This window comes from Cydia strobilella, chromosome 4 (genome assembly GCF_947568885.1).
Source record: "Cydia strobilella chromosome 4, ilCydStro3.1, whole genome shotgun sequence".
Classification (NCBI taxonomy): domain Eukaryota; kingdom Metazoa; phylum Arthropoda; class Insecta; order Lepidoptera; family Tortricidae; genus Cydia; species Cydia strobilella.
This window is the reverse complement of record NC_086044.1, coordinates 11528262-11599162: the sequence shown is the minus strand read 5'-3', so window position 1 is coordinate 11599162 and position 70901 is coordinate 11528262. Positions and strand designations below refer to the sequence as shown.

Here is a 70901-nt window from a genome sequence, read left to right as displayed (position 1 = left end):
CCATTTCGTCTACATAATAAACTTTTTCGAAATTATGTTTCTTCAAAATAGTTAATAATTCTTTTTTAGTGGCTTTAGCAGGGTAACTAGCATCAAATTCAAACCACAAAAATAATAATTGGGATCTTGAAATGATAGTAGACGAAATGGCCTACATACATAATGATAGTAGACGAAATGGCCTCATACCCTTCCGTCACAATAGGCTAAGTAGCAGCTATTAGTATAGAAGATTGTTAATTTAACAAAGGGATGAAATCATGCTTGGTGCCTTTCACCCGAGTGAAAGTGAAACAATCTACTTTTCATATCGAATACGAGGAAACCAAAAAGACAAGGCAAATTTGCATAATCAGTAGGTACCTACTTAATTAAAGTAATAGACGAATGGCCATGATTTTTAGGGTTTCGTACCCAAAGGGTAAAAACGGGATACTATTACTAGGACTCCACTGTCCGTTTGTCCGTCTGTCCGTCTGTTTGTCACCAGGCTGTATCTCATGAACCGTGATAGCTAGACAGTTGAAATTTTCAGATGATGTATTTCTGTTGCCGCTATAACAACAAATACTAAAAAGTATGGAACCCTCGGTGGGCGAGTCCGACTCGCACTTGGCCGGTTTTTTCCTTAGAGCTTACATACATTCAATCGGAGACTTTGCATGTCTGGTCATAATAAATCGCGAAAAACATTAAATTGCAATATTTACGAAAAACACATATTTTAGGAAACTGCAGTAATTTTAAAACGATTTGTCAATTAAAGTATGAAAATCAGCGGAATTGCTTCTTACTTTTTAATTTTTTACTTTTGAGTTCTAAGAAAACTGCCAATAGTCAACAGCATTCGGTACTCAATACTCATTCAGCCTATGAAACTGTTTAAGAGAAATTAAATATTAAATAACAATTGAATGAGTAAACTAAGCCATTATTATCTTACATTTTACTTTATTTATACATGAATAATTCCAAATAACTTTAAAAACCCATTTAATGTCGTAATAACGTACTGAAACTATTGTTGGTCAAACCAAATTGTCAGTAAATAAGAACAAAAAAAACTATACTCATCCTTTTCTTTTGGGTGCTAGTACTAGTGTAAGACAAAGATAGTATGATTCTCTCTGTCTATGTTTGAAATGAGACAGTCCTTTGACAAACTATATGGCTGTATGTAAGTCTTTTTACTATAAAGGGGTCTCCCCTTTTTACGATAACTCAAAAACGGCTAAACTGATCATGTTCGCTATAGTTTTCATTCAATGTCTTGCGTAAGCTCTACATCTAGCGCCCTCCACACTGGGGGGCTTAAGATTTTTTTCATATTTTTTGGACCCATGGATCAAAAGTTAGAGGGAGGGAGACACAATTTTTTTTCTTTCGGAGCGATTATTTCCGAAAATAATTCTCTTTCAATCAAAAAATGTTTGTTGAAGACCCCTATTCGTTTTGAAAGACCTATCCAACGATACCCCACACTGTAGGGTTGAAGCTAAAAAAAAATTACACCCCCACTTTACGTGTAGGGTATTTATTTATATATCCATGCTAAATTGCAGCTTTCTAGAACTAACGATCATGGAGCAAAGCCTCGGTCGGACAGAAAGTCGGACGGATATGGCGAAACTATAAGGGTTCTTAGTTGACCACGGAACCCTAAAAAGTTATAAAATTACATACCTAATTTAATAGGCTACCCGAAAGTATCTGTACCTACCTAATAATGATAGGTGTATTGAGAAAGACAATTTAGTAAAATCACAACTATATACACATTTCATTTTAATAAAAAATACAGATGAAAAGGTAATCTCGAAACACAAAAAATCTCAACGGAGTAGGTAGTATGCGAACCATCGTATGTTAATCGAAACTCCCAAGGTGCGACAAAAAATCAACGAGAGGACTTTGCTGCCTTCTTTCAGTTCTTTCTTTGTGAGAATCGTCCATGTTGAGCTGGATAAATGCAATTTCCTGCGAGAGATCACGTAAATCACGTTTTGAAACTTTTCTCAGGTAACTTCAAACAGAAAGAAAGAAAACTATTGTGGAGTAGAAGTATTATAAAGTGCCCATGGAGAGCATCACTACATTTGGGTGAATATTATGGAAACTTGGAAAGTTTAATGACAACGTTCTACATACTTATTGTACTAAAAAGTTTGTTTCACAAAGTAGTTTTCCGCTTCCCATCATTTTGTTACCTACGCAAAGTAATCCGCGGCCATCGCCTCTCTGGTCGTAAGTCGGTCGTTGGCAGAACCGGTATTATTTGACTGATTAGGTTATAATATAACTGCATCAGGTCAACCTTCTCGAAAAACCGATAGCCGCTGGAGCAGACTTTGAATGGCAACCTGGTAGATACCAAAAAATCTGCACGAAAAGATGAACCATGGATGAAAACAAGGTGAACCGACACCCTCAGAATATGACCGGTCGTTTGAGAGATCCTAGGTAAAGTCTTCTGGCTGATTCAATATGTTACAAGAAATACTTACTTACTTCAATTTTTTTTTTCATATATGAATAAATCTAGGTGTAGGTAGGTAGGAGCACCCGATTCACCATTTGCACCCTATTTGAATAGACGATCATTCTTCTGTAATCAATCGTTCGGAAATACTGGTGTTTATATTTACACAGTGTTTCGAGAGACGTCGTAAATAAGGGTGAAAAATTCGCAAAAGAAAGGTACGTCGCTAACCGTTCTCGATTATTTTTTCTGGACGAGTGAGCATTTTTCTCGGCTGCTTACAAATGACCGCTTACTTACTAAGAAATCTCTTGCCCACATTTTATTTTCTCCCGTGTAGATATTTCCTATTCTATTAATGGAACGCTGTTTGAGAGGTGCCCAAACAATGTCACTCACTGTATGTTGGCGTACCTTCACTTCCTTGGAAGGATGAATTTCGTAATAATTGGAATAGTGTGATACAATAATATTTTTCCTTGGTTCTGTTAATTGCTTATACCTATTATTTCGTTGGCTTATTGTATAAGAAGGGTATTCGTACTGAGGCCCATTATTGTTTGCCCTTTATTCGGGTTATTAACAATAATCAACGTTAATTGAATGTTTTTTTTTACGAAATCTTTTGCACGTACGTAATGATATAAGTAATGTGCTTTGACATATGACAATATTCTTGTAGTAGTAAATTATAATGTCATAATCATAATGTGATTTCGAAAAAAAAAAACCTGCCAAGTGCATAAAAGCCATACAAACAAAAGGAAGTTACCTTCGCGGCACTTACGTCCTTCTAATAATAAAATAAGTTAGAAAAAACTCATTAATGGCTCAACGATTATGTTGAAAACAATGTTCGTGGAAAGTATATATAAAGCTATATTTTCTTAATATTTTTGTACGCCTGGTTCAAGGGGGAGGTACATTTGCTTGGCCTTCGATCCGATTATATTTAAAAGTATTGACTAAAGAAAGTCTTTAGGAACCAGTTATTTTTAAAGATCTATCGAATAATTACCACACGTTAATTTTTACCCAAAATAATATTTTGCACAATCACTTACATAAATGGAGTCAACCAACCTATTCCCCCCTCCCTAATTTTTTTTAAATTTCTAAACTAAGTAGCGGCTCACAAAATACACCTCTAAATATCATCCAAATTGGATTACAATGGCTGTGACAAAAGGATACACGTCTGACGGTCAGAGACGGACATGACGAAACTACAAGGGTTCTGTTTTTGCCATTTTAGCTACCTTAAAAAGCGCTAGGTGAAAAAGCAGACGGATTCTTGGAAATTTAAAATATCAAATGAGTTTATATCAAATATTCAATGAAAGTTCAGGCTTCTCTAAAGCAATTCATCTTAAATCGTTAAATACGTTCTTTGTCGTGAATAACAATAGGTACCTTAGATGGGTATTGTGATTTCTACCTACAACACAAGTAGTTAATACGTATTGAGCTTACTGTCAGAATAGGTTTTCTTTGTTTGAGGCTAAGATAGAATATTTTTTATAAGATTGTCACATAACTTTTTTTAGCATACCTTGTACATTAGGTAGGTAGGTACTTAGTTAAAAATATCCCAATTAATGTCGATCAAACGTTTAAGGTTTGACCAACAGTTAAGGACACGTTAAATATGTATATAACGCTGACACTGACGATGAGGGGAGGAATACGTACCGAAAATTAGCACTTGACGCATATGTACGACAAAGCTGTAAAAGCCTATTGCCATTGTGAAGCGGTAAAACGAACAAGACAAAAATGGCTTACCGTCGTCCGCCACGCGTCGCCGTGTCTGAGACACGTCTGTACTCTGCCGAGACGAGATACCTACTACACATACACATGTCTAATCATCGTCTCGGCTCAGCATTTTCCGCCGCTGACACAAACACCCTCTCGTGATCTGCGAAAACATGTCAATGATTATTCATATGGCAACTAGGAACGCATCAAGCCGGGCGAACGGCGACCTTAAAAAGCTGTTTTATGGATATTACACATAATGCCACATTGTCAAGGAAAGTGTAAATAGAGATGCATTGGATTTTATTTAAAGCTGTTTTCGCAACCACATTTTAACATTTTTGTTAAGACAAACAATGTTAAATTTATGAAAATACTCACAATCCTTTGTTTAAAACTGGTTAACTACCTATAAACACTCTTGTTTAAAGAAACACTCGGTGATGTAATAGGCGAATAATATATTTGCATAATTATGTTCTACAAACAATTTTTAGGCTATAATATATAATATAAAAGTGGCACCGAGAACGTCTTAACTTGAAAATACGACGTTGAAAAACCGTGATTTATTTTAAACCCTCACTCGCTCCCCAATGAGGTGCTTTGTGATTTTCGGCATGTAAATCAAAATACCGCAAGTTTTGATGATGATGTTAGTTAAGGTAACATTAAATACCTACTCGTAGGCACTAGTGTTCCAGTCGAAAATTTTAAACTAAAATAGTTCTCAAAGACTGACTGGCAGTTATCTAGCACTACCGTGCCCCCGCCAAGACGAGCAAAGCGAAGCGCAAGGGCACTACCTACCTTTTCTCGAAGCGCTTCGTCGTTTTTTTGTACCCTCATAACTTTGGTTTGGATTACACCAGATAAACAAAATTCTCGGGATATGATGCCAATAGTGGACTTATTAAGCATAAAAATTTTCAATTTTCTTATACTTTAGATTTAATTAATATCTAAAAAACCCCAATTAGTCACACTCACTCACTCACTCACTCATCAAAACCTTTAGGGTACTTCCTGAAGTCATAGGAAGCTGAAATTTGTTATGTAAGATAGTCTTAGTACACAAACAACTAAAAATTGAAAAAATTGAAGTTTTTTGCCCCTAAGGGGGTGAAAAGGGGGGTGGAATTTTGCATGGAAAATCAATAACCGCTGTACCGATTTAGTTTAAATTTGGTATGTAGATAGTTTTTGTTATGGGGAATGATATAGAATAGTTTTCAACCCCAAAATCACCCTGTAAGGATGAAAAGGGGGTGGAAAAGGGCATAATCAGTAAAAAGCAGAATGTATAAGTAAATAGTAAAAAATATATTCACCTTTTTCAAAATTCCTACATGCAAAATTACCCACATACCTAGTGGGTAGTTTTGCATGTAAGAATTTTGACAAAGGTGAATATATTTTTTCTCAGCCTCCCGTTGACCACGAACGCTGTAAAGGGTTCGAAACGTTTTATATTGATAAAGATTTATTTAATGGGTTATTTTCTTATTTTATAAAATTATAAGAAAAATCCTTAATTGCACTACCGCTCATAACTATTTAGGCACTCGTAATTTATTCCATACAATTGTATACAAAATCGACTTTCAGAATTATATCGCTAAGCCGCGGTCGGGTAACAGTTTTTTGTGCAGTTTACTTTTTTTATTTAACAGACATATCGAGCTTCAAAATGATGTGCAGAATATTCGTGTACATTGTCTATTTACCAAATGGCAAGCGTAAAAAAATCCATAAATCGTTTTATTTTGTATGAACTAGTACATAAGGGTTTTTTAAATCGTTGCATAAACTCGAAATTTTAAAGGATGTCTTTGGTAACAATTTGAGGCTCAATATATTTACCTAAATAAAAATTCAATCCAACATGTAAGAGAGTCATTTGCCTGCGATCGAACAGTATGATTTTGAAAATAATTTTTGTATACAATTGTATGGTGAAAATTGCGGGTGCCTAAATACTTTTGAGCGGTAGTGTACATCTGCAGGCTTCACTAAACCGTTACCATTTCTAAATGACACAAATATTTACAACCACTAACTCGCTATATATCATTAACATAATCCAAATCGACATGTTAAACAAGAAAATAATCTACACGCCCATTTGGGTAGATTCGGGTAAATACCCGTGACCCATCTCTACGCGTGGCAACTTGTCGCGCGTTTTAAAGTAGCTTATGTCGAAGCCTAAGAAAAAGAAAGACGGTTTGGACCTATATAATAAAATATATTTTATATGGATCTGACGTCCGACCTTCAATCCGAAGGTAGTGGGTTTAAAATTCTGGCTCGCCCCAATTAGTTATTCGAAACGTAAGTAGGTATGTACCTACGGAATATTATTTGATATTTACCATTAGCTTTTCGGTGAAGGAAAAACATAGTGAGGAAACCTGCACACATCCGCAAAGAAATTTAAAGGTTTTTTGTGAAGCCCCCAATATCTGCATTCATTAAGCCAGCGATCAGGATCCGTTTCATACACAGTCAAGTGGTTAATATGAACGATGTGTATGAAATGGGGTCAATTGACAGAATCTGAAAATTTACTTACCGCTACCGTCGCCTTAACAAAAATTTATTTTAAAAAAATGTGCTCTTTCTCTCTATCTCTCTCTGTGTCTCTCTGTCTCTCTGTCTGTCTGACTCTCATCTAAGCGTTTATTCGTATGAAATACCAAAAACACAATATGCCTATATTAACCGACCTGCATGGCGACGGACGGCCTCTCAACCCTTTCAGACCAGACCTTTCATCAGCCTCTATAAGAATCAGACCTTTCCATCTGCCTCTAAGATTTTTATCTAACACCATCAACGGATTCTGATAACTAGCTCAATTTGTAGGTCAAGATTTGCGAATACAGATGCATATGGTGAGAATCAATAGTAAAATAGCACTAAGAGACTGATCTTATTTATTGAGTAATACGGTATTGAACCTTTAAGTCTAAGGAGAGACTTCGCCTCCTTGTGTGTGTTCTACCGCTTGTACAATGAACTGTGCTCTGAAGAATTGTTTGACATGATGCCAACGGCCGCTTTCTATCACCGCACCGCTCGCCATCGGCAGGGTGTTCATCCTCACACCCTAGCACCTAAAGGTCGCGTACTGTGGGGTTTAAGAGGAATTTCCTCCCGCGTACGCTTCGGCTGTGGAATGAGCTCCCTGCCGAGGTTTTCCCGAGGGGCTACAGTATGGGGTTCTTCAAAAAAGGAGTGTACAGGTTTTTAAAGGGTCGGCAACGCGCGTGTAATAACTCCGGTGTTGCAGGCGTCCATAGGCTACGGTAACTGCTTAAGGCGGGCCGTATGCTTGATTGCCACCGACGTGGTATAAAAATAATAATAACTATGAGCCCTATGTAAATTTTAATTAGGGCGAGCGAAGCGAGCCCTATTACTATTCGACAATCTATGCATTCTTGTGGTACACTTTACGGAAAAACTATCCACCTGTTAGCTTTGAGATTTAACATAGTAATCTAAATTCATGTCTAGATGTGTTATCAAACTTAAAAATATCATTTTATAATCATAAAAAATATAATAAAGGAATAATACTTTGTATCACTACTAACGCCATCTGTTAAAAAACATTCGTGCTAATGTTTCTTTATTTTTCTAACAGATGGCGTTAGTAGTAAAAAACCGGACAAAGGCGGATAAGTGCGAGTCGGACTCGCCCACCGAGGGTTCCGTACTTTTTAGTATTTGTTATAGCGGCAACAGAAATACATCATCTGTGAATATTAAACGGTTCATGAGATACAGCCTGGTGCCAGACAGACAAACGGACGGACAGAGGAGTCTTAGTAATAGGAGTCCCGTTTTTACCCTTTGGGTATGGAACCGAAAAGGCAAGGACAAAATAAAAGCTGTAACAGGCGTATCGGACAATTTATGTAGCTTCGGATACCATACTTAGTTAAAAAAATACAGCGTTTTTTTTTTTCAAAACTTGTTTTTGCCTATTTCGTTTGCTTTATAAGCTGGAGCTATATTAACTATAGTTTGTCAAAGGACTGCCTCATTTCAAACATAGACAGAGATAATCATACTATCTTTGTCTTACACTAGTACTATAGCACCTTATGTCATTGTATTTGCCAAGTTTCATTACCGTTCAACACGTAGTTTTAAAATGAGAACGAAACTCCGTTTGTATGGGAAGGTGAAATTCGGCCGAACTTGCTGTCTCTCTATCACTCTTCCATATGAGTGCGACAGTAACAGCTGCGTTTCCTTCGCTACGGATCGGAAACGATAGGCATGCGGGCTACGTACCCTGGTTACAATAATAAACAAAATCGTTGAATATTTAAATGTGAAGTTAAAGGCGTTATAAATGTTATAATTTTTTGGCATGAAAATAGAAAAACTATTCTATTAGAGCGTCAGTCATCATGAGGTACCTATCTATAAGTACCTTTAACAGAAGCATAGAAAACTGCTGTCTAAACGCGAATTATACTTACAGCATAACTTGGTCAAAACATGAAAAATTTAAATTATATTAATGCTTTCACCCATCGCGGAACAATGGTTCTGGACACTTAGGAGGCTTGCGTGGAGCCGAAGCCAACACGTAGAGTCCCTTCTGACACTTACACCGAGCGGTTGCTGGCAAAGTGATACCTTTTGATTGAGAACGCCACAAATATTTATTTTATTCTGTTTTTAGTATTTGTTGTTATAGCGGCATAGCTGTCTAGCTATCACGGTTCATGACGATATCTCATGAGATACAGCCTGGTGATAGACGGACAGACAGACAGACACACGGACGGACAGCGGACTCTTAGTAATAGAGTCCCGTTTTTACCCTTTGGGTACGAAACCTTAAAAAGGAAAAACTCAACGTTATCGTCGCGTTGTCGTATCAGGCTGTCAAGGAAAAGGTAGAGAACCGACATGCATGGAAATCGCTTCACCGACAAGAGTCTAACTCTTAAATATATGATGATGAGGTAGAAAAACTGCGCGAGCCCTTAAAAAGCTCTGCTTTTTGCTAGTTATATCAGAATATAGTTTGCGTGCGATAGTTTTAATCTAGTTAAAATCTTCTTACTTTTCTCCTTGCACCATCTTTACATGTCTCTATTTAGCCCGATGGTTGACTGGTACATATACATATATGCCATGATACATTCAGTCGGCCATTTGTATTTACATTACTTTTGTACTATGTGCAATAAAGTTTAAATAAGTAAATATATTTTCGATTTAAATAACAGTAGGTACTGATTGGCATTTGTCTACATTTAAACAAATCGTCTCGACTGAAATTAGTGCTATTCAACCATTAACTAACAATCTACTATTCAAGACAGCGCTATTAGATCCCTTTGAAATATAATAAGAATAATTTACCTGTCTCTACTGAATTATCCTTCAGATTAGTTTAGCGAAATATTTTCCCGACGATACTCTTTATGCCTAAAGACAACAATTTGCATTGTTTTATAACAGAGTTCCTATGGCCACCTCCTGTGCCAATCATCAGATCAGCTCGATAAGACCATAATATTGTATTGTCACCCAACTTGCATAATTATTTATGTGAAGAAACTTCGAATAATGTCTGTTCTTCTAATTTAGCTTGCAAGATTTGACCCGAACACATAATATAGTAACGTTAGGTAAGCGACACTTTACATGTTCCTGCATTTACAGATAATTATTTTAACCGGAACATACATAATAGTAACGTTAGGTAAGCGACACTTCACATGTTCCTGCATTCACAGCAAATTATTTTGACCGGAACATACATAATAGTAACGTTAGGTAAACGACACTTCACATGTTCCTGCATTCACAGCGTTGTGTCCACTTACAAAAGTCATATTAGATGATAACTTCGTTACTGCACACTTTACGGTTGTCAGTAAGCATCTATAACGTACCTTCACAGTCAGGATTTAGGCTGAATAATTCAAGCGGCTTTCGTGAAGCCTTCAGACATATCAGATTTCCCAGTTCGGCGGGCCGTGGAACATCCGGAGAACCGACCGGATACACAAGACTTTTACCAAACTGATTCAGATAGGCGCTTTTACGAGGTACATATTCAGGAAAAGGTGCGATTATTTTGAAATCTTGTTAAATGAATTAGGGGCGTTTAGCGCAGGTAGATACCAACGCAATCCAGAATTTATACAACTTAATTTACATCTGGAAGGAGCTAGGTGTTTTAGTTAGCAATTATAGAATTTACGTGAAATCTAAATGAACGAAAACGGCCAGCTGTAAAAATACGTTTTATTTAAAGACGAATATTGGTATAAAATGAATAACCAACGTAAAACGAATGAAATAAATTGTTTCGTTAAATGCTATTAACCTTCTGGACGCCAATGACGGATATATCAGCACCGCAGGTCCAACGCCACAGACCACAGAGCAACATAGACCTACGTGCATGTGCATAAAGTTCAATTTCAGTTTTGACACTTCGGTGACGTGGGAAAAAAACTATACTCATCCTTTTCTTTTGGGTGCTAGTACTAGTGTAAGACAAAGAGAGTATGATTCTCTCTGTCCGTTTGAAATGAGACAGTCATTTGACAAACTATAGCTAGTCAAACCAAATTGTCAGTAAATAAGAACAAACAAAACTATACTCATCCTTTTCTTTTGGGTGCTAGTACTAGTGTAAGACAAAGATAGTATGATTTTCTCTGTCTATGTTTAAAATGAGACAGGCCTTTGACAAACTTTAGTTTTTTTTTCTGACTAACCGGCGGTTAATGTTCAAAAAGGTGTTTTAAATAGGTGCACAGATTAGTTTTCGCTAATAAAGTTGTGCCTAGCTCCACAATATGAAAATTTCACGTTAGATTTATTTTCCTATACTTACAACTTTCTCAAACTTTCGTAAACATTTTGCGAAAGGATCACTTCACGGAAGATACTTAAGCGTGGAGTGTTCCTAAGTGTTTATTTTTATACATGCTTTTTTGCCGATTACCTTCCATAGCACATTTATCAAATATTTGAGGCACTTCAAATGAGCACATCGAAGACATACGCGTCCTAATAAATAGTGGCCGTTAACTTATTGCTTATTTTTCTTTTCACAGGTTACAGACTCCACAAAAGCGAAAAGTTAAAGACTGAAGCATGCTTCAAGTAGACGGGTTCAAGAGACCATCGCCTTCACCATCGCGGAGTTCGGTGAGGAGCGACAGTCGAGTATTCCGGCCACCGCGCGTCATCCACGTCAACCGAGACGCCTCCACCATGGTGGACGACGACGCGCCCTGTTTACCTAGTGGGGCCGGACTGGTCTCCGACTGGGAAAATGTCGAACAGAACCCAGCCAACTTTCGATCACGCACTTTCAGCGATGGCTTCATCAGAAACACGAGCCTTGAGCTGTTACTGGGTGTCGACTGCGAAGCGTGTCTCGCCCTCGCAGCACGACGACAGTGTTTCAATAAACACATATCAGACCATGACTTTGACTTAGTTTGCAACTGTAGCATACAACAGAACAATTACTTAAACTGCCATCGAGACATCGTGGATCATCGAGGTCATACGCTTAACATCTATGATTTAGAAAGAATAAAACGCGGAGCCAACAGAAATCATTTAAACATAGCCTCGCATCGCAGCTTAGACAGAAAATACACAAAGAATAAGCATATTGGAGTTTCCAATTATTTTTCTAAACAATTGATTTCGTATGATCCAACCAATACACTTGTGCAAAAGATAAAGAGAAAACTATCTAATTTAAAAAAGATTGGTGGCGAAGCGATCTCAAAGAAAAACCAAAACGCGGTCCAACTGGCCGAGATAACATCTGGCTCGGCGAGCTCTCTCAAGAAACTATCAATGTTGTCTGTAGTCGACAAGTCGCAGAGGAGGGTCAACAGCCAAAGCTGCATTTTCACTTCGTCGGAATTTCAATCGAAAGACGATTTGAAAAACAATGCTTCTACTTATGCAAATTTTTCAGGTAACGTCGACCAATGTTTTGATAGACTCGGGGAGTGCAATGTAAATGCAGATAGTGGTAGACGGGCACCCCACAAAATGATAAAAATGCGAAGTTTCGACAATAATGACGAAATGCTAACCAGACACTCTCCTGCGCCTGAAAGGATGAAATTTTCCACTCTAGATAACCGCAGCCGATGTCGAAGTATAAGAAGGCAAATGTCATATAATGATTTTCCAAGTGAACGGTTCAGGGATAGAGGGTCAGACCTATGGATGCGTGATGAAAGCTTGGAGGGGTCAAAAAGTACTCACAACGATTTAGTAGATGACGAGGCACAAAGTTTTGTGGAAGCTGACAGGATAGCGATGGGCGGGCTGCGAGGCGCGCGCTCTCACTGCACGTGCGAGTCGGGCGGCAATAATCGGATACCTTCCATATTTTACGATACCCATGTAAGTTTAACCCGCATACCCTCTATTACTTAACATAAAACCGGTATTATATTTTATCCGCGTAACCAACTCCAATATTGTATAGGTTATGCTCTGCTGGTGCTATTTAATTACCATAATATTTTTTATCGTGCAAACTGTACCTGAGTACAGAACTTTTTATGAAAGTTTGTGGAAATACTTATAGCCCTTATAGGATTAAGAAGAAGTAGTAATTGTTATTGTTCTTAGGTAACCATTTTTGCGCTACTTACCGAGGAAACCATTAAGTATAATAAACGTACTGAACATACGGTATTTTGGACTTATAATTTTGGCGATTACGATATTTTTGTAACTGAGACTTGTTGTCTTAAAATAACTAAAACACACGTGATTCAAACGTAGGTACGAGTTTGAAACAAGCAAGCGAGGTTTGAGTGAGTTTGAGATTTCGTACATTTTCAACATTATAAACATATTAAGGGGTGTTAGCATTCCTCGCTGAAAATATTCAGTTTTCCTCTGTATTACAATCCAATTTTGTCTAGTTTAACTGAGTTTAAGACAAAAGTGGAGGACCCGCGCCAAACCGACTTTTCATACAAACGTAGTCCTTATTTTCCTCTACAATTTGTTGTATATCCACCACATCTATGCTCCTACGTTTGATTTAGGGTTCCGTACCTCAAAAGGAAAAAAACGGAACCCTTATAGGATCATTCGTGCATGCGTCTGTCTGTCTGTCCGTCTGTCACAGCCCAGTTTCTCCAAAACTACTGGACCAGTTAAGTTGAAATTTGGTACACATATGTAAGTTTGTAACCCAATGATGGACATGTAACACATGGAGGCCGCTTTTGGGGGGTAGGTAAATGATAAAATTAAAAAATAAAGTTTTTCAAACTATATCGTATTATATATTAAAATAAATAGTTTAGAAGTTATTTAAGAATTAGCCAAAACATGACCCCCCCCCCCACCCTTTATCTCCGAAACTACAGGGTCTAAAATTTTGAAAAAAATACACAAAACATTTTTTTAATTATAAATGACAGGAAAACTTATTAGAAATGTGCAGGCAAGATGGAGCGCGCCATGCTCGGTATCAAGCTTCAAGATCGAGTAAGGAATGTCGAGATCCGTCGACGCACCAAAGTGCAAGACGTTGGTTTCGCCATTACCAAACTAAAATGGAGTTGGACGGGACATGTTGCTAGGCAGAGTGATGGCAGGTGGACTAAAATGTTAATGGAATGGTGGCCGCTTTCGAATGAAAGAATGGCGTCCATCGGCTCGTTGGGTGGACGACATCCGGAAGGTTGCGGGTCACTTCTGGATGAGATTAGCTCAGGACCGGGACAAGTGGCGTACTGGAAGAGAGGCCTATGCTCAGCAGTGGGCGATAAAGGGCTGATATGATGAAGCATGAGTCGGACTTAATTACTTAGTTTTTGATCCGACACCTACGGGTTTTATGAAGACATTTCACTCACGTTTCACATGAAAGAATACATTGTAAAAGAATTGTGTAATGTACCCTTGGAACGCGAGTCCGACTCGCACTTGGCCGGTTTTTAATTATTATAAGTTAGACGCATTTAAAAATTGGTATGAAAGTTTTTCGCTTCTAATTTTTACTATAATCAGAAAATCCAAAAAAGGCAACGCATAGCATAGCTATGGTTAATATAGATCAAATTATGTAAAAATATTTTCCATAATGTCAATATCCAGAGAGCAAAATGGGGACTACATTTGTATGGAGCAGCGGCCGTCCTCCGATCCTCTTTTCAGCGTGCACAGCCAACGTGCATTCGTTTGCGCTCCGTAGCGAACGAAACGCAACTGTCACTGTCGCACTAATATAGGAGAGTGATAGAGAGAGATGACTACGCTACGCTATGGAGGTTTACCAATGTGCACGTTGGCTACGCGTCCTGCTCGCGTTAATTCCACGTCATGAGTTGAATGCGCGCCTAATTTAGACGATAATCATTTGCACAAATCGCACATTATTAAATGCCCAGAGCGAGCATCAATAGTGATAGAATACGGCACTAATGATAATTATGAAACGATTCGCTGATTATGATCCGTTAATTTATGAAATGAATCGGAAATTAATCACTTTAATTATCAGCATGGTATACTCGGTAAATTTATAAAAGGCATGGCAGACGTGCGTATGGTTTTTTCGCCATACATAACATAGCGAGTTTGAATGAAGGATTGAGCATCAAGTAACTTTAAACAACCAGATACAATTGCACCTCCGAATAAATTTATAAATATAAATTAAATACCATCGCGTTGAACTTTTAGTACAGGTAAAATAAAACTAAATATGGCCATTTGGCGGCAAAATATGTACATCCATGAAACTTTGTTTTTTATCTTTATCTTGGAACTAGAAATTAAAAAATTAAAAATTAAAATTCATTTATTTCGAGTATCTGTGACTCATAAGTACATAATACATATTACAAACATTAAACAAAACACAAACATTAACACGATAACATTAAACAAAAACTACAAAAATTACATTACATTACATTAAATTACATTAATTACAAAAATTACATTAAGGTAGGTAGCTGTGGTAAATACATTGACACCCTTCATCTATTTCTCAATGTGTTTACCACAGTGCTGCCGGGCGCATGAAGTCCGGAGCAAAATGTGATATACGGACAAAACTTGTCCGCAATCATTTCTAGGACGCTGTTGGAGCTGGCGCGGACGCGTCGCACCAGGGACGCGGCTCGCAGGCGCATAGTAGCTTTAAAACACGCCACATGCGCCTCCGCAAACATCCCTGACGCGCTGCAATATCGCGGCAGCCCCATCAGCGCCCTAAACGCGTTATTATATTGTACTTGTAGGGCCTTATACGACTTCAAGGTGAACTTTCGCCACAGACTGCAGGTGTAAAATGTTGTGCAAAAAGCTCTAAACAATGTCACTTTACTCTCCTTTGAGCACCGAGCAAATCTGCGTGCAATCATATTAATTAGCTCTGATCGATAAGGCCCTACGTTCCCGTTCTATGTCAGCATCGTCCTTGAGGTCGGCAGTAACTATATGACCTAAATATTTGTACTGGTATACCCTTTCTAGGGCAACCGTGTTGAGTCTGATAGGTGGTATTACTGACGGGATTTTAGACTCGACCCCAATACACCATGTACTGACTTTTGCTTGTATTATATTTTAGACCGTGCGTGTATGCGTAGTCTTCACACACTTTAAGCAACCTTCTGATGCCACAGACTGACGCACTCAACAGCACCATGTCGTCGGCATAGCTCAATTTGTTCATATTAACCCCGTCTACGTGACAGCCCACATGCATGCTGCTGAGCGCGACAATCAGCTCGTTCATATTTAGGTTGAAAAGTGATGGTGAGCTCAACCCCCCCTGCCTCACCCCACATTCCAACCTATATGTCTCAGACAATGTACCTGCCCATCTCACGTTGTTGATCTGGTTTCCATACCAATATCTAAATATACCTATCAGATCGGGAGCTAAGTTAATTCCTTCTAGTTTCTTCCAAAGTATATCGTAGGAAACCAGATCAAACGCTTTTGATAAATCAAGGTAACAAGCATAAACTGGCGTATTCCTGTCAACATAATACGCGGCGGTATGCTTAAGGCACAGGATAGCACTTTCAGTAGACAGCCCGGGCCTAAACCCGAACTGGTTGTCATGTAACGAAAGGTTCTTATTCAACTGCGCATTAAGCACACCGTCCAGTACCTTTGTCATAACAGTAGCGAGCGATATCGGCCTATAGTTAGTTTTACTACCTTACTTAGGATTTTACCGCTACCATGCTTATACATTTTGGAAATCTGCATGTTTGTAAAGAGGCATATGTATTTATTTACTACAGCTGAAAGCGCCTCTACTAGAAATCAACGGGATCCTGGAAGGCTGGTTCATGACTGTGTTCCCAGGACAGCATTATACACTAATCACTGTTTTGTTATGTGCATGAAACTTTTTAACAAACTACCTAAAACTATAAGAGAACTACCTGTACATAGATTTAGAAATAAATTGATGAAGCTATTGACTGACAAAAGCTATTACAATGTAAAAGATTTCCTTTCTCAAGATATACAGCCAGATTTGTAGTAGTTTCTAGTTTTAAGATTTTTGCATGCTAGTACAACCTGTATAGTACAAATAGCAGAATAAGCAACCAATTGTCACTTACCACCTAAGACACTATTGTACCTACTTATTCTTTGCAAATAAATACCTACTTACTTGCAAATAAATACTTACTTACTTACTTACTTACTTACTTACTTACTAGTTAGGTCTCCTACTGGCTTGTTTTTCACCACTGGTATGACAACGGTTTTTATTAAGTCGATTGGCAGGTAGGAATGGGATATACACAGAGAATAAAACATTGCAAGTACACGCGAAATATGACAACCAGAATAAGGTAGATGTTCCACACTGAGGCCATCATGACCAGGCGACTTATCACCAGACATAGATTTAATGGATTTGGCTACCTCTGAGACCGATATCCTTGTCGCCTGTCTATCTATTCATAATGGTCCCAGTGCCCGCCCGCCTTTCACATGAAGGTGTTACGCTAGGTTGCACAGTAAAGTGGTCTCTGAAAATGTTAGCAATAGCCTTATGATCCGTTACCCCCTCCACGCTCGCCGGCGGGCCAGACCTGACATTTAACTTGCTAGTTGACTTCCAAAAAGCCTTAAAATCTTTTTTCGAGTGTTGTGATGCTATTATGTCCATTTGTATTTGATTTTGATGATCTTGACACCATTTTAGTCGGGACTTAAATATACGCCGACTTATGAGGATCTGCTGAGTCCTATCAACATTTAGGGTTCCGACCCCCTAATTTTTTACGCTGAATCGAATGAGACCATATTCATACTTATAGGATCAATATTTTGCGAGATATGTATGGTTTTTGTTGAAAAAAATTATAAAATCAAATATTTCAAGTCAAAGTAGGTTTTAATCAACAAAACAATTGGAAAACTTTTATTTATTTATTTAATCTTTATTGCACAAAAGAAAATACAATCGTACAAAAGATGGACTTAATGCTATAAAGCATTATCTACCAGTCAACCTTTGGACAAAGCAGCTAATTTATAGGCGGTGCAACATCATGTTGTAATATAAAAACAAAGAACATACTTCAATTACACCACTCATTTATTTGTGCCATGAGCACGAATATTTGTGCCCGAGTCCCGGGTGTTTTCTATTTATTTAAGTATATATATATATTATATACATCCTTGTCTAAGTACCCACAACGCAAGCCTTATTAAGCTCACTGTAGGACTTAGTTAATTTGTTACTCGTAATGTCCTATAATATTGATTTATTACAACTAAACATGTATACAAGTAATATAAACAATACAAAGGCATATTACATACACATACATAAGAAATCAGATGACTCAAATTAGAAACTAAGAATTTACCATTCTGCCAGAAAAAAAGGAGTTTTTAAATGCAAATCTGTTTGGACACTGTTCCTGAATGAAGAATGAATTGGACGTGTAACCTGTTCGGTGAGATGGTATAGACAGGGACAGGTTGCCAGCAGTGTGAAGTTGACGAACGCGAGAAACTCCATAGAAGTTGAAGAAATATAGATAGGTAAGAAGAACAGATATTCGGGGAATTAAAGATCGTTAATGACAGAAAAGACATAAAAGCATGCAAATGTTGCGACAACTCGTATAGGAAACCAGCGGAAAGAGGAGATAGATCATATTTACAGAGACAGAAAATAATCCGAATGCAATTATTTAGTAAACGATCTAACTTGCTGAAGAGCACTACACTAATAGGCACTACACTAATATCAACTATGAACATGTTTAGTTATTAATATTAAATTTATTCTTCATCTTCTCCGAAATCACTCAGTTCATCGTCATCGTTGTGTTCAGGGGCCATGCCTTTGTCCAAGTTGAAGCAAGAAAGCCCCTCTCATATTTTGCATAAGGTTGCAACACACTCCCGTAGGGCAGGATTTTTCTCGAGGATTTTGATGAGTTGTTTTTTACCTTTGCCGTTAACAGCGCTGGTTTATTATTTATATTACTTGATAAATAAATAAATATTATAGGACATTACGAGTACTACACAAATTGACTAAGTCCTACAGTGAGCTTAATAAGGCTTGCGTTTTGGGTACTTAGGAAAGGACATATGATACCTATATAGATACTTAAATACATAGAAAACACACATGACTCGGGAACAAATATTCGTGCTCATGCCACAAATTAATGAGTTGTGTAATTAAATAAAGTACGTTCGTTGTTTTGTAATTACAACATGATGTTGCACCGCCTATAAAAATCTGCTTTGTCCAAAGGTTGACTGGTAGAGAATGCCTTATAGCATTAAGTCCATCTTTTGCACGATTGTGTTTTCTTTTGCGCAATAAAGATTAAATAAATAAAAGTTTTCCAATTGTTTTTGCTGCTTAAAACCTACTTTTGAATTGTTTTTTTTGTTTTTTTTTTTTCAATAAAAACCATACATATCTCGCAAAATATTAACCCTATTAGTATGAATATGATCTCATACGATTCAGCGCAAAAAATTACACGAAAATAACACCTCACATGCCCAGTTTGTAAACTGTGCATTTTTTTTAAATGAACCCCCTGACCATACCCCCGAAAAGGGGGTCAGAACCCTTAGTGTTGATAGGACTCAGCAGAACCTCATTTCTAGTTCCAAGATAAAGATAAAAAACAAAGCTTCATGGATGTACATATTTTGCCGCCAAAATATGCTATTTTTCCTGTGCTATTTTGGAAGAAAGAACTATGAGACCGAATAGTTTTACCATAGAAATACTTAGTACAAATAATTTGGTCAATGCAACTTTGTCTAATGTAAAGTATCAGTAAGTGTAATCGAGATTGATTTGATGGTAAACGTAGCAGTAAGAAAAGTGAATTTTTGAAAAATGTTTCTATAAACCGTGTTTTTGTCGAGCGGTTCTACTCGTTCAGACGCATATGACCTGATTTAGTTAATATGTTTAAAAAAATATTATTATATACAAAATTTGTATAAGAATGCTTGTGCTTGACTGCGACCGGATAGCATACAAAAAAAACTTTTTGTGTTTTATCAAATCTTAAAATTTTTGGTTTTACTATAGACTTTCTCGTTATCGATAGTCAGATAGCTATATCAAAGTTGCGCGTATCATTTGTATGGTTTAACTTAGTATTGAATGTTTATTTGAACCCGCCGACAAAAGTTTCCTGTGCTATTTTTTTTCTATTCAGAAAATTAATCAATAATTTGATTATATCAATTGGAAATTTAGTCATATTTCCAGATGCTCACATTGATACAATGCCGGCTTTTTAAATTCCCATGCATCTATTCAGGGCAAGAAGCGAGCTGCGCCAGCTCCTGACGTAACTGAACGTGGCACCGTGCGGCCCGCGGCGTGCAGCGCCTGCAAGTCCCCGCAGTGGTTGTCCACCGGCACCACTTCCACTGCCAGCCACAGCTCTACTACCACAGGCAACTCTTCCAGTGAGTGAGGCTTTAGTGGCTAGCTACCATCTCTGCGTATAGAGAACCTCCAGGCTTCACCGGCAACTACTCTTGTTGGCTTTAACCGATCAGGTACTATACCTTGTCTTTGCTCTTATACATACATACTGAGAGGGCAGAGATTGCCGGATAAATAAGCATAGTAAGCAGTTTCTCAGAGCACGTCTTTGTGATTAATGTCAGGTATCGATCGATTCTCACCCTGTGGAGAGACACCATAGTCTAGAAGTGCTTAGGTCATGAAATGTCTTAATCCGGTAGTGGCATGTCCAATAATAACGGTTAGTGGCAGAATCATTGCCTACTACATGATCACTACTTCACTACTAACTGCAAATCTATAAATTATGCCCTTTGCAGTCCTTACGAGTATTGGTATTGATATTACATACCTATTTGTAGGACAGTCGAATGGTTTGAGGCGTAACATGACACGGAATGGCATACGTGCTTGCAACATGACTATAGCTACCGCCACTAGCAACATATTTAATCAAAATAACTCAAGTCTCAAACTCAAAATAGGGATTATTTCTATAACGCGCGTACTTAAATACGCGAGGCAAAAAGTCACGCATTGTCTAGGTAAAAATAAAAAGCATTAACTCAGTTAAGCCCATTAAGGCTAAAGTGCTCAATTGTTCTCATCTAAGAACGTAAAAAGTATAAGTACCTACTCACAACACAGTCAAACTTCACATGTATCCCAAAAGCCGTCAGCGTTATTCCATTTGAAAATTACACAGAAAGAAAACAGACCTTTTGGAATTAGATACCGCCTACTACAGATGACCGTAACGGACCAAGCACAATAACACATACAATTCAGTACTTTAACTTCGTATTTATGCGAAGTAAAAGGTACACTGTTTTCAGAAAATATCCATAAACGTCATAAATTCTCATAATTAGGGTACCTTCTTACAAAAACATTGAAATTCACACTGTTATTGGTGGCAAATAAGTGTGGTAAATACCTGCCAAAAAAAATAGTTTATAGACTTCATAAGCATTGAATTGAAACGTATAATTCAGCTATAAAATTGCGCGTTTCTAATATAATTACGTAGTTTATTTAGTAATTTTTGATCAGTCGATATTTAGAGCTGAGGGGCGATTTTTGAATTTCGAGCGCTCGATTTCATGTGGCTTCCTCTCCACTACGAGGCATTCAAAAGTTATGTTCACGTATGAACCCTTCGATAACTCAGCTGGTCCTAGGTTCCCTAGCATATTAAAAACCTTTGGACAGGCATTGCAATCAACCAATATAGGATAGCCACTAACCTTGAGCACACGCCGATGATTTTCGGGGATCCTGGTCCTTCTTCAGCTAGCTAGCACTTCCAGGGCCTTGAGAGGTCGTCACACACGTCTTGTATTTAAAGTGATTGTTCGCAAACACAAACGAAATACCGAATTTTGGAAATAATAAAGCAGAGACGAACATGTGTCTAAATTTTACTAATAAAATTGACAACGAGAGGTCAATACCACTAGATTTCCAATTTCTATCGCTCGTATTTCAAAAATAGCATTTCGCCGTTTTCCACAGATTTTCGAGTGACGAAATTGCCACCCGGAGCTTTCACCGCTAATATAAACCAGGAATGCCATGTTTTAATCTTCGTGAATACAACTTTCGGAGAAGTCAAGTTACTGTCAATAATATTATGATTGTGGTTTTGGCACAGCTCGGGCCGCCCTCCAGCAAACAGTCACGGTGAGCAATTTTCTAACGGGACGTGTATAGCACTTCAGCCGCCGCTCATGCGAACGTCTTTTAATCAATAGACCTTCCGCTTGTTTTTGCCCTTCCTTTGACGATTGCCATCGTTACGTAATAGTTGTACGTAGGATGTAAACACTTTCGTGGGTCATGAAGAAAAAGGTCAATAAGGAAAATTTTTGTTAATGGCTGATACCCTTAGCAACAGAGTTTTTCCTCGGTAATACTAATGACGTAGAGCAGATTTTCAACTTTGAGTTTACTAAGGTACAACTTTACAAAACTATGGTTTATAGTTGATAAAAGAGGAAACTGCTTATAGCAACACAGATGACGCTATCATCTGTCATGTGTATAGTTATCATTCAGTTGACAGGAGCCAAGTTGTGTCGGAGCACGTGAAGATAGAATACTCTTTATTGGCACACCTCAGTAAAATATACTTACCGAAAACAATTGATTAAGGATAGAGTTAGACAACAGGCGGTCTTATCGCTGAATAAAACCTATCGCTGCTATATTTTGTTAATTAGAACAATAAGATTGGAAGGTGAGTATTCTAATCCGTCATTATTTTTGAATCCCTTCTATATTTCTTTGAGTTTATTGTTTAATATACATGTCAAGAAATTGTATAGGGGAATGTTAGGTTATTTTCTTGGCGTGCATATAATAAATTGCATATTATGCCTAGTGAACAAAACTGGCGACCTGATATCGTGATTTTTCCTTTTAGGCCATAACTGGCACACTTATACTAACCTAGCTCTGGCCACTGAGGTACCTATTAGGGCTCTCGATATGCGTGTTCTTAACCCCGGTGGTACTAAGGCCCCGAATTACTCGAACTTTCGGCTCCGTTGCCTCGGTTCAGGTTGCCGTTGTCAAATAATTTAAGCGCTCTTGTATAAATTAAGTAATAAAATTTTCAAGACACTTGCTCAAAACGACGTTTTTATTCCACCGATTTTTGGCTCATAATCGTAGATATTAAACACGCGTGCTTTTTCAGTATATTATAACACTCGTGCTTTTTCATTATATTATCTGATTGCTAATAATATGCATGGAAACGGAGCCTTCTTTAATTGGTCGGACTGGCGGGAACCGGCGCGCCCGACCGCCTGCCGCGGCCCGGCCGGCCCGCCCGCCGCCCGCGGCCGGGGCGAGGGGCGGCCGGCAGTATGACAGATTTTAGACTGTTTTAACAATTAAAATTTGATTAATATGAAAGTTTCTTTTTTTGTGCGCAAGTGTGTTGAAAAACGTCGTGTGAAACGCGTGTGCATTGGTCATTACACACATCGGCTTTCTTATTGCGCGCTCGCTTACAGCTCGCGCGCACAATATCGCCTCGTGTGTAATGTCCAACTTAGCACACTTGTATCACAATGTACTATTATTTATTTATATAAAGTTTTTGAATATTCAAACCCTTTGGTGTGGACGTATAAATTACGGTCAGAAACACATTAAAAAAAATGGGAAAGTAAAAATCATTAGTTCGAAAAACTAACCTTTTAAGCAAACGCAATTTTTTTTAATACACTTTTGAAGGGTGGACGTGATGCTCACTTCCCAGCGTATGACTGATCGTCTAAAGGTCAACTGCCAACTATTGACTACCCAAACGCTAACATAAACGTGTCAGAAGGACAAAAAAGTGACCCCCAAAATTGGATACCACGGCTCCTGTATCAGCTCAAATTGGTGCACAACTGCGTACAATAGTTGTGCAGGGTGATGTCACATTGTAGGTAATTTGTCCGGTGTCCCAGTGGCCTATCACTCAATTATAGACCGCGGGCCAGGAACAGATTTCCATGACCAATCGCCTCCCGGGCGAAAACTCGTATAGTGGTTAACGGCTATGTATGATGAACCCTCGTGAACGTCAGCTGCCGCTCCGTTGGTGGGTTGAGGAATGGCAGCAAATAGTCTATAAAAAATTTTTTGTCATCGCCTCCCGCATGATACTTTGTCAGATGATAGTTTAGATGCTATTGTGAATAAACAAAATCGTCAGCCGATTGTATCTCTGTGGAAAGATGTTCAGCTGGTCACATAAATAAAATAAATAAAAATAAAAAAGCCTCTTTATTTCCTTTTCAATTACAAAGTTTAGGTATAGGTACATAAATAATTTCTTAATTAATTTTTAACATCTGTTTTCTTTCTTTTTTACTTATTTTGTTTTGTCAGTGGCATGTTTAAACTTAATTTTTATATTTGTGTATTTTAAACTAAAGAACTTGATAGGAACCCCACTTTATTGGGTCAAGGCCTCCTCCAATTTGTTCCATTGGTCTGTAAATACTGTTCTTTTTCTTTCTCTTTTCTTCTTAATTGGAGGGTTGTGGTCGCTGTCCCCACGGTGACCAGCCGGCTTGGGGAACATTAATGTTTTTCTTTTTTTTTGTTATTCGTTCTGGAATACGTTTTGGAGGGGCGCTGCTCCTTGCTATCGGGCGGAGTTTGTAGTATGTTACTTATCTAAAGTCGAATTGGCATTTGTACTTTTTGGCTCACGAATTACAAATGACTCGATATTTCTTTTATTTCGTTTTGGTATTTTGTTCATATTGCTTGTGCTCGGTGCTTGTTTTGTCGTCTCGTTGTTGTCTCCTCAATGGTTCTTCTCCGATTCTTCAGGTGAAATAGACAAAATCCTCTTATTAGTATTTCTATCGGTGGGTGTGCGAGGTCCTGAGCTGCGAGGTTTTAATTCAATTATCTTGTCGTAGTGTAGAGCTACTCTTTTCCCAGACTCTCTCTCTTTTTTCAAGGTTTCCTGTAATTCCTTTCTTTTTTGTAATATGGCAGGGGAGAAATCTTCTTTTAAGTAGATTCTAGTGTTTTCAAGTGATTTTTTGTTCTTCAATATCTCTATTCTTCGGCTCATAGTTGTTATTGTGACTGCCACAGGTCTAATTTTCCCTGTGTTTTTCCCCATTCTGATCACATTTTCAATTTCCCATTTTTTGCATGATATATTCATATTTTTATTTAATATTTCTAAAATGATAGAAAGTAGATTTTCGTAGCCTTTTTCTTTTTCTTCAACTCCAAAAAATATGACATTTTTTCTTCTTAGTTGTTTATCTAAAATGTCTATAGTTTTTTGTTGTTGATCGATTTTTAATTCCAAGTTCTTTGTTTTTTCCTCTATATGCTTAAATTTACTATCTATATTGTTATTTATAGATTCCGTAATATTATTCTCCATCTCTTTCATATCTTGCTTCTGTTTAGATAAGTCCAGCTGGATATCTTTTAGAGTTTGTAGGATCTGATCCATTGTTTAGGCTTATATTTATGCCCTCTATCGATAATCACCCGAATCTTCTGGTAATGTGCGCGTACGCGGAAAGCTTGGGTTAAACGTTGATGCTAGTTCACGTTGTTTTGTTACTTGCCAACAGATGGCACTGTGGTTAAAAAGTTCTTTTCCCTTCACTAGCTCGGAAAGCCGTCTTTTATCCTTTAAAACAAGCGGGGAAAAACGCATTTTATCCACTAGTGGGGAAAGTAAATTGACCTTGGATGGAGCGTGTTTAAGTAGCTTGACAGATAACAAAACGTAAAACGCTCGTAATAATGGTTCGTTCGATATTAATTATCATTAAATAAATGGTTTGAGAATCTAATAAAAAATACCAGATTTAGCTTTATTTAATGATTTTAAGTCATAAACCTTAAAATTCCATAATAAACGTTTGTTTTTTAATCATTATGTTAAATATAATTCTGAACGCACAAGTTAAGTCGATGCAATTTTAAAACGCATCATTGACATTTCATACGTCAGAAATGTCAACATTGTCAACAAAAATTTTACTTAAAAACTTCTCACGTAAAAGTACAGAATTTCCAGAGTTTTTTGTTATAATATCGTACAAAAATGAGTGATTCCAGTTGATGAAGATGATCTAACGCCTGTGGATGTTGCACTTTCCTCGCTATAGTGAGGGGAAAAGTTTTGTGTTACACACGGGTGCAAATGTATTTTACTTCTCGTGTGTTAAAACACTCGCTACGCTCAGGATTCTATTTTAGAACCACTCGCTTCGCTCGTGGTTCAACTATAGAATCCTTTCGCTTGCTTGTGTTTCAATTCCACACTCGCGAGTAAAATACAACTTTGCACCCTTGTATAACAAATAACTATTGTGACAACGTGTTTGTGTACCGTTATTCGTGTTTTTGAGGTTAAAATGATTTGAAGTAATTATCTGAGAACTTTTCTTTTGCACTTATTTCTGAAAAATTGTCACTAGATTTCCCTTCACGTGTTGCAAGTCCTTTTTTTAGTCTTTTTCTTCCGTTTTAAGGGTACAACTGTCACTTTTCCTGATGCCGGTTTTTTCTGTTTATATCTTTGTAGTTAGCACACTCACGAGTTGTATAACGTTTTCACAGTAACATTGTTCATTGCTTTACACAATTATCACTGCTTTATATAGTTTTTTACGCTTTTTACTTTTAAAACACAAGAATATTACGGAGCCGATATGAACATCACAAGCACAGGTTAATGTATATATGTCACATGAACATGTAAAAAAGAAAATTATTTTCAGTCATCGGCGTCATCGCCTCCCGTTTGATACTTTGTCAGATGATAGTTTAGATTTGGATCCTCGCTCTGGGTCCTTCCTAATGCAAAGATTGTCCATCGCGGTTCAACGTGGCAACGCGGCGAGCGTCATGGGCACCATTGCATCGGGGGGGGTCGCGGGACGATTTTCGGGACGGCTGAAGTGGTCTTTTTTTATTAGTGTTAGTTTCTAGGATAGTATAGTTTAGAGTAAGAGTAATTTGTTATTGTGATGTATAATTGTATATTTGATTTAATGTAATGTAATTTAGTATAATTTTTAGAGTATGAAAGGTTGACTGTTATAACCAAATTGATTCTTAATAAATTTAAATATCGTTTAGATGCTATCTATTGTTAATAAAACAAATCGTCAGCCGGTTGTATCGCGGTGAAAAGACCGTGTTACGCGTTTCGGTGGCTGCCATTCCTCAACCCACCAACGGCAGCTGACGTTCACGAGGGTTCATGATACATAGCCGTTAACCGCTATACGAGTTTTCGCCCGGGATGCGATGACTGACGAAATTTGCGCCTGGCTCGCGGTCCATTATGTTCAGTTCATTTTGGCAAATGGCTTTGGGTGGTCTTATATTATACGTACCCTCAGTTATAAAACGACATAATCGAGACAAGCACCTGCCAACTCGCACCTCAACGCCACTTTATTACTCGGCAAAGCCCTATAGAGTTCATGCGTTATGAAATGCTTTTTATTCCCGTGATACCGCAGATATATGTTTATTTTCGTGGGTTCCAGAAGCAATTATTTTATTTTGAATTTGGAACCTTATTGTTCTATGGTTATATAATTGTGTAGTCTCATTAAATAAAATGATCATGTATGACGTCTCTAGAAGGTGTTTAGTAACTGGCAGAAGATATCGACGTGTTCCCAACCACCACCACCTCCTCATTATGCAATCTTTAACGTTATTTCTTTAGCGATAGGAACCAATTTCGATGACAATTTGAAAAAACATTTTCAATCGAGCATAGAAGAGAACACATTTAAATTGGACTTGGTCAATAATTAAATGTGCTTTGTAGTACATACGAGTACTTAATGGCATGCAAAGATGCAGTTAGGTGACACTACTTAATCTTGTGAATCTCTGTGTACATTATATTGTAAATATTCAAAATGAAAATTCGAACTATTGTTGAATGTTAGTATGTAAAGCCCGACCAGTAATATATGATCATTGTCAAGAGGGCGCTGTTATTCTCATTGTTTAAGGTTACAGTTCAGTATAGTATGAAAAAATAGTTTCAGTGAAATTCCGCAACATGGCGCGTGATCATATATTTCTGGTCAGACTTTAGGTATGTACGAGCCCCGATGCAAATTAGTTCGTCTAGTTCCACACAACAATTTTGTTTTTTCTAATAAATTTTACACATGAAGATAAAATGACCCAGTAATGGGAACCGTAATAGTAATGTTTAATCTAGTTTATTTTGATAGTATAATAAAATTGCATGAGACTCTTATTGTTAAAAAAAATTACTTTTCAAAAACGTTCTCCAAATCATATTGTCCTCTCCTATAGCACTGCTGCATGCATGGACTCGAAACAAAATTGTCAGTACATTGGTAGAGCCATGTTGCTTTCCCTAGTAATAACCCTTTTTACATCTGTTATATTCCTACCCGTCAAATAAAAAATAAAAAAATCGTTATTTTTTCTCTTTTAGTACAAACGGTATTTCTTGTATTTGGATTTAGTTATTGGAGAATATTACCATATAAAATTAAACTACATTAGCATTAGCACTAAATGTTAGTGATTTTTAAACTAAAACATTATTTTTGTACAAACGCGAGAACCTCAAAAAATGGTCTGACTAGACGAAAACATATGCATCGGGGCTCGTATACGTGTCGCGAGTGTTGTGACACTCGTGACTCAAAAATAGAACGCGAGCCAAGCGCAAATTTTGTCAGTCATCGCCTCCCGGGCGAAAACTCGTATAGCGGTTAACGGCTATGTATGATGAACCCTCGTGAACGTCAGCTGCCGCTCCGTTGGTGGGTTGAGGAATGGTAGCCACCGAAACGCGTAACACGGTCTTTCCGCCGCGATACAACCGGCTGACGATTTGTTTTATTAACAATAGCATCTAAACTATCATCTGACAAAGTATCAAACGGGAGGCGATGACGCCGATGACTGAAAAGAATTTTCTTTTTACATGTTCATGTTACCAGCTGACGGTCTTTCCACAGCGATACAATCGGCTGACGATTTTATTTATTCACAATAGCATCTAAACTATCATCTGTCAAAGTATCAAGCGGGAGGCGATGACTAAACTTTTTTATAGACTTTATTTGCTGCCATTCTTCAACCGGCCAATGGAGCGGCAGCTGACGTTCACGAGGGTTCATCATACATAGCCGTTAACCACTATACGAGTTTTCGCCCGGGAGGCGATTGGTCATGGAAATCTGTTCCTGGCCCGCGGTCTAAAACTAATACTTGGTTTTCACACAAATTGCCGAAACATAAGACTTCTGTTTCGGAATAATTCTGTGCGCGATACATAACCCGGTTAACCCCCAGCTATTTCACAATAAACAAGTGAACGGTACGAGTATATATTGGCTGCTACGAAATAAAACGCTGAAACGATATAAAATGCTTTTTGGGCCATACTTTTTATTGCAAAAATTGGATCTCTAAATTTCGATTGGCACAAAGCGTTGCGGGCTAACATTAGAAACTCGATTACGTTACTGATATTCGATTTCCAGAATTTTCGCATCATTGTCACACTAGTTATCGAGTAAACGAACTTTATTATGTAAATATTGTAAATCATCAGGCGTTGCTTTACGCTTTTAGCAGTTAAGTATTGATGCTTATGCATGTGGTTATTGATCATGAATGGAACAACATTAAAGGGCGCGGAAATGCTTATAGGTAGTACCTTTAGGTCTTAGGAATTTTAATATATTTTGAAGTTGTATTTGTTGAGAAAAATTTAATCAAAGAAATTCTCTTTCTTTATCGTCCTCGCCTTATCCCATTTCAGTTAGGGTCGGCTCGTGGTCGGCTCTCTTGATTAATTTATTTTAGATATTCTGTTCTAGGTCGTCTGTGGATCTAGCTTTGAGCTACCTCTAGATATTGGTTTTGATGTCCAAGTTAATTCGAGTGTACTTCGTCCTCTTGTTCCGGTTTCAATATCGAACACTGTTCTTGTAATCTTGTGGGCGTCTCATTGCAAAAGCAAGGAAAACCTATTGATGTAGGTAATAAGCTACTAATATCCCTTTTTTTGGTGATGCTATTAGCTGCCAAATAAGATTAAATGCAGCCCTAATCCTAATATAGCTATGCAAGAAAATTATTATTTAGCCGAATCGACTGTAAGAAAAACAAAATGCAGGATATAGGTAGTCAGCGTCCGATTTATACGCAGTTAGCAAGCATCGAAGGCACCATCGAGAATGGAGCCACTAAAAGGATAAATGTGCAATGTAGTGTGCGGTTATACGGTTATACGGGAAACAAGCCGCTAATTCTACGTACAATTTCCACACACGTCCGCCTCGCCATCGCATCGCACGCCGCTCGGTGCTTGCGTTTGACAGCAAGATTATCGGAGGCTTCCCCACGACCGATTACTATGACCCCAATCGGGTTTTATTTTGTACTTAAGTCAGTTGTTAAGATAAACGTCGACCACAATTGAGCTTTTATCAGAGAATGGGGCATATAGGCAATATTGATTTTGGCGTTCTGTGCTCCGATTGTAGCTTATTGCGAGTATATTTATGCAAAGATCATCATAACTATAAAACAACAAATGGGAGAATGTTGTTATAGCACAAATGCTGTTATGCACCTAAATAAGTTTATCTATAGGTATTAATTTGTGATACTGACGGTGTGTGGGACTCTCACATTTTTAATCGGTTTATACGTAGTGTTTACATGCCTAAGTACTATAATAATTTACAGTACATATGGTGCTACTTTACCGCACTAGGGCGATAATTAGCACATTACGTAACTGATTCGAAAATGTAAAGGGCCATATCGTCGCTGCGCGTACAAAAGTCGCCATGTGTTTTTAACCTACTTTACAGTAGACACAAAAAACTGTTTATTTCGATAATTATTGGACATAAATGAATCAATATTTTTGTGACAAAAGTATTTGCACTTTAACATACATTAAGGAATTACATGAAAAAATATTTCAGTTTTAATAATATAAAAAAAAAACTTTTTCATAAATATGTCACATAGCGAGTTTTGTTTGGGTCATAAATAACCTCTAAGTGTCTTACCATTACATGGTTAGATTTAATTGTTAAGGACCCTATACATTTTTTGTTCTTTATCGTCACATGGCTACTTAATAATATGATGTGAGCGTTCAATAAAACAGAAAAAAATGCTATGTAAGTCAATATAATTGAATTTTAATCGTGAATTAATAATCTACGTACTTTTTTATTATAACTATTACTTTATGATCAATTTGTTTCAGTCAATATCTTCGAACTAAAATCTTTACTTAGGTAACTCATTTAAATTGGTTTGATAATTATTTGCCAGCCCAATAAGTAATCAAATAATATACATATATACGAAGCAAGGAGAAAAACGATAAAAAACAATTTTTTCTAGTTTTGTAATCAAAATGTTGCCTTTAAAATCTTGAAATGTAAAAAGTCTCATCTCTTTAAGGACTCTCTTCTTCCTGCCCTTATCCCACGTTATGTGGGGTCGGCACAACAAGTTTTTCTCTTCCATTCTCCTCTATCTTTGGTCACCTCAGCACTCACTCCTTTCTTTCTCATATCCTCTTTCACACAATCCATCCATCGTTTTTTGGGTCTACCACCCGCTCTCCGTCCATCAGCATTCATCCCTAACATTGTTTTGCCTATCTGACATTCATCTTTCCTCATTACATGCCCATACTACGGCGCGAACCTATATACTACTCCTCATCTTCTCCGTTACCGGTGCTACTTTGAAACTTCCCCTTATATACTTATTCAACAGTCAAATATCAGATGACAGTCTTATAATGGACTGTCATTGGTTTTCTCCCGCATTGCTTTATTAAGTAAGTAATCACAGTGAAGTTAGGTTGTTTTCATGATTCAAATTGTCAAAAAATTGGTGATAATTAGAGGCTCTGGTACTCGCCGATGCGCACAGGGAGAGGGTCAGGTGCAGGGCCCTAAATGAATTCCCTGCACCCGAAGAACTGCCGAGGACGCGTCAACAAGGGCACGAACGGATGCAGCAAAGCTAGAAGGACGACTTGGAGGACTTTCGCTATGGATCTCATACCATAGAGGCACACTGCAGTCAAGAATGCAATCGTTGGGCCTTAGAGTTTCGCACCATGACGGCGGCTCTTGGATTAGGGAACGTTTCGCTGCGCAACGTATTAATGACTATGTTGGGCAGCGAAAGGAAATGGAATGCAGTTGCCTTCTTCTGCTACACCGTCATTTCAAGGAAGGAGGCCGCGGAAACGGAGCGTGAGAGTAGGAGCTGAAGACGCGCACCCGAACCGGCGCAGACGGCGGTGAAGAAGATGGGCACAATTTGCTGTCCGCCTAAACCCCTAGCAGGGCCAGCGGGCTGTGGGGGTCCGCACTACACGGCGCTACACGATTGGCAGTGGGTCAAGCGTCAATTACTCTCCTTTCCAGCGGTGTGGGTACTCCGGAGTAAGATAAGCCAGGGCCGCTGGAAGGAGTAGAATCTCAGGCATCCCGCACCTCCTTGAAAACGGCCAGAAGGGTGAGCGCCGGAGTGGCTTTTAGTGGGTATATCTCCTTTTCTCCTCTTACTAGGAGAGGATGGTTGCAGGAGGGAGTCCCACATATCCAAATGCCTCCCCAAGCCGGAGGGCCTTTGTCAACAAAAAAAAAAGATTATTATAAGGATTTTCAAAAAGTTGAGTTTTAAATAATTTCCGAAATAAACCTGCAATCAATTAAAAGTCGGGATTTTGAAAATATAGGCAAAAATATTAAGGTCAACTCTTCTTCCTCGCATTATACAGGCATTTTGCCACGGTTCATGGGACCCTGGGGTCTGCTTGACAACAGAACTAATCCCTAGTTTTTACGAAAGCGACTGCCATCTGACCTTCCAACCCAGAGGGGAAACTAGGCCTTATTTGGGATTAGTCCGGTTTCCTCACTATGTTTTCCTTCACCGAAAAGCGACTGGTAAATATCAAATGATATTTCGTACATAAGTTCCGAAAAACTCATTGGTACGAGCGTGGGTTTGAACCCGCGACCTCCGGATTGAAAGTCGCACGCTCTTACAGCTAGGCCACTAGCGCTTCACATGGAATAATCATGTTTAGTAGGGACCTGTATACAACTTGAGGGTAGATAATAGTTTAATATACGGAAGACTCGATTGTTATAACAAAATCCCGCTATGTATAGTAAAACGCACAGTCTAGAGACATAACATCGACTGCAACTAGTATAAAAATATCGCTATGTGCGAGAAACTACATATCGGGAGCAAGCGCATCTAATCATTTTTAAATAAACTTGTAGAAAATATCGCTATGTGTCAAGCATCACATAGCTAGCACACGTCTGTAATTGCTGTTCAAATAAGCTAATGTAGTTATGTGATTTATTCCAGTTAGCGATTATAGGAAGAGCATTCATTGTATGGGCGTCACATAACTACATTTGATAAATCCTTAAATATTGAAATAAGCGCCACGCTGTTTTTGGAGCATATGCGTATAGAAATAAGGTTCAAAATGGCATTAAAACCGAAAAATCGTTAAAAATCACATAGCGACTTTTGTACGCGCAGCGACGATATGTACTGTAAAATGTTGTACGATACATGTGCGAATAGGTCATTCGAAACTCGTGTGGATTAAAAACACTCCCTTCGCTCGTGTTTTAATTTATCACCACTCGTTGCGAATTTCCTATTTTTCGCACTTGTATCGTAATGTACTATTGGAGCACGTAGCCACGCGTCTCTATTGTTTGACATAACTATTGAAAGTCATAATGTAATGATTGTCATATTATCATTAGTCATAATTTGGTTTTTCTCAGAAACGCGTAACTTTTCAGGATTGCCATAAAACAAACCTAACCTAACCTAAGCTATCTATAGGATAACCCGAGGAAAATCCTGAAAAGTTAACGGTTTCAGTATTATGACTAATGATAATATGACAATCATTACATTATGTAATGATTACAAATGTAAAAATTCGTACGCCTACCGGCAAAACATAGTGATCGCAACGCTTTATTTTTTAAGACCAATATTATGTACTGATGTTAAACGAATAAATGATTCTGATTCTGATGACTTTCAATAATTATGGACCCCCGTAGGCCACCTAAAAAGTTAAGAGCTTGTCAACTTTCAACTGTAACAAAAATTGCACTAGGGTGGAAACTGCGCTCAGTCTACGAGTATTTGAATGTGTGACCGCTAACCCTGTTTGCTACCTACGGAGTCAGTCGAAACTTCTTCTAGTCTATTATTTTGAACAACCATTAAATTAACCCTTACACATATAGTCGCCTCGAGACAAGGAATTTTCTAATATATAGTCCTTTTTACCTACATACGATTTTGGAAAATTTGGTTTCATAATTATTGTGTAAGGAGGGAACAACAAAAAACACAGTATACAAGGTACCACTCCACTTTTTATAGTTAGCTAGTAAGTATAGTAGCATATATGGGCAGGTAAATCGACATTTGTATGGGAGTGTCGACATTTTCATGGCACTATACAGCCATTTGTAAGGCGCTGTTGACATGTATTATGGCATTTTTTTGACATTGTATGGCAGTAACGGCATTTTTATGGCCCCTATACATTTGTAAGATCCTGACGACATATATATAATTTCATGGTACTGTGTACTGTGTCGGAAAGTCGGAATTTGATGTTGGAATTTTAGCCTTGGGACATCAAAAATGCTCATTTCATCAAAATTGACCCGTATACCTAATGATAGTAAAATTACCTAACAGATATTTCTCTTTACATAATTACTACTTAACATAACATATGCTTACCTACACAGGGTTCTCCGTTTGGCACCGGCGCTGGTGTTGCGTAGCGATCCTAGTCCTAGTGGCCGGCACGGCGTGCGTGGCAGGCCCGCTAGCGCTCCGCGCGCCGCCGGGCGCGCCGTTGCACGAGCGTCTCCGGTTGGCGGAGCGCCTTCTCCATGAGTCCCCTCTCATCGACGGACACAACGATCTACCCTGGAATATACGGAAGTTTCTACACAACAGAATTAAAGATTTCAGGTTAGTATCTTTAGCTAACGATCGTCAAGTGGCCATTCGAAGTGCGCTGATGTATTGATATTAAATTTGTATCATATACACTTATCAATGTCAACCACCGGTTCTAAACTATACCACTCCGAGAAAATACCGAGCGACGCAAGATTGGATTACTTCCGTTTCCAGTGTGTAAATGCCAGTGTAATAACTTGAAGCACGACTAGGATATCTACAGTGTTCCTGTGATCGTTTTATCTGCTTTACATAGTTTTGTTAAAAGACTAGTCTTCAAGACTTTTGAACCTTAACGACTCGCGAACCTTTAAGGCTCAAGCTTTGAAAGCTAGAGCGTTAAAGGTTTGCTCACAAAGCGGTTTAGAACCTTAACGACTCAAACTTTTTATGACTTGTCAAAATGAAGTCTTTAAGACTCGGGCCTCATAGGGAACTCTGGCTTTTTAACTTAAGCTCAAGCCCCCGAACCTTAAAAGCTTGTCTCAAGCTTAGAGCTCATACGTTGAGCTCTCTTTGCAGAAATTATTTTTGTGTAGAGAATTTACGAATATTATAATATACCTATCTATATCGGAGGAGTAACTTAACATCAGTTAACGCATTTACTGCCTGCAACGTATACAGGGTGGACCATTTAGAACCGTGATTCCGTTGCGTATGTACATCCAGATACATTTTCTATGAAACTATATTTTAAAATTTTCCCGTTCCGTTCTGTCCTATATGAGTGAGTCATAAGAAATAAAAATAAAAGTATTTAAAAAAATATTTATTACTTAATTAAGACTGGGTGATTACTTGAAGATTTTTTTTTGTTTTTGCTCGATCACTTTGTCAGCGTGTTCACATTTCACAACACATACCTATTCATACCAAGTTTCAACTTTCTAGTACTAGTCACTGAGCCAACCCGCGGACTGACAGACAGACGAACGGACAGACATGGCGAAACTATAAGGGTTCCTAGTTGACTATACGGAACTCTAAAAACGCGATAAGTCATAATTATCTTTTTCTGTTATTCCCTATTTCACAAAAACGTATTAAATTTCACCCTACCCTATAGCATAGGTTGATCTTATTTGTTAAAAGCTTTTACTTTTTGCTCCAAACCTTTACTGCTAAAAACCTTACAGACTTAAACCTTTAAAGCTTAGGAGGCTTTAAAGCTTGAGGCCAAAAGACTCGAGGTTTCTTTGCTCGTAAGCAGCAACACGAACTCTTAGTTCGAGTCGTTAAGGTTCCGAGGCTTTAAGGTACGAGGCTTCAAGGCTCAGCAGTCGCGACTCAAGTCTTGTAGTTTACGCCTCAAAGCTTAAATCTACAACACTAGCTTTACATCGATACTTTTATTTATTAGTAAATAGTACAGGGTAAGCCACTGATTAGGTACGTAGGTACCTACTACCTATTTAGTTATGACTATCTACACAGGTATTACAAGATATTTAGCGACGTGACAGACGGATCATAAAGGTTTATTTTTACCTTTTTGGTACGGAACCCTAAAAACAGTTAGTGACAAATAAAATCGTCTTTCTTAAAAATGTATAAAAATATCATACAGTATGATTATCTGAATTATCTATCCTCCACGTATTTCGTAAATATTCCTTATTAAAATTTGCTTAGGGTTTTACTTTACCAAAGCCACGGTATGTTTGAATTAGACGTTAAATTAGGTAACCGCTTATCCGTTTGAAGGATTATTGCCCCAATTACAAACCTTAATGGCAGCGCAGTAATCTATTAATCTTATACGAGCTAACCTCCATAGACAGGAATGATAACTAAGGAAAATTGCAAATCCTTTGCTCCTCTTAACAAGAATACGGTATTAAGGTCTTTCATCTCCACGAGATGAAATTGTTTGCAAGCGTCGAGGACTTTAGTACCTGGAGTCAATCATTTCTAAATTTCTACTAGTACAAAGGATTACTGACTGAACAAATGCACTCTACTTTGATTTATGCATTAATTTAGTGCGAAGCATTTCAAGGTATAATAAAGAGATATGCCATGAAAGTAAGGCGAGCGTTATAATGAACATTTGTGAGCGACTAATAGGTACGAAATTAGATGATACGTACGTATAATATACTCACTAACATTACATATACCAAGTATACAGTGTGTAAATCCAATACAGGGGAATATTTAAACGGTGGTTAGCATTGGACCTAAGAAGTATATTGAGATAATTGAGATAAATTTTGCTTACAAATACAATGAAAATATTAACCATACAATAGTTATTTGTTATACAAGGGTGCAAAGTTGTATTTTACCCGCGAGTGTTTCAACACACGAGAAGTAAAATACATTTGCACCCGTGTGTAACACCAAACTTTTCACCTCACTATAGCGAGGAAAGTGCAACATCCACAGGCGTTAGATCATTTTCATCACTGGAATCACTCATTTTTTTACGATATTATAACAATAAACCCTGGAAATTCTGTATTTTTACGTGAGAAGTTTTAAAGTAAAAATTTTGTTGACAATGTTGACATTTCTGACGTATGAAATGTCAATGATGCGTTTTGAAATTGCATCGACTCAACTTATGCGTTCAGAATTATATTTAACATCATTATTAGAAAACAGACGTTTCTTATGGAATTTTAAGGTTTATGACTTAAAATGAGTAAATAAAACTAAATTTGGTATTTTTTATTAAATTCTCAAACCATTTATTTAATGATTTATTAATATCGAACGAACCATTATTATGAGCGTTTTACGTTTTGTTATCTGTCAAGCTACTTAAACACGTTCCATCCAAGGTCAAATTACTTTCCCCACTAGTGGATAAAATGCGGTTTTCCCCGCTTGTTTTAAAGGATAAAAGACGGCTTTCCGAGCTAGTGAGGGGAAAAATAATTAGGCCCGCAATGTAATGCACCACAGAAGTTACGAGGTACGAGGTTTTTAAAGGAACTGTCAACGCTTGTTGGCAGCTACTATAAAAAGCTCGTATCTCGTAATGTCATGTCATTTCCGTTCACTGCATGTCATTTTATGTCTCGTAAAATATTTTAAATAACGTAATGTTTGCAGTACATTGCTGCTCGGTAAATTTTCAAAAATGAATTACTGGGTCATAATTAAGCGTAACTTAAAAAACTTCAAAATTAGTGATCACACGGATAAATTCCATATCTGGTCTAATTTATTGCCCGTATTGGATTTACACACTGTATACATGTAATGCAATAATCCGTGTTTACTGTGTAATTGTTTATATATAATTATATAGATTGTTGGCTACATACATAAGACATAACTCTTTATTTATTTTATTGTGAAAATAAATATCTCGAATCCGGCCTTCACCACTGGAGGGCTTCGTCACTTTTTCTTTAATATATGACATCTATTACAGTTTTTAATAAATATCTAGTTGACAATCTCAAGCCAATATTACAATTAAGTAGGTATAATTCGAGCAAGCAAGCAAGCAAGACTCTAAAGGCACAAGACGTAAACAAATAACATTGATTTCATATTTAATGATATGAACGGGTCTACCTCGATATAATTTGATTATTTTTACCTTAAATCGCGTTTTATTAAGGCGCTTTTAGCCAAAAACTGTTACTTTTTAGCGCTTATAACTTCTAAATGAGTCAACAAAAAATTATGAAAAAATATATACCTATATGCATCTTCACTTTATGCACAACGATTGTAACATTTGACTTTTTTCCTGCAATTTGTAGTTTCACCGAAAAGAAAATAACACGACAGGCCGTTTTGCAGCTAACTTTGCTTATAACTACTAAACGGCTTAATCGATTAAAATTATTTTTAAACTAACAAAAATGTTTTAACAGGTTCTACAAATGCAACATAGCTTTTGTTAATCAAATAATATTTTCTTAAGAAATCGAACGTTTTTCCGCATTTCATGCGTATGCAGCCTGAAAATGGCATGGCCGGCTGTCGTGTGCCAGCTTTGAGACGAGGAAGCTGTGTCGCTCGTCGCTCCGTGCCTTCCTTGCACTATGTTCGCTTATGGACAAGCAAAGTGCTATAATATCGGAGTTATTGTGGCCAAAGAATAAATAACTGCAGAGCGCTGATTTGGTTGCGACGCGCATTAGCGAGCGCAACACGGTATTTTGCGGTCTATTACAATGAATGTAATGATAATATCCGTATATATCATACTATAATATACGTATGTTTGAGAAAACTTCATTTGAAATAAATAAATAAATAAATGTTTTCTAACCGACATATTATAATGTCATTCAAGTTTTACGTTTTGAATAATGTTCCATTCCATCTCGAAACAATAAATAATTGATTTAACATAAGCTACCTATTACCTATTACGTTGTATGTATGTATAGTACCTGTTAAAAAAAATTGTTTTTGTAGTTTAAAATATTTTAATCGATTAAGAACTAGCAAAACGGCCTATCGTATTTTTATTTACGGAAAAACTTACTATTAAGCTCGTCACAGACGGAGCGATAATCTGTCGCGCGTGTAAAGCGCCAAGTCGAGCTAAAACAAAGAGGCACGGCCGTACCATCCTTTTCTCAAAGCCACTCAGGCCATTTTCAACGTCCTGTAATTTTGTGTTGGCTAAAGCTAGAACCCTGAATTTAGTGACACATATGGCATAATATGGCTTAGATATATCCCCAAGAACATTCCATTTAAACTTGTAGTATAAAAATTATTGCACGTCAAAGTTGCTTACTTTGGTCACTGACACACTCACTCACTCACTCACCAATCATCATAATTCTAAGGTACTTCTAGCAGACCCACAAGCTGTAAATTTTAATAATAGTAAGTAGTTTTAAGCTTCTTAAGCCAAAAACCTAAAAATATTGCAAGATCAGTCACGTTTTAAAGATTTGAGAAATGCATAAGTTACTTTGTAATCCCATATAAATATATGCTACTACAAAATTACTTTTGCAGTTCCTACAAATAGTAGGTGAAGGTCTACGATGTACAATGTGAGTATGAAGATGTGTATAGTTATAAAATGTGTATAATATGAGTATCGTATGGCTATGAGTATGGTAAGGATATGAATATTGTATAGGTATGAGTGCGGGTATAGTGTGGGATGGGTAAGGGTATGAGTATTGTACGAGTAATAGTTTGGTATGGCCATGAGTATTGTATGAGTACGAGTACCTATAGTGTGGGATGGGTATGAGCTTTGAGAAAAGTGGTAGCTGGCGTACAAGAAGAAGTACCCGAAAACAAGGACTGCTGCCTACAAAAAGAGATGAGATCCCATCAAAAACATTACATGTAAAAGATGCAAGTCTCGCAACGCAATTCTTCAACTCGGTATTTTAGTCAGTGCCAGGGGGTGTTAAAACATTGTATTTACAGAACTGTTAAAACATTTTTTAGTTTAAAGATAATTTTAATCGAATTGCCGTTTAGTAGAAATAGCCAAAAATACCTAGTAGCAAAACGGCATCTAGTAGTGTTTTTTACGAAAAAACTATAAGTCACAGGAAAAAAATAGTTCCGACTATAACTAATAGTTTGAAATTGATTACCTATTTTATTTATCAACCTACTCGAAAAAAAAACAATAGTTTAATAGTAAGGTAACGATTCTAAAAATGTACTAATTAGTTTACAAGTTAACTATTAATGGCATTATTTATATTTATTAATTTATTAAAGAGATAAAAAAACTATAAACGCACTATTAATTAATATATTTTTCCTATAATTTTCGACCTCCACTAAATGCATAATCTACTCATACTCAAAGGACAAAATAGCTGCAAAGAGAGAGAGAGAGAGAGAGAAAATTTATTTAACATCACAAAACATTATTAAACATAAAATATGTAGGTTAATAATTTACATACTAATGTACCTAACTAGGTACATTACTTCTTAACTAAATTAATTGACATTGGCATTAAAGATTAAAGACAGCGTGATGTTAAAAAGGAGTCTCGACTCAGCATAATGTTGCAGTAAATTTACTGCAACGCTGGTTTTCAGTCGGATCCTATGAACAAAAAGAAACACTAAGTACCTATTACATAATAAAAGGAATAAAGACAAAAAAGTTTTAAGTGATAAAAGAAAAAAAAAAGAAACCTTAAGTATTAAGAACATTAAATGAGAAAAAGAAAGATAAAGAATAGGTATATGGAAGGTGTATCAAATGAAAGTGTGCATTGTGCGTATTTGTAAATAATATTATATTTAATGTCATTATTGTATGTATTATATGGCTGGGCTATAATCAAAGATAAGAGGGTATTGCTCTACCGCCAAGAGGTAGTTCATTTTGAATCTGAAGAAGGTGTCGCTTTAGCTGTGTTTTAAAACTTTTAAGAGAATTTAATATCTTTAATGGCGGAGGTATATTATTCCAGCACTTACTCGTAGTTGCTGTGTATTTAAAACTACCTCGAAACGCGGAGGTGCAGTAATGATAAGTTACTAATTTGTTGTTGACCGATCTAAGACCATATTTCATAGAAGTGTTTGAACGCCAGGTGAACTTTTGGAAGAGGTACTCGGGTTTTGAAAACTTTAATATTCCAAACAACAAGGAAGATAGATGAAGTTCTCTTCTGTAGGTCATTTTAAGAATGCCTGATGAATTTAAGTAACGTGTCACGTGCGTTCGTGGAGGGATTCTAAAACAGTAACGTGCACATGCATTCTGGACTCTTTGTATAATGCGTTCAGTTCTAGCTAATAACCGTGGTCCATAAACCACGTCCGCGTAATCAAACTTTGAGAGTATTAGCGTATCACAAAGGTTGACTCGAAGGTCTACGCTAAGAAAATCACGGATTCTATAGAGGACCTTAAGTCTATAAAATGAGTTTCGGGCAATATCTGCTATGTGACTTTCAAAACGAAGACATTCATCCATTATAACGCATAGATTACGCGATTCAGAAACACGATCTATTTCTTCGCCTGAAATGGAAATGATAGGTTTATGGTTATCTATTTGTATTATTTGATGCTTGGAGCCAAAAATCATAACTTTTGATTTATTAGGATTAAGTACTAAAGAGTTCGATGATGACCAAGTTGTTATGTTATCTAAGTGTAATGTAAAACAGTCTTTGCAGTCAAAAGATACACAAATACGAGTATAGCGCCATCGGCGCGCCTCTGGCCTGTCTTATTATATTCTTTGAATCTCGTTGCCGTGCCGCGAGTCAAAATTCACGTACGATCGCAGTGAGCGGAGCGCGGGGTGAAGCGGGTACATTTGCTCAGACGCTCAAGGCCAAATCAGCGAGAATAGTCTTAATACTGTTACATTGATATGATTTACGTCGTATTAAAAAGTTCCTTATTGATAATTCATCAAAATACGACACATACAAATATTTTTTCACCTCAGCAGCTCGAATAAGCCTACTTTCGTCACTCCCTAGAGTGAGGAAAGTGCGACTTTCCTCACTCCAGGGAGTGAAACAATGTAGCTTTTTAATTTAGTGAAGGCCATGAACTTCATACTACGGTACGGTACGGTCCGGTCCGGTCCTGTACGGTACGGTCCGGTCCGGTCCGGTCCGGTCCTGTCCGGTCCGGTCCGGTACGGTCCGGTCCGGTCCGGTCCGGTCTCGTATCGTATCTTATCGTATCGTACATATTGTAATACTTTTTTTTTCTGTTTATTCTGTGTAATTCGAAATACATTTTAACCTTTAATATGTTCTCACTACTGAGGTGAAAAATTATGTGTGCAACACGAGAGCAAAGTTATTTTACATCTCGTGTTTCTGAGTCCCTCGCTACTCTCAAGATTCTACCTTAGAATCACTCGTTTCGCTCGTGATTCAATTATAGAATCTTTCACTTTCTCGGGACTCAAAATAAACACTCGCAAGAAAAACCAACTTTCCTCTCTTGTTGCACAAATAACTATTCCCCTCACTAGCTCGGAAAGCTGTCTTTTATCCTTTAAAACAAGCGGGGAAAACGCATTTTATCCTCTAGTGGGGAAAGTAATTTGAACTTGGATGGAGCGTGTTTAAGTAGCCTTTGACAGATGACAAAACGTAAAACGCTCATAATAATGGTTCGTTCGATATTAATTATCATTAAATAAATGGTTTGAGAATTTAATAAAAAATACCAAATTTAGCTTTATTTAATTATTTTAAGTCATAAACCTTAAAATTCCATAAGAAACATCTGTTTTTTTATAATTATGTTGAATGTATTTGTGATCGCACAAGTCGAGTCGATGCAATTTTAAAACGCATCGTCAGAAATGTCAACACTCAGTGTCAACATTGTCAACAAAAAATTTCTCACCGACTCCGACAAGTAAAAACATTACACTCTCTTTTTTGGGCAGTCGTGTAAAAATACACAACTTCCCGAGTTTTCTTTTATAATATCGTATTATCGTAAAAAAAATTGTGATTCCAGTGATGAAGATGATCTAACGCTTGTATGTATATGTTGCACTTTCCTCGCTATAGTGAGGGGAAAATTTTTGTGTTACACAAGGGTGCAAATGTATTTTACTTCTCGTGTGTTGAAACACTCGCTACGCTCAGGATTCCATTTTCGAACCACTCGCTTCGCTCGTGGTTCAACTATAGAATCCTTTCGGTTGCTCGTGTTTCTATTCCACACTCGCGGGTTTTTACCCGCACCCTTTACACCCTTTGCACCCTTGTATAACAAATAACTAATTGCTTACTGTTCGCATTCGCGCAGTAAAGTCGGTAACTACTCATATTATAGCAGCTGATATGAAAAGCCATTTTCAGTGGTACTAATACCATAACCACCGCCTGCCTTCATATCTAGGCCAAATTTATAGGGGCGTGATAAATTTGTTTCAGATTCGATGAGGATCTGCGAACGATATCACCATGGGCCACCAGTTCATGGAGTCACACCGATTTGCCGCGATTAAAACAAGGGAGGGTGGCCGGACAGGTAAGTAGAATTTATTGTCATAGAAGTTCATTCTCGAATTAAATTATGACGTAAACCTATGTAACTGTGCGCGCTTGGCGCATAGATGATCGGATTTAATCACAAAATATTTCGGATTATGTTAAAGCATACAAAATGCTTTTTTTAATCAACAAATGGAAGTTCCAGACGAGCTTTAATGTAAATTAATGAGAAAAACATAATTTAAAAAAATGTAACATCACTGCTATCACTCTGATAAGTCGACAAGCTACCTGTAAGCTCATCTTTCGTCACACTTTTTCAACCACTGGTACACAGTAGCGTTATTTCTTTCGTAGCGAACATACTACTAGCACTTTTATGTATGCATCCGTGCCTCGTGATTGACGCTGTAACAAATTACGGGATTTATTTGAAAATTAAATTAAATAATGATATAATGGGGGCTCTCTGATGGTTAATTTCACGAGGTACTTATAAAAAAATCCCAAATCATGTTCGACAAATACATTTTCTGCATTTATGTCAAAGGCTATGTAATTCCTTGCTACCGTTACTTATTGGATGTTAATTGTTGTTGTGCACACTCAAACTTGTACATACATTTAAATCACATGATTTTTACTACGATTCCCAAGAATCGCCAAAAAACCTGCGGCAGAAATGCGTAAAAACCCACAAGGCGCTAGGGTCGGTCGTATTAGGGTTTTACATTGTAGGATTTTACACCTGCAATAGTAAAAACCGCATTAGAAACAATATGTCATGTAATGTAATGTATTTATTTCAGTATTTTATTAATTGCCGTTATAAATATATCTATGAGAGTTGTTTGAGCACCCGTGACTTCATAATTGGTTGCCATAAAAGATTATCGTTAAAGCGTAAATATCTGTATCAAAGAACAAAACAATGTTGTAAAAAATATTTTACTTTGTCGAAACGATATCTTATTCTCATTCAACGTCATGTGGGCTCGTGCGTGATATTTAATCAAGTTTGTGTGTTCTGTTCCCGCAGTTCTGGGCCGCGTACGTGCCGTGCGACGCGCAACACCGGGACGCGGTGCAGCTGACGTTCGAGCAAATTGATCTCATACAGCGGCTCACGGATAAATACCATCCGCAGCTCACTCTCTGCACCTCCGCCGACGGTATGTAACCTGTTTATTAAATATTTCCCTTGTCCGTTGTCATAAGCGCTGCCGTTGGCCGGCTAGCCCCGGGTAATTTTGTACGCTATTAGTGCTATTATTACTAGCATTAATTATTAACGTTTGCAGCTGCGCAATGTATCATGCATTTTAGTTTATAATTAACAAGCGTCAGGTACAGTCGAGGTCAAAGATATGTTTACACTTTTGCACCTTACATGTTTGTATAAGGCGAAAAATGTAAACATATCTTCACCATTTTGGCGTAGCTACCAGCTACCCTTAGAGCCCGTTTAAAAATCCACCCTTATACATACCTTTATGAAATGAAGAGCACCTAACTATTCAGTACTAAGTACATCATTCTAAATGTTGTTTGTTGTTGAAACATGTGCTTAACTAAAAGTAATTATGCAAACCCTCGGCCGCGGAAAAGGCATTGTCGACACACTTTTTTTTTAGATTAACATTTCACAAGACGGATTGTTATAACGGCGCAGCTGTATAATCAGATTTATATTTTGTAGATAATCTACTCTTTGCATCCTAGCTATTTGCATGAAAAACTCGTTGTCTTGACTGTGAGACATAAAAAAACCCTAAATGGTTTTAATTCATTTCCATCGGCGAGTTTCTTTTTGCCCCATTGTTTAGGTATTTAAATTAGTTTATTTAAATTTACGTTTCCTTAAGGATAATTTATCTAAAAGCCATTTAAGAGTAATTAAAAGGTGAGTAGGCACAATTTTCAAATCAACCCACCCGTAGCAAAAAATGCTACGTGTGCTACGCTGAATTCCGTAGTAACATTTTTCCGCTATATTACGAAAATCATCACTCATCAGTTACCATGAGCCAAAAATGGGTTTCATGTTTTTTTTTTAATGGTGTTGGATGACAGGCATTATTACTTAGAAAAAGTTGAAGATAAAAATGAGAGCCCTAAATAAACCTTCAAGAGCTGATATCTCAAAAACTATACAAAATATCGAAAAACTTGACTGAATAAAACTTGTAACAAATAAAATCACTTTTCATTTTGTATAAGTGGCCATGTCGCTCAGACGCATAGTTTCCGAGATATAATCGAAAAACCGAAAAATTGAACCTTCAAACCCCCCTCTTCCCCCCCCCCCCCCCGGCACCAGGGTTACGGGCGGGGACTTTTGATATGTTTACCTCCTAACTAGTCCAAACAAAGCTACGAAATCAAAAATTGTGTTCCAAGCATTTCCTTCTATAGCTTTTTTAGAGCATTCATTTCCTGGCCTATAAGAAATGGGAGCATTTTATAATTTGCATGAAATCTGTTTTTCGCTCCTAACTTTTACTATAATCAAAAAATCTAAAAAAGTCAAACGTAGGGGCATAGCTATGGTTAGTATACTTACATCAAATTATGTAAAAAAAAAAACATAATGTCAATATCCAGAGAGGAAAATGGGTCCTACGTTTGTATGGAGAACCGAGCTTGCCGGAGACCCTTAATGCAGTACAGGCGTAGAGTACATCGTTCTCTTCGCAAGTTTCGCAACGAAGTGAATATTTTATAATTCAATGTAATTTATTTTTCGTTAACACATTTAATTCGCTGCATTTACCTAAGTATTTTGATATGGAAGCTTTATTATTAAACTATCAGTTGCACAAATCTATTAGAATTAGACCAAGCTAATTTGGCAGCAATTTTGATAGCCCAGACTGTGCAAGTGTTACCTTCAACGTCAAACTTCTATGAACTATGTAACTACTTTTTATACAAAAATTTGCTTTCCAGCCAAGTAACAATATAGGTACTTATTCATTATATAAATACATATACAAAAAAGGTATACGTACGTGTATGTGTTACGAGCTCCATCGTAGCACAATGAAGCCTTATGACTTTTAGCATCATTATTTACTGAAAAAAATTGGCGAGTCAATCAAAAGTCAAATCATGTGTGATCGCAGATATAGTATCGGCGCACGCGAACCACCGCATGTGCTCACTGGTGGGCGTGGAGGGGGGGCACGCCATCGGCGGGTCGCTCGGCGTCCTCAGGACCTTGTATCAAGTGGGGGTGCGCTACCTCACATTGACCTCCACCTGTGACACCCCGTGGGCTGAGTGCGCTTCTGCCGACCGAATCGAGCCATCGCCGCGCGGTGGACTTACGCCTTTTGGAAAAGTTAGTATCTTTATTATTATGATTTTGTTCAAGACCCAATTACTTTACCTAATATAATTATATTTGTCGTGGCCAGATCTTAGAAATGATCATTTCATGATGTAGCAATCATTTCATGAAATGATCGGTTGGACATAAGGAAAAAGTCAAACCTAACCTAACCATATCATTGATATCATGAAACGATCAATTCTATAATTTTCAAGAAAAAAAACCGACTTCAATTGGGGATGCCGCTGAAAGTAGTAGTAGTAGATCACTTTATTGTACAAAACAAAAATTGTTAACATGAAATTCATATAAATAATAATTCATGAAAGTTCACTTATTGTTGATGGTGCACTCTTAGATTCCAGACAATGAAATGAAAAAGACAGCATCTTTTGCCTAATTATGTAGAAAAGGAGGTAAAACCACCCACTTTTCTAGTAGCATTTCGTTTTTGTAAGGGTCGCAGTTCTAACCTAACCTAACCTACTTTTCTGATAGCATTTCGTTTCTGTAAGGGTCACAGCTCTTACCTAACCTAACCTACTTTTCTGATAGCAGTTCTGTTCTGTGAGAATCGCAGTTCAAAAGCCACCAACCCACCTAACCCACTTTTCTACTAGCATTTCCGGGTCCGGGTCTGGGTCCGGATCCGAGTCCGGGTCCGTGTTCGGCTGTCAGGGTCCAAGTTTGGGTCAGAGTTCGGTCCGGGTCCGGGTCCAAGTTGGGGTCCATGTCCAGACCCGGATCGGGGTCTGAGTCCGGGTTTAAGTTTGGGCCTGGATCCATAAGGAAGAGAACAAATCGCCAAACGTGAACTATGTGTCATTGAAGAGTTCCATTCTGATCATCATCAGCAGTTCCACTTTATCAAATGTCACTTTTTAAAATGTAAATGCTGGATTTGTTGATGAAAATACAAAAATCACTATATGTATGCCTTTCACATTTGAGGAGTTTCCTCGGTTCCTCGTGGGTCTCATCATCAGTACTCGAGCTTGACAAAAATATGTCTTAAAAACTTAAGTTGCTTAACAAACATAAAGAAGAGGACAAATCGCCAAACGTAAACTATGCGTCATTGAAGAGTTCCGTTCTGATCATCATCAGCAGTTCCACTTCATTAAATGTCACTTTTTTAAATGTAAGTGCTGGATTTGTTGATGAAAATACTAAAATCACTATATGTATGCCTTTAACATTTGAGGAGTTCCCTCGATTCCTCATGGATCCCATCATCAGAACTGCTTTTTGACAAAAACGGGACCAATCTGTATGTATATACCTACAATCAAAAAAAGAATTTTCAAAATCGGTCCAGAAATGACGGAGTTATGGAGTAACAAGCATAAAAAAAAAACATACAACCGAATTGAGAACCTCCTCCTTTGAAATCTTGAAGTCGGTTAGTGAACAAAATCTATTATCTGGCCGCGACATAGGTAGGTACATATTATAATAAGTATATACCTATATTGAAATGCTGCCATCTATTTAAAAAATGCTGCAATTTTGAAAGCAAGTTTTAATTTAATTACGATGCGACTCAAAGTAAATTACTTAGATGAGTTTTGATATATTTTGGTATTATTTTGCCTCTGTAGCCCGATTTCCAGCTTATCTGTCTGTCTGTAGTCTTCATCTTTCCTTAAGAAGTTGTAATCTCTTTTATTGCAAATTCCTGAAGGAAGCTCGTTAGGACTGGATTTATTGTCCGATCCCTCCCCCATTTTATGTCGTTTTAAAGTTTTGAACAACAAATAGTGTTCAATTTAATTGTACTTCCTTTAGTAAGCAGATTGTAGTGGTATAATGCACTTAATCAAATATTTTGATTTAAACAAGATATCATTTCAGATTAATTAAATGAAATAGCCTGAAATAGAACTATGGAAACGGATTATATTATGTATCTCGTATACGCGATACGATATAATCCTTATCCATAGTTTTATTTCATGAACAACCAGGCCAATTCGAACGTGAAGGCCAACGAAGTATATCTATAGCTGTAACTAATTAATATAGCTCCAGCTTATAGAACAAACGAAATAGAGCAAAAACAAGATTTGTATGAAAAACTTAAATTTATTTATTTATACTTTATTGCACATAAAATAAGTACAAATGGTGGACTTAATGCCTTAAGGCATTCTCTACCAGTCAACCACTGGGCCAAAAAGAGACGTTTGTTGGTGCAGGCTTTGTACTGTATTTGAAAGTGTAGTTTTTAACTATGGTATCTGAAACTACATAAATTAATTATATACAGGCATAAGTAGATATACCTTATCCTATTGTAAGTACAAAGTTTCAGAGCAATTTAGCTTAATGAAAGCGTAACTACGTTTGTATGGAGAACCGAGCTTGCTGCGGACTCTTAAGTATTTTATCTATATATACATACAATGTGTTTGTACACACTTAGTGGAGCCGTTAACCAAACAAATTATAAAATGTAAAAAAAAGTAATTTTTTGGAGGCAATTTTTCTTTTTGTTATTAATTCTCGAGTAATTGTGGAAAATTCTCTGTGACATTTATGCTTGAAATGTATGCCCTAATTCATAAGCTATCGAATGATATTTTTTTAATGTACGAAAGGTAAATGGACAGATAACGATACATTAACCAAGTGCAGTCGTGTTTGGCGCCATAAAACTTTGAAGGGGTGCAATTTAAAAATGGTTTAGAAAAAACATAGATATGGGGGGTGATTTGTCGATAAAATTCATCGTACTACGTGGTTAACGGCTCCACTAATATAGGTGTACAAACACATTGTATATCACACAAACAGATCGATATATTACATATATTGTCGTCTAGCCGAGAGAATGAATGAATGAAAGAATGTTAAAAATGTCGTCTCGTCTAATGAGACGTTTTGTATTTTTTATACATAATATAAAAAAAGGTATAAACAAGGAAACATAAAATAAAAATTATAAAAATTTGCTCGAAATTAGCATAGATATGCCGATTTAATTTATCACATCGTAACTTACATTGACCACACCGGAGGTATCAATATGCAGCTGTAAGTAAAATAGTCCCGTACTCTAAGTAACATTGAAGTAGGTACTCAAAACGAAACCGTAAAGATTGAGACGTCGAGTAGAGTGAGTGTGCCATAATCATAAACATCCTGCCGCACCGCAATATTTCGCTTTGTATCAACTCCAGCTGCTTGCGAAGCAGACTCTTTGTTTTCCTTGCAACGATACTTTTCGAAATATTTTCTTTTGTTGAAACAACTCTCAGCGCGTAACGCAGGCTCGTGAGCATCACTTACGAACTTTTCAAAATATGTAACAAAATAACAAGTCGTAAAAACATACGGACTGTTAGGTTAGATTTACATCTTTAACGACTGAATAAAAAATAGATACAGCTTATCTTTTGATTACCCAAAAAGCCGTTTAAAACGCTGTAGGTATACATAAAAGGCCAGATGATGGATCCATAGGGTACACTAAGTACATAATTCCGAAAAAAAAAATGCCGTATTTTAGAATGTCGAATTTTATCATTCCGATTTTTAAATGCTCGACCCATCAAAATTCCGACTGTCGCGATTATGAATGATGAAAATCACGAAGATTTATATTTCTGAAAAGTCGAATTTTGTAAATTCCGAACCACATAATTCCAATTATAACAATTCCTATAGTGATAAATCCCGATTTTAATATATACGATGTGTGAAATCGCGAATTCCGATTTGCCATTATTCCGAAATATTAAATTCCAAACCACATAATTCCGATTATAATAATTCCGATAGTGACAAACACATAAAAATCGGGAAAACATATTTCGGAATATTTGGGTGTTCCCGGATCCTTAAGGTTAAAGGAGATTTTTCGCTGTTAAGGATATTATCTGTGGAACTTGTGGAAGTATTCATGCCAATTACCATAATAATACCGAATCAGAACCATCGTAGCGAAAACGCACTCGCGAGGATTTCTGAACAATAATATTTTATAATAAATCTTACTGAAATTTTAAATATGTACTCAAAAATAAACTTTTCACTTCTACTGGCGACGACGGGCTATCCTGCAAAAAAGCCATTGTCTAAGCGATTTCAGTAGGCAAGCGTTTTTCCAAGCTTGGAGTAATGAAAGGATGAATAGGAACAGTGTTACAGTGGGCACAGCCTGCTCAAATATATGTAAGGTTTCTACTACTACACATCTTCAAATATGATTAATTTGAACTCCAATATGTTTTTATTACGTTTTTAGGGTTCCGTAGTCAACTGGGAACCCTTATAGTATAGCCATGTTTAGGTATATAGCCTCATGCACTTGGCGACCTCTGACACAATTAGTCATATATCTTTTATCAAGACATACATATAGGTATATTAGACTCGATTCACACCAAACAATGGCACACGCCGCATGATTAACATGATAACAAGATGCGACATGCGTTTTCGTCACAGAAACTCATGGATATATAGATAAAAGGAATTGTAGATAGACGAGCAAAAAAAATAAAGGATTTCTTTCCCTAAGAAGTTTATCGTTTTATTAGCCAAACAACAAAATGCGGTCAATATACATATAAGTAATAGTCCACATAACGACTTTTCCAAAAGGAAATAGAGAAATTCAACAGGTAGCGCTTGTCTTGTTTGTTAGTATAATCATAATCTAATCGTAATATTAATCATTTATTTTATTCGTGATAATTTGATAAACTTAGAACTAGTAGGTATGTGATTAGTTCACTCGAAATAGAATACGTTTAACGTAAATTACCCCTTTGGGCGCATTTTTCCAAAATAATATCCTACAGAATAGTAGGCACAAGCGGAAACCTCTTTTCACTGCTATTAATACAAAGATATTGAGAGAAACTTGTGGTTCGTGCCATATCATGATTCTCCTTTTAAGTTACGTAACGCTCATAAAGGTGCACAGCTTTACTTTGTATTGTATCCAAGTTGCGCACACTTCAATAGTAGGTAAAGAGCAACACCGAGCGTACAATTTCGATACGACAGAAATGGAGCGCCCGGCTGGCACTGGTTCCTAACGTAGCTACCCCGGGCTATTTCACGACTTGCACTGCTTCCCACCTCCATTTCAGAACCAAACTATTGTAGGTATTGTATTCCAAGCGGCGCCTGGCAATTAATTATACTAGGCAAACTTAAACAGACGACAGGAAAGAACAATGCCTAGGTAGCCAGCCTTTCACTTCCGCGAACAAGGAATGCTTACTAGCAATATCATATACAGGTATATTTCACATTGAATTGCATTGAAACTCAGTTCACATTCAGAATTAAGAAATATTTTTCAAATAGAGATTATATGCTTCTAACGTAACGCATCATTTTCTTTGACAAAGGTGTTTGGTGAACTGAATTCAATACAATTTCGGGCCTGGTTGAGATATTTTAGTAGGTAATTTAGTTTTTAAAATATGACCTATTTTTACCCCGAGAGCAGTTTGATGTAAGTAAGTATGTGATCTGTTTGTGATGGTCAGATATATCGCGACTTCTACGCGAACAAAGTGGGGGGGCATGCAGAGGCTAGTTTACAAAAATAATATATATGAAGCAAGCGTTATATTCTTTACTCTTATAATAATTTTAATGTATTTTTTAGATTTTAATTGGACTTTATGATTATATAGGTGGTGGTGAAGGAGATGAACCGGCTCGGCATGCTGGTGGACCTCTCGCACGTGTCGGAGCGCACGATGCGCGACGCGCTCATGGCGTCGCGCGCGCCGGTCATCTTTTCGCACTCGTCTGCGCGCGCGCTCTGCAACGTCACGCGGAACGTGCCCGACACCGTGTTACGGCTCTTGGCCGCCAACAAGGGCCTCATCATGGTCAATTTCTACACTTCGTTTCTTACATGCAAGGAAACTGCTACAGTTCAGAACGCTATAGGTACATATTTGACACTAATAAAAAAAACATAACATCTAATTAGAATCCCATCGCTACCCACGAGCCCGAAATCTTACCACCCGATATCATCTATTTATTTTCTTTATAATCTATATATATATTACGCGAGGCCGATTTTTGTTCATTCCATCAGATCTACAGTTATGGTCCGTTTTTGATAAATTATATGTCATTAGATTCGTCTCATGCTGGAGAGTTGCATAAAACTCCTGGATTTTTTTATTTTTTTCTGAAAAAGTACTGAAAAATTAATTTGAAAAAGTTGTTAATTTGTGAGTTTGACCACGTGACATGTGATCCCTATTTTGACTCAAGATGTCAAGATGACCAAATAATAATAAACATGAATTGCACTCAAACCTGTAGTAAGTTGTTCAGCATGATGAAATATTATTTTTGAGGGCAACATAATATCCGCAACACTTAAAACATGTACGAAAATACAAAAACAATTTTACAGTTTGTTGACAATGAATGACAGTAAACATATTGTGTCAACTTTAAAGGGGACTATTATGTCAATACTCTAAATTGCCAGGTTGTTTTCATTTTAAAAATGTTGATATATGCAAACTTTTTTCGCATACCTATTTAAAATGTGGAGAACGGTCAAGTGCGAGTTGGACTCGTGATCGAAAGGTTCCGTGTCACTACATATGCATATTGACTAAATGTAAAAAACCGGCCAAGTGCGAGTCGGACTCGCGCACGTATATATATTACGCGGTTGTTATGGCTATCAGATCTACAGTTATGGTTCGATTTTAATAAATTATATGTCATTAGATTCGTCTCATGCTACGGATTTGCAATAAGCTCTTGAGTTTTTTGATTTTTTCCCGAAAAAGTACTAAAAAGTTAATTTGAAAAAATGTACCACGTGACCTTTGTTCTGACTTGAGATTGAATTGAACTCAAACCTATATCCAATGTATGTAAGGTTTCCAATCCATTCAAATATTTGTTTTGAGACTGTAACATGCATACACTACACTAAAAATTATATTAAAACACCATAAAATTTTATTATTGTGTTTGACAACATGTCAGACATGTGTCATCCACATCGTACTCATCAAAATGACACATGTTTATTTTATTGTTGCTTTGGCACATAGAAGGTAGGATCCTATAGAAGTGGCGTACCGCGTGCGCCCGTGAGGGAGAGAATTTGTAGCCCACCAGGCTGTTAAATAATAGTCTGTAAAACGTTAAAAACATTTTATTTTGATAATTGTAGTATTTGTAGTTAGTTTCTGAACGCAACCTATTGAAAGAATCCTGTAGAATCTGCCTGTCATTCTGTCTCCGCTTTTTTTCAATGTACACGAAATAATGTGTTTCATATAAAATAAATAAGTATTCAAGTATTAAAAACCTCTGATTTATTAATTTAAAAAACCTCTCATGGTAGCAGAGGTCCGTGGTTCTTCACGAGTAAAACAAGTAAAAACAAGTACAACAGTAATACGATTTCTCTGTGACAAATGTGGCAGTGTTGAGAGAAGCTAAAATAAAGAAAAACGATGGAGATACCAATTACGGCAGCGGAATTAGCCAACATTCAACGCCTGGAGGACGCCGAATCGTTCCCGATATGGAAATTTCAAGTCGAAATCCTATTTAAAAGCTACGGTTTGTACGAAATTGTGTGCGCATCGACAAACGCCGTCGAAAGTGCCGGTTCGTCCCAACAAAGCCTGAAAGATGCGCAAGCTCAACGCATTATTATGCAAACTATTGATAAAAAACACTTAACCTTAATTATGACATGTGAAAGTGCCTACCACATGTATAAGAAACTATGTTTCCTATTCGAAAAATCTGATGAACAACAAAGGTGCAAATTAATGCAGAATTTCTTTCAATGCCATTATAAAAAGGGCACTTCAATGACAGAACACTTGGGTAATTTAGAAAATCTGTCATTTAAACTACGAGGGCTCGGTGAAAAAATCGAAGAAAAAATGATTATCTCAAAAATCATATCAAGTTTACCTATCGAATATAACAACTTAATAACTGCGTGGGAAAGCACTTCTTTTGCCGATAAAACTCTAGAAAATCTACAAGCCAGAATACTGAGTGAAGAAAAGAGACTGAACAAAAGCGAGCTTGATTCGTCTTCATCCGAAAAAGTGGCTTTCAAAGCATTTAAAAACAAAACTAAGGCGTGTAAAATCTGTAAAAAAACAAATCATCTAGAAAAAGACTGTTTTTACAAAAAGAAATGCAGCATCTGTAAAAAAACAAATCACGAAGAAAAAGACTGTTTCTTTAAGAAAAATAAGACTAAGGAAAAGGTAGCATTTCTAACAACATTTAATAAAACAAGGAACCTTGACGTCGAAGAGTTCGTCGTTGATTCAGGTTGTACTTCACACATGACTAAAAACAAAAATATGTTATCCGAGATTAAAAAAGAAGAAACCAGCATCCAAATTGCTAAAGAAAATGAGAAGATAATATCCACTGGAAAAGGTGTAATTAATTCGGAGAATGTAAACCTGACAGAAGTACTATATGTTCCTGAACTACCAGAAAACCTGATCTCTGTAAATGAAATCACCGAAAAAGATGGACAAGTATTGTTCACTAAAAACAAAGTAATAATTTCTAAAAACAATGAAGAAGTGTTAACCGGTGAGAAAAATAAAAATGGCCTGTACTTCATAAAACTGCAAATTAAAAAAGAAGAGACATCTTTATTAACACATAAAAATGATACAGCATTAAACTGGCATATAAAACTTGGTCATGCGGGCAAAGAAACAATGAAAAAAATGCTAGACAAAGTAGATGGCATAAATATAACTAAAAACGACATAGATCAACTCATCAACTGTGAAGTTTGCCTAGAAGCCAAACAAACCCGTTTACCATTTAATACCCAGAGAAAAAGAGCTGAAAGAAAATTGGAAATTATACATACAGACATATGTGGTCCCATAACACCCAACACCTGGGATGAAAAGAAATATATACTCACTGTGATGGATGACTATAGCCATTTTGCAAAAATATACCTGCTGAAAAGTAAAAATGAAGCGTTTGAATACCTGAAAGAATATATACAAGAAGCGGAAAGAACCCACAGCGAGAAAGTAAAAATGATAAGATGTGATAATGGTGGAGAATACACTTCTAATAACATAAAAGAATGGTGCAAACAAAAGGGAATATTACTGGATTACACAATCCCATATACACCTCAACTTAATGGGAAGAGTGAAAGATTAAACCGTACAATTCTGGAAAAAGTAAGAGCATTGCTGTATGAGAATAACGTACCTAAATATCTATGGGGTGAAGCGACAAGAACCGCGACATATATAATCAACAGACTACCTACAGATGGAAAAGAGGTTACACCCTCAGAGCTATGGACTGGTAAAAGACCGGATCTGAAGAATCTGAGCTACTTCGGAAGTCAAGCTCACAGTAAAATACTTGGAAACCTGAGTAAATTAGACAAAAGATCTGAGAAATTCCTTATGGTCGGATACTCCCCTACTGGATACCGTCTTTGGGATGAAGAAAAGCGACGTATCGTAGAGCGAAGAGATGTAATTTTCTCAAATCTAATACAAAGATCTTTCCAACCTAAAAATATAAAACAACAACCTGTGGTAGAACTGGAAGTAATAAACCAGAACAGAAGAGAAGAAGAAAGAAACGAAGAAAACCCAAGACAAGAAGAAAGAAAAGAAACTCTAAACCAAGATAGAAGTGAAGAAGAAAGAAACGAAGAAAACCTAAGACAAGAAGAAAGAAAAGAAACTCTAAACCAAGATAGAAGAGAAGAAGAAAGAAACGAAGAAAACCTAATACAAGAAGAAAGAAAAGAAACTCTAAACCAAGAAAGAAGAGAAGAAATGCCAAACAAAGAAGAAAGAAGCAAAACTCAAAACCTCCAGAAAAGAGAAGAAACCATTGACGAAGAAGAAACACCTGAAACAATTCGAAGGTCTGGAAGAATAAGAAAACAGCCAGCAAAACTAAACGACTATTTCACTTACCTTACCTACAGCGAAGCCACAACCGGTTCTGAAAAAGAAGAATGGATAAAAGCCATCAACTCTGAAAAACAATCATTGAAAGACAACAGAGTATGGGAACTTGTTGATAGAGCTGAAGCTGGAACAAGAAAAATCTTGAGCAACAGATGGGTCCTGAAACAAAAAAGTGATGGAAAGTACAAAGCTCGATTGGTGGTGAGAGGATGTGAACAAAAACCTGGCATTGACTATGGAGAAACTTTCAGTCCTGTGATTAATAACAGTTCTATCAGAACTATGCTAGCTATTGCTGCAAATAAGCAATACCATATCATGAAACTGGATATAAAAACTGCTTTCCTCTACGGAGAGATAACTGAAGATCTGTACATGCAGATACCGGAAGGCTATGAAAAAGAAGAAGGAAAAATATGTAAACTGAAAAGAAGCCTATATGGACTAAAACAATCTCCTCTGAAGTGGAACCAAAAGTTCTCAATGACCCTAAAGAAGAAGGGATTATGCCCACTTAACACAGATCACTGTATTTTCAAAACAGAAAATGGAGATGTTATCCTTGGAATATATGTAGACGACGGATTGATGATAGGAGAAAATAAAGAAGAGATGCTCTCATTGTTGAAGAAACTTGAAGAATACTTTGAAATGACTTTTGTAGAAGGTCCTACTTCCTTTCTAGGAATGGAGATAGTTAGAACAGAAAAACAAATAAGAATTGGACAAGAAAAATATGCCAAAAGCATAGTGGAAAAATTTAAGATGGAAAACTCTAAACCATGTCCGACACCATTAGTAAAAGATCTGAAGGAAAAAGACAAAGAAGATACAGAAGATGTGAGATTTCCCTACCGTGAAGCTATAGGTTCTTTAATGTACCTAAGTAGCAAGACTCGACCGGATCTGGCATTCTCGGTTAATATTGAAAGTCGTAACATGGAAAAACCTACCAACACTGATGTGAAAAACGTAAAGAGAACCCTAAGATACATACAAGGAAGTAAGAATATAGATATCGGCTATGACACAAACTCGGACCTTACCAAATTAGAAGCCTACAGCGACTCCGACTTTGCTGGAGACCTGCAATCAAGAAGAAGCACTACCGGATACATTATTATGTACTGCGGAGGTCCCTTGCAATGGTGTGCAAGGAAACAACCTATAGTCGCACTCTCAAGCTGCGAAGCTGAATATATAGCTGCTGCAGAATGCAGTAAAGAAGTGCTGTATCTAAAAAGCTTAATAGAAGAAATGTTACAAATAAAAGTGCATGTGAATTTAAAAGTGGACAATCAAAGTGCTATAAAACTGATAGAGAATGGAGTGTTGAACAGACGCTCTAAACATATAGATGTTCGTTATAAATTCATTCATGAAAATGTTGTAAGAGGTAATTTATGTGTAGAGTATGTACCTACTTCATATAACTGTGCTGACATTCTAACCAAGCCATTAGAGCCTGTTAAGTTTAAAAATGTTTGTGAACTAATCTACAATTAAGGGGGAATGTTAAATAATAGTCTGTAAAACGTTAAAAACATTTTATTTTGATAATTGTAGTATTTGTAGTTAGTTTCTGAACGCAACCTATTGAAAGAATCCTGTAGAATCTGCCTGTCATTCTGTCTCCGCTTTTTTCAATGTACACGAAATAATGTGTTTCATATAAAATAAATAAGTATTCAAGTATTAAAAACCTCTGATTTATTAATTTAAAAAACCTCTCACAGGCCACCATAAACCATACAAATCGGTGGGGAAAAGCATCTATATTTACTTCAAAAAGCACGTACGGCGAGGTTTGTTCTTATGAGGATGTTAAATGATGTCGGATCTTTAAGGTAAACGGTCAGCCAATGGGGTTGGCAACTGTCAAAGGTTTGCAGAGCTGGCGCCATCATAGCTTGCCCCTTTTTCTATAAGATTTGGCTTAAAGGGCTGGCATCCAGGGCATTAAAAAAACAAAAATTTAACACAATTCTAGGGATTGACAGGGCAAGCTATGCTGGCGCCCTCTGTTAATTATTTCGACCGGCCAACCCCATTTTCCGCATCGGTCCGCGCCCTTCAAAATATCTCTTTCTCGCTCTAACTTATAGCTGCGTCCTTAACGTATGTACAGTGACGTGACTATCGATACGTGTGCCGCACCGCACCAAGGCTGCGGTGAGGTGTGGTAGTCTCTAACGGCTTTTACGACAGTCTGTTAAATACGGCTATAATATTTCTTTCTCGCTCTAACTTATAGCTGCGTCCTTAAAGTACGTACGGTGACTACCTTGCACACTATCGATACGTGCGCCGCACCGCACCAAGGCCGCGGTGAGGTGTGGTAGTCTCTAACGGCTTTTACGATAGTCTGTTAAATACGGCTATAATATTTCTTTCTCGCTCTAACTTAAAGCTGCGTCCTTAACGTACGTACGGTGACCACCTTGCGCACTATCGATACGTGCGCCGCATCGCACCAAAGTCGCGGTGAGGTGTGGTAGTCTCTAACGGCTGTTAAATACGGCTATAAAGCGGCTAACACATTACCGCACCGCACCAAGGTCATTGTGTGACGCACCCATAAGTAAGAGCGAGAAAGCAATATCTCTTTCTCGCTCTTACTTATAGGTGCATCGCACAATGACCAGTGCGGTGCGGTAATGTGTTAGGCGCTTAAGGTGGGCTGCCGTACGCCGAGAGCGAGAAAGAGATATTTTGACGGTACCAAGGTCGCGGTCCAGTCGTTGTACATACTTTCAAAAAAGTAAATAAAAAAAAACTAAATTACGTTCAAGGGTCTGACACTCTTTGATGGAGAAAGATAGTCTTATTGCGATTCCTATAAGAGGAAAGAGAAAATAGTGCCATGCTTTATCTTTATCACCGACCGGGCATTTTTTCATGGTCGGGTTTGCTATGATGGCATAACCCGACCATGAAAAAATGCCGAATGAAATGGAGGCGATGGCGAAATATCGAAATTTATAAGAGTGAAAGAGAAAAAACCGGCCAAGTGCGAGTCGGACTCGCCCACCGAGGGTTTCGTACTTTTTAGTATTTGTTGTTACAGCGGCAACATAAATACATCATCTGTGAAAATTCAACTGTCTAGTTATCACGGTTCGTGAGATACAGCCTGGTGACAGACAGACGGACAGTGGAGTCTTAGTAATAGGGTCCCGTTATTACCCTTTGGGTACGGAACCCTAAAAAGGATTATGCTGCCATACATGAAACTGTCAATACATGAATATGTCTTTCTCTTACCCCTGGTCGCTCGGTTTCATGTCTATAACTACGTGTATATACTATGTCCATTATTAGGTCAGAGGGTCTACCGCGAAAACCGAAATTCGCAAATTGCGGGGATCTTTCTCTTTTACTCCAATGAAGGCGTAATTACAGTGACAGAGAAAGATGCCCGCAATTTGAACTTCGATTTTCGCGGTATAGCCCAGACACGGAATGTGTAAAATGTTTGTAAACTTCAGTCTCATGAATAATAGGAAAAAGAGAATTAAATATAAATTATACTCTAGCCCTATGAAATTTTAGGCATGAGAGCCAAATGACAAGAAGGCATCCTATCCACGAAATCTTGATTTACCGTATCATATCGCGGTCGCGTATCATGATTTTTAGTTTAGAAAGATGCGAAAAGATAGACAATAATTATGTCTTTTTTGCATCAAAACTAACGATCACAAAACATGCTGGTAGGTGCTACGCGACCGAAATATAATACGCTAAAATTATACAAACGTGTCGCCATTTTATAAGAAACTAGCTTTTGCCCGGGACTTCGTCTGCGTGGAATTAGTAATTTGGGTATCTTAATTCTTAAACAAATCTGCTTTTTAATCCATCCTTTTTTCACCCCCAAATTGGTCCACACTATACATTTCCACCCCATTTTTTACACCCTTAAGGGATGATTTCGGGGATAAAAGTTATTTTATATCATTTCCCACAGCTCAAACCATCCCCATACCAAGTTTCATCTAAATCGGTTGAGCGGTTATTGATTCCCCATACAAATTTCCACCCCCCTTTTCACCCCCTTTTGAGGGGTGACTTCTGGGATAAAATGTATCCTATGTCCTTCCCCGGGAATCAAACTATCTGTATACCAAATTTCAACTAAATCGGTTTAGCGGTTTAAGCGTGAAGAGGTAACACACAAACAGACAGACAGACAGAGACTTTCGCATTTATAATATTAGTATGGATAATTATGTATAAGATTTCATATTCTGTGGGTATAGTCAGCATCAAATAGATAGTGACAGCCAGTGATTCATCTGAAGACGTCACATTTCCTGATTTCATTAAGCGTTCAGTCTTAGGCTGCCTGTCCACAGGAGCGGAGCGAGGTGGCGGAGCGATGAGCGAGGAAAAATCTCCGCTCTGAAATTTTAATGAAATTCTATTGCTGGATTTTTTCCCCGCTTACCGCTCCGCTCCAGTGGACAGGCAACCTAACTTTTAGAACCATACTCTAGTGGCGTTTTGACGCCGCAACGGGTCTCTAGTTGATTTTTATAACATATCACTTATGTTTTGATGGGGGATGCAAAGCTAGTGTTTACTTACATTTTGTAAATTTACAGCGCATATAAATCACATACGCGATGTCGCCGGAGTCGACAGCGTGGGGCTTGGCGCTGGCTACGATGGTATCAACTAGTGAGTATTCTTACCTCATATTGGCTCATATAGCTCTTAGTAAGTAAACCCATTTTTCTAAACTTGAACTTTATTCAACAGCACGCCACAAGGATTAGAAGATGTATCGTCGTATCCTTTACTCTTCGCTGAGCTAATGGAGTCCGGTTGGAGCATAGAAGACCTTAAAAAGTTAGCAGGGTTGAACCTTCTGCGAGTGTTAGGAGCCGCGGAGCGCGTAGCACAGGAGCTCGCTTCTGCGCACGTCACTCCTTATGAAGAAGTGCCGCCGCGAACATTGGATACTCATAACTGCTCGAGTCAAGATCTCTAAATTAAATCAACACGTACCTGGCTACTAAATTCATCAATTTTGATTATTATGCAGGTACAAGCGGCATGTTCGACTCAAATATCCACTCAGAAGTTCGAAAATACAAATGCTTTTCGTTATGTCTCCGGGGCTGTTGATAAATCGAGTCGAAGCAAATATATTTCCGAACTTCCGGAAAGCAAATCCAAACTTTTAGTAACTGCGGCAATGGTCGTGTATTCCAAGCTTTAATATTTCCGTAGGTTTATTAATTCATTACAATATAATTAGTATTTATAATACCATGTAGCTTAGAGGATGTAACCAAACGGAGTAGCCATTAATTAACAGGCGTACCCCTCTGACGAAAATAGTCGGGCAATGGTCATACACAATGTAAGCACTGACGTTTATCTGACATGGCTATTTTTACCTTACGTATACATTTGACGTTCCCCTCCCCCGCAAAAATCGGCAGACTTTTTTGTACAGAAATTTACAGACAAGGCGTCTCCGTTTGGTTATATCCTCTAAGCCATGTAGCTATACTCCGATTATCGTCCGTTTATTAAAATTTAAAATTTTAGGGTACCTACCTACTAGACTGTTATTTGTCGTAAGTTATGTAGCAGCTTTACTTTCAAGTCAAACCATGTCGCATGCAGCACAATCCCGATTCCTGCATAGTACAGTCGCCATCAGATATATTGAAGCGGCCAGGAGGCAATAGAGGCGTGTTCAGATATTTGTGAGCGCCTTAGCCGCTGATGGCGACTGTACGTAATGTAGGTATGTAGGTACGGGGTCCCTTTGTTTGACATAATTATTGAACACTGGCTCAGTGACCCAAAAAGGATCTTGGCCTCCGACACAAGAGAGCGCCACTCTGCCCTATTCTGCACCACTTCACGCCAGTTGGGTATTCCGAGGGCGGACAGGTCTTTTAGGGCTTCGTCACTCCAGCGGTATCTGGGACGCCCAGACGGACGCTTTTCGCCCGGGCGCCCCACATACGCTCTTCTCACAACACGATCCTCTCCCATCCTCTCCAGGTGACCAAGCCAGCGGAGTCGTGTGGCTTTGATTTCGCCAATTATATTAGACACCGCAACCAGCTCCTCTAGCTCCCTATTATTCCTGCGCCTCCAAGATCCATCTTCTCTGATAGGCCCCAGAATCTTTCGCCAGATTTTCCTCTCCGCCACTAAGAGCTTGTTCTCTTCTTTCTGAGTCAGCGTCCAAGCTTCACATCCGTACATCAAAACTGGCCTAATTACAGTCTTGTAGACTCGAATTTTGGTCGGTCTACTGATCAGCTTGGACACTAAAACTCGATGGAGCGCTGCCGAGCATCTTAGGGCGTTTTGGATTCGCAGATCTATCTCTTCCTCCCTTCGGTTGGTATCAGTTACTGTGCAACCAAGGTACCTAAAATGATCCACACCTTTATAGGTGGTTGCTCCAACTACTAGGTCTTCTCTCTTTTCACCCTGGTGTTCATGTACCTTTTCATTTGGAGATATTCTGTTTTCTGGTGCTTGATTCTGAGACCTATCTTCTTCTTCTATTGAAATAATTACATTGTCATATTATCATTAGTCATAATTCTGAAACCGTTAACTTTCAGGATTTTCCTAAGGTTATCCTATAAATAGGTTAGGTTAGGATAGGTTTGTTTTATAGCAATCCTGAAAAGTTACGCGTTTCTGAGAAATACCAAATTATGACTAACGAAAATGTGGACAAACGATACATTATGACTTAAAATTTTATGGGAAACAATAGACCCTGTAGGTACGTATAGGTGCAGCAAGCTGTTACATCGCTTGGGTTGCATTTGCATGCCCTACGCCTTCATTAAGACTCGGTACGCAACGCAAGGTGTACAGAGCGACAAGGTGCGGAGAGAACCGGAGCCATGCTGTTTTACGCATAAGGTGTGGTTTGGTATTAATCAAATAAGACAATAGTCATGCATTTAAAATTATTTATTTATTTATTTAATAAAATACGGTGGTATTGTTAAATATAGTCATAGCTCCGCAAAACTTAACAGTGGGTTTGACTATGGGGTCATCAGTCTCTAGTTGTCTAACTTATTAACTTACGAGTATAGTAGGTAATTCATTAAGTACTATAATACATATATTTATTTATTTATTTATATTATGGTAATGTTTTTTTTTAACATAGATTGAAATTAAGACTTATTATTTTCACGTGTTATGGCTTCAGTGTACATTGTTGCTATTTATTGAGTTTAAATAAACAAACCGTTAAAAATTTAAAAAAAAAGCATTTCATTAAAATAGTGGTTTGTCAGTCAGTGTCACAAAACACCACATTTTGCGGCCAACTTTGCCCACTCGTAAATTTTATTCCACATAATTCCGAAATATACTCGTGGCTTTTTTTCAGTCAGGTCAGTGATGTGAAGTTAATTAACCACTAACCAGCAGTGAGTAAGTATTTAACAAAAGTAAATTGAAGTCAAAGTGAAGTGGTTTTATAGTTTATTGTGTTATTTATTGCTAGCCGTGTAGCTTTTATTATCAGATAAAGCCTGACGAGATTCTATCAGGCCAATTCGAACAATAATCACGTTAGCCACTAGATATGAAACAGAAACGATAACGAGATATTTAAGAAAGTCATGTCAAATTTGACATTTCCGCAATTCCGGATGACCTCTGGAACGATCTCTTTAAGATTTGCTTAAGATATTATTTAGACATCCAATGGATATCTAATAGATTGTAGCGTGAAATCACAATTGGTTTCTCGAATCGAGTTGCAAAAGATAACTAGTTGAGAACTAAACTATAACCAACGTATCTGTTAGATCTCGTGTCGTGTCTTATCTATTATTTTATTTTATTTATTTAATAAATCTTACAGCTATCTTTACAGTTTCCCAATGCGATAGTATAAGTATCTACTAATTATCTCGTTGTTCGAATTGACCGGTATTTGGCCCTTAGATTGTGTCGCTACAAGCAGCTTGATTAAATAATGAGTCGCTCCCATTCATTGCTACCAGTACAAAATTAGGTCCCACGTAAAAGCGTAATGAATATTGATGATTTCGATAAAACTATAAGGCATAAAATTCGATTCTATGAAAATAATTCTCATCAATTCTCATCTACTCAAAGGTTAACTGTAAGAAATCCCTTAAAGGGATAAGTTCGCCTTTGTACTGCCTATTTCTGTGTCATATTTGTGTTCTGTGTTTTGTACAATAAAAGCTCCCAAGAATTGACGTGGGCACTTGTTTTTACGAAAGCGAGTCGCACGCCCTTACCGCTAGGCCACTAATAATAGGCCGCTTTAATAAAAATAAAAGAATGCCAATAGGGCCCTAGTGTCCCTTCTGGGTTGGAAGGTCAGATGGCAGTCGCTTTTGTAAAAACTAGTGCCCACGTCAATTCTTGGGATTGGTTGCCAAGCGGATCCCAGGCTCCCATGAGCAGTGACAAAATGCCGGGACAATGCGAGGAAGATGATGATGGCATTCAATTTTTTCAATTTTTTTTATTCAAATTTCAGGATCAAACAAATACGCGATTACAATAAAGAATATTGACCAGCAGGTTCGATTCCCGGTTATGTATGACAGTAAAAAAAAAAGTTTGAATGTCATTATTATTAAATTATTATTATTATATAGGACCCATTGCATCAAAGCAATACAAAAGTCAGAAATAATACAAAGTCCGACAGTCGTACTTCACTCGCGAAACGCTCCAAACCAAAGATAGATATATAACTCCGTAATAGATAGATACAGTCTAAGGAAAAAACGTGCCTCGAAAATCAAGAAAATTTGATTCTCGTTCAGAGGACGCTACTAGTTTTGGCCTACAGTCGTATAGATGGCGTTGACGGTTTCGTTTGTTATTTAACAATTTTAACGCATATCAGTGAAAGAACATGGGTCAAAATCAAAAAAATAATTAATGCAAATAAAAAAAATCATTTATCTATATTTAAATACATTCTATCGTATTTTTATAAATCTTCATTTTTAGTTTTAAAGTGTGTCGACAGATGGCAGTGAATTTACTGGGGTTACAAAATTTACTATGACAGTACCGCTCTAGTATAAGTTACTCTATGCTCCAAACAAAACAATATATGAACGTGACGTCAAGTTCACTGAGAGCCCATTTTGAATGTATGGACAAAATAAGAAAATTGCATTTTTGTCGGTTAAATATTGCGTTTATGTATATAGTTGCTTTACAATCTTTTTTGGATAAAATGTAAGAAATCGAATGGTAGCCTTACTTTTTTCCTTTTTGGAAGTTGAAAAATTACTTACATTTTGAAACTTAAGTCCTGTATTTTTGTATGATTTCCATATATTATTTTAATATCTACATTATTGTGATAAATTACTCATTTGCTATCTATGTTACTAGATTTTGTTATAAAATTCAACATGTGTCATCATCCCTATTGTATCGACATCTCGTCTTAATCAATATCATAGGCGATTTCCTCATTTCAATAGTTACTAGATCATCTAAATAGCACATATTTAAAGGACTTAACTATGTATCACAATTCAAATAGAGATTTAAAATTATTAGATACTTGGAAATATATTACGCGAGTTAATTTTTACCGACAGCTTGGACGTCAATGTTGACACCAGTCAGCCAGTGAATAATAATATAGCGGTTATTATATTCACACGGTCGCCGGGCAGCGTATTTACAAAGGCTATACTGATATGGTTCAGATGCGAACTGAAATAGATTAGCTTTTGTTTGGACAAAACTTAACAAAACCCTAATCTATTATAGTATAGAAATTTACTTTTTACCGAAATGGTATAGATATTGTTAACTAATATGCATAAACAAAAGCTCCCCGATTATAATTTGAGGCGTGACTGAAATAGTTTAGCTTTTGTAAATACGCCGCCGGGCACTTGCTAACGGCACGGCATCGGCAGCCGGTCAAAGGGTGCTACTACACTAGAACAGCTGTTAATTCCGTTTCACGAAATATCAGAACATCGTTAGAAATATAGCTTGTCAAAGGACTGTCTCATTTCAAACATAGACAGAGAGAATCATACTATCTTTGTCTTATACTAGTACTAGCACCTAAAAGAAAAGGATGAGTATAGTTTTTTTTGTTTTTATACTGACAATTTGGTTTGACCAACTATTGAAATGTAAAACAAAATACTTTGTCTTGAATTGCCAAGGTAACGGTGTCCTGATGTTGCGTGGAACTGAAAACTGGTGTTCTAGGGTGGTTTCCACCCGTTGACCGGCTCCCGTTCGGAAGTGCCCAGCGACGTATGTCACACAAATTATTTGAAAATAACAGGTGTCGAATGTAAGTTTAAGCGACGGACAAGAATATTTAAACTAAGTTGTTAATAATTTTAATCAGTAAGCATTGACATCGAGTTCTTAAATATAATTACTATGTAGTAGAATAATTAGCCTCATGCATGAAGTTTACATTTGAAGGAAATATTTTTTATTCGGATGGATGTTATATCATGTTACAAATGCATTTCCGTTATTAAATTATCATTTAATTACTTAAAATTATAAATAAAAAGTACAAAAATTTGCCCGCGAAAAGCTAGTGAGCGAAACGCGCAAAACGCCACGTGACGTCACGCGTTTGACAGATTAGTTCACATAAGTCTCATTAGTAGCAAACGTCACCGTCCAACGTGTGACGTCATCATGCTCTGTCGAATTCGCGCCAAAAAATATGAGCGTTTCAACCGCTCAAAATTTTTCAACATTTTAAATATTTTTTTATATAATAATGTAAAGGTTTACAAAAGTATTTTTATCATTTCCGGTGTTTAAACAATATAAATTATGATTACAAAAATAATGAAAAATTCATGCATGGAGCTAATTCTATTTTTTTTTATGTTCGCTACTTTAATAATGTCATCCCTGTTTTAAAGTAAGTGTAGCTTTACAAAGACCAAATTGAGAGTTAAGTAGTTGAATAAAATAATATATTGCCCCTATAGTTGTATACTAAATCCTATTGCCAAATTTATTTAGAAATCAATAATGTAAATAATGATCCTGAAATAATATGGAAATAATAGACGGATCTTAAGACTGACGTCAATCTTGTTATAAGTAGTGCAAATTACTACAGCATAAAATAAAAAAAATTAGGTGCTATCTTAAGATGTGTTTATTATCCATTGTAATGCATTTTTACAATTTTGTTACTCGATTGATAAATCTATTTGCTAAAAGTTATTTTTAACATCTTGCTCTTTGAGCTAGGTGACCTGCGAGACATATCTCTTATTTATAGTAAATTAAAGTATCTTAAAATTACTGTTTACCAATAAAAAGTTTTCAAAAGAAACCGATTTTTCTAGTGTAACTAATGTTAAGAAACTGGGGTATGCTTAAGACATTAAACTAAAATGAAAACTATAAACAGACTTACAGTAGATCAATCGATATACATACATACATAAAGTGGCACCCAGTTCTTCTACGTCTAGTGTGGTTTAGTATCAATATACCTACTGCGTCAACGTTACTCATTAAAATTCGGCAATTAAACTTATTACCATTCTTGTTAAGTCTGTCTGTTTCTCTGTATGTCACAGACATTTAGCATTTTATTTAGAACTATATTCGTTCTAAATGTATGTGTAATGATTTACACGAAACTCCTCTAACTTTTAATTAATCGAAAAAACTATTTTTAGACAATCTACACAAACAATTGCGGATTTGATTTATTTGTGCTTTTAAAGTTAACCAAGAAGCGAGTTTCATTCCTGGAATAATATTTACTTAGGTTCCAGCCTTAAATAGTAAGCAGTAGATGAGCCAGAGGTTCGTTATTTGCACGCTTGTTATTTGTGTACTAACCAGTGTGCGAATGATGATGTTGATGACGTATTTTGAAACGTATTATGTTTATAATCATACTTATAATACAAAACTGTTTACAAGTATTATCGAGCAAATATAAAAACGAAACATTATGTTAACTAAATAATTAAAAAAACATGTTTACGCCATTACCTTTTAATATATTAGGTAAAGTGAGTCGAGCAAATATAAAAGCTCGATAATACTTGTAAACAGTTTAGTATAATTAGTATTGAACCCTCACCAATATCTCAAACCCCAGTTCTGCATAGGTATAGACAAAGTCCCCAGATCAGGGGTCCCCAGAAATCATGTGATCATATTTGGCCTATTTTTGCCCCCAAAAAAATCTTAAATCAAAATTTCTTCCTCTACCAATAAACAGCTGCCAGAGATCTGGTATAAGGATAGTATACCTATGAGTTTATTTCCGGGTCAACAAACTTCAACTACTACCATTTTTGGGTCTAACAATAGGGCTTTGTCGTACATCTGAAGACTCATCATTATATGGGGCATTTTCTATGAAAAGGGACCTTATTGTCGATGGCGCTTACGCCGCACAGCGTTGCGCGGCATTGTATTTATATCGGAGCATCATTGATAGTGGCGTAAGCGCCATCGACAATAAGGTCCCTTTTTATAGAAAATACCACATATAGTTCCAGTCCTCTCAGAAACCCTACTAAATAATGCACAACCTAGTTCTGTACTGTATTTTGTAAGTGTTTACTATTTAAAAAGCCTAAAAGCTTTCATTTCTACTGACACTTGAATGTCATGTCGGGAGCTTCGTATTTTTAACAAGATTTATCCGCTGGACAAGAGCCTGTTCTGAAACCTGGTTGTAAACGATTTGATAACAAAACTAAACAACAAACACTTTATGACTATAGGGTACGCAGATGACTTAGTAATACTAGTCAGCGGCCTAGTAATAAGCACACTGTGCGATCTCACACAGACAGCACTGAGAATAGTAGAGAAATGGTGCAAGGAGAATGACCTATCGGTAAACCCAAAAAAGACCGACACAATTCTCTTCACACACAAACGAAAACTGGGTACATACGAAATGCCAACACTTTTTGGCACAAAACTGACACTTTCAAAGGATCTAAAGTACCTAAGCATAATCCTAGACGATAAACTGAACTGGAACAAACACCTGGACAATAAACTAAATAAAGCAACAGTAGCCTTTTGGCAATGCCGGAGGATGGTGGGCAAAAGATGGGGACTTGCCCCTCACATTATACTGTGGCTGTACAAAATGGTAATAATGCCAATGATCAGCTACGGCGCGGTTGTATGGTGGCCCCGCACCTAGCTAACCACAGCAATAGACAAACTAAATAAAACGCAAAGACTAGCATGTGTGGCTGCAACGGGCTGCATGAGAACTACTCCGACTGCGTCCCTAGAAATAATGCTAGGACTCCTGCCACTACACATATACATATAGAAAGAAGCGGCTGCCACAGCTCTTCGTTTGAAAAATCTAAACCTATGGACATCTTTCAGCTCATCGCACAAGAAGATCTATGAAAATACGATTTCAAAACTGCCCATTCTGGAAGCGCCTATTGACAAAATACCAAAAACTATGATCTGAGAGATTACGCCATATCGTTAACAGAAGATCCGAAAGAAGGACTAAACCAAACAAACCTAAGAATATTCACAGATGGATCAAAACCAAACGAAGGGTCAGGATGTGGTGTCTTCTCAGAGGACCTGAACATACACATCACAAAACCCCTTGGTGAACACAATACGGTATTCCAAGCTGAATGTGTAGGAATAATAGAAGCTTGCAATGCTATTACAAGACGACAAGTGAAACACGAAACCATACTAATACTGTCCGACAGTAAATCGGTATTACAAGCGCTATGCAGCGACAAACTTACTTCAGAGCTTATAGTTGAATGTCATCGGAGCCTCACTGAAGTGAGCAAAGAAGGCAACA

The 70901-nt window shown here is 37.3% G+C and overlaps 1 protein-coding gene across 1 annotated transcript; it reads left to right on the top strand.

The window, feature by feature from the left end:
* The first annotated feature begins 11233 nt into the window (after positions 1-11233).
* Positions 11234-62309, top strand: LOC134741102 (uncharacterized). Its single transcript, XM_063673873.1, has 9 exons — positions 11234-12667; positions 20086-20236; positions 34661-34889; positions 43715-43811; positions 44814-44946; positions 46900-47117; positions 52766-53027; positions 61669-61744; positions 61826-62309. Exons 1-9 carry the CDS (start codon positions 11387-11389, stop codon positions 62055-62057), a joined length of 2679 nt encoding a protein of 892 aa, XP_063529943.1. The 5' UTR covers positions 11234-11386; the 3' UTR covers positions 62058-62309.
* The last annotated feature ends 8592 nt before the right edge of the window (positions 62310-70901 follow it).

Bases quoted from the DNA above. Each gene is read 5' to 3' on its own strand.
- LOC134741102 (XM_063673873.1), top strand. From the start codon at position 11,387: ATGCTTCAAGTAGACGGGTTCAAGAGACCATCGCCTTCACCATCGCGG. The intron at 43,812-44,813 runs GTAAGTAGAATT...CTGTTCCCGCAG, and splicing joins AAGGGAGGGTGGCCGGACAG to TTCTGGGCCGCGTACGTGCC. The intron at 47,118-52,765 runs GTTAGTATCTTT...ATGATTATATAG, and splicing joins GACTTACGCCTTTTGGAAAA to GTGGTGGTGAAGGAGATGAA.